Here is a 72,089-nt window from a genome sequence, read left to right as displayed (position 1 = left end):
AGCTTCATGTTAAATAACCAAGTCAAAATAATCGCAATATGGCCTTTTATAATGGATGTAATCAAAGGAAATTTTACCATGTTAAGTCATTGTTAATCAGAAACTGTTTGCAGGTTAGTGATTCATTCATGAACGATTCGTTCATTTTGAATGAGTCCTTAACCTGTTAGCCTTCGCCACAGTTTTTGGGACTCACAGCTGAAAATGCCCTACCTAATTTCAAATGTTAACAGTTCCTGTTAAAAGTGGGCTACATACCCAATTTAAATATCTTTAAAAAGAAGACACTTTGAGCTCTACTGTCCATTATTCAAAGTTAATAAGTTATAGAAAGTTAAAAATGATGAAGTACCGTGAACGTTTTTTTTTTTTCCTGAATTGATTAAGAAGAACGAATAGTCTCAAAGAGTGATTTGTTAATTTTCTACTGGATGCGTATAAGAAAAGCATCACAAAATCTCCATAGCATATGTACAGGAAACAGAATTGTAGTTCATCTCATGAGTCCTTTGGACTGAGTCATTCATCCTTTTGTCACATGACTACCATATACACTATGAAGGTGACTAATAGAACGAAATGACTCAAAAAAAGATTTGTTCATTTTGATGAACCAGATTAAAAGAACCAAGTCACTAAAATGATCTGATCTTCACCTCACTACTGCGGGTGTAATGTAGATAAGGCTTCAGCCTCACCGGAAAACTTGCATTGAAAAAGAAAAGTAGATATTATGTCAAAATGATTATGGTGCCTACCTGCATTAAACAATGGGAGAAGTTATAAAGGTTTTCCTTCAGGCTTTTTGTACTTATACTGACCCCATTTGCAAATATACAGTGCAAAACCTTGCTGTAGAACTATGTGCAGTCATCTTTTTCAGTTGCTCTTAGCTGAGATATTGAGAAATATACAGTAGTTGGTTCTATTTCCTAATTTTTAAACAGACCAATAGACTATTTCAAACCATCACAACCTAGACCAGGCAGTTACTATAGATGAATGAATGACCCATGCATCTAATAATAATAATAATAATAATCACAAAGGTTTTGTTTTCCCAATATGCATGGTTAGTCTCAACTAGATATCCTAAAATAAAAAGAAGATTTCTGCTTTTACTCATCCCAAAAATGTACCTAAAAGGCATTAGCATTCTGTAGTGTTCTTCTCAGAAATGTAACTTAATACTAGAAGTTCGGCAGCATTATTTTCCAGCTGAGATGACAGCAAGATTATACTCTGACCTTGCCGAAGTCCCCATGGCAGCAATAAGCAACACTGCTATTTGTACCATTCACAACAATCCCTTGTCCTTTTTTTTTCTTTCTTCTTTTTTTTTTTTTTTTTTTTTATAACTTTGATTATCGTCATGCTCATAGCTGAAGATAATGGAATGTGAACACAAACTCTGCCAGAGAATCATTGTTTGTTGGTGTACTACTGAATCAATGGCTTTTTTTTCATTCAGGCTCATGTGAATGCCTGCTCCCTGTGACATTGAGAGCTGCCAGTGCATGCATCAGTGAGCCGGCCATCTCTTGGTAAACACAAATCTGAACATGGCATCGCTAGCTCTGCAAATGCTCAGCTCTATTGATTTGCCATTAGCGTTTATCTCGGTGGGTTTTTTATTTTTTATTTTTTCCCATCGCAAATACTTGAGTGTTGACTTTATGGCCACTGGTTCTGCTTCAGACGCAATGTTTTGGAATGGAGAATGAGATGGAACGAGGATATGTGTGTAAATTATACCATATTTCTGCTCAAACTTGCAGGCATGTATTTTCATACATGCTCAACAAGTAAAATAGTCAAATTCCAAAATGCAGCCCAGAGTTTTCTAAGATAAATTTCCTCTAGATGGAAAAACGGTGCTAATACTAAGCAGGTCTAAAACCTGACATGTAATTATCCTGAGATTAAATTTCAGGTCAGCGCTTATCACGGCGCATGACATTTTGCATTGTGAGATCCACAATAGGTCTCGATTTGCATGGATGTGCAGTGTATTGTTTGTGGGAACATCGTTTTTAGAATATGCACCGATGGATATGGGTTTGCCCGTTGTCAGACACCGGGTCAGTTTCAGCCATGGACTTAAATGTCTGTGCAAAATATCGTCTTTCAGTCAACCAACAAATAATTCAAACCCCATTCACATGTATACCGATCAGGCATAACATTATGACCACCTGCCTAATATTGTGTTGGTTCCTCCTTTGCTGCCAAAACAGTCCTGATCTGTCGAGCATTAACTTCAGCAATTTGAGCTACAGTTGCTTGTCTGTCAGATCAGACCACATGGGCCAGCCTTCGCTACCCATCTGATTCAATGACCCCCTGTTGATAGATACTGACCAATGCAGACCGGAAACATCCCACAAGAGCTGCAGTTTTGGAGATGTTCTGACCCAGTCATTTAAACATCACAATTTGGCTCTTGTCAAACTCACTCAAATCCTTACGCTCGCCCATTTTTCCTGGTTCGAACACATCAACTTTGTGGACAAAATTCTCCCTAATATATCCCACCTGCTAACAAGTGCCATGGTGAAGAGATAACCAGTGTTATTCACTTCACTGCTCATAATATTATAATGTGCCTAATGTTATGACTGTTTGGCGTATTTCCACATTCGTATTTTTAATTGTTGAATCCACCAATCTATTGTGCGACAAGCCATACCGCAAATGGACAATTGAGATTTGTAATTAAGTTTAATTTTAAGCAGCAGTTCCATTTCATCAGTCTACACTTCACGAATCCTTCCATTTGTCATTTCCATTTTAGACCTCTTGACTCATGTTTTTTTTTCACAATTTCAGCTTCTCTGTTATTTGAATATGTATGCTCTTAACGCTATTGTTGGGGTCTTTGACATAACGAATGACATTTATGAAATACTACAGCAAAGTAATTGGCAAAATGACTCTTCACCTGCATATTTCAGATATCTGTTGAAGATGATTCTTGCTTTTCTTTTCTGTATAGCGAGCCAAGTATTGAGAGCACTCGTGTTTGACTGGAGAGGGCTTTACGGCCTACACGTGACTCATAAAAACAGAAGAGACGAGCAGGAGAGTAACAATGCAGGTTTTATTCTTGGAAATCAATAGTCGTGTGAGTGTGGGCTCGTTGTCTGAGTCAGAATTATAGCTCTGTCAAACAGTTACATTATAGGAAGATGTTTGCTTATTATTGGTCAGGATAGATCCATTTATATTTTTACACTGCCCTTTGATTCCGAACAGCCTGAAGGAGGAAAAGTAAAGATAATTCTTGGTTATGGCTGCCAGTGGGAAACTCCTCTTGTTGGCTAAACATTCGCTCCAGACTTGTCAAAGCAAGGCGTCAGATTTGGACAGCAGTCTGCTTGGCTCCAGAGTGACACCATCATATTTAAGGCTCGACTCATTCTTCCTCTTGGAGATGTACATACTTCTCTATCTAAGCTTACAGTGCACTTTGTCCAGCTAGGGAATTTACTGCCGAGTGCTCCAGTGTGTAACAAGCATTAAAGAAGTAGCCTAGACAAGTGCTGATTTGTAGGACTCGCTAGACAGACAGTATTGTTCAGGGGGGAAAAAAATGAACTGGGGGAGGGGGGAAGGGGGCATTTGCTTGGGCGTAGTGACACAATTGGGAACTGTGACATAAAAGGCCAGGGAAGTGCAGACCTGTCAGCACATCTAAATAACAATAACCACCCAATAGTGGCCTGGACCCGGTGGCATTCAGCCAATCTCTCCTCACTTTGCAATTACAAAGAGCTCTAGGCTCTGGGTAATCGCCATTGATCTTCGTCAGCCTGGCCAAACGTCATCGATTCAGTTTGGGAAGACTCTCAGGCCTGGAGGAGAAGACTGGAATGTTTGTTTCCTTCACTTTTTTTTTGTCCCATTCTGTTGAAGATCACAGGCCTGGGAGCCAGTTTTGGTAATACCGGTGCCTCCCAGATCCAGACCATGGTCCATCATTTGACAGCAGATGACACAATTTTTCCTCTATTCATTTCTTGGTCACCTCCCAATCCTTGCCCACAAAACAACTTTCCTTAGTCCTATAACAGCAACCAAGCCAGTATGGTTAGGGCTAATTTGTGTATCCTCGGAGGCACATGAAACCAGAGGACATCATCTTTTTTTAGTACAGCTGCTAATACTAGATCACAGGGCAACATAACTCACTTACACTGAAGCACTTTCTGACCTGTTCCAAGTACATGGGCTCAAAGACACCTACTTTTAGCTACTGTGATTGACAATGGAGACAGAGTTTGTTATCCCTCCCATCCAGACAGCACAGCCAAATTTGCTCCCTTGGCAACAAGCCATGGATGTGTTTGAGACTGTCAAGATTCAGTAGAGTGTGCTTTTAATTTGGAAATGTTCCTTTTTTCCTCTTCAAGGGCTGAGATTGTGAAACTAAGCCAGTTTTGTGTTGTTGTTTTGTTTTTGCTGATTTGTATACGTTTAAAAAACACATTTTGTGCGCTATAGAATAAATGAACGACCTTGTCTTTTATGCCCCGTGACATATAACCTGAAGTTCTGTAATGGGATTCTGCAGTTGAAGCTCACGCTGTCTCCACTCAAAAGCAACATAAAAATGGCCGCAAAAGTCAACTGTAGCAGTTAACGAAACTGCATATTGCACCCGATATATATATTTTTTAACTTCATTAATTTCACTGACAATCCTGGAGGTGAAATTGCATCACAGTTTCCCTATAGGCATTAATTTGTATTCTTATTGCAGTGTGCCCATCTGGCGAGCAAACTCCATAGTTCAGCTGAAAGTAGCTCCAAGGACACATGCTTCTAAGGCAACTGCAAGCCAATTATTCTTATTTTATATGTAAACATAATAAATAGCTGCATGAAGCACAAAAGTGCTAAGTGTCCAGCTTCTTCTGTGGAAAGTTTTGTCCACTTCGTGAAAGGAGTGCGAGCTCTTTCTCGAAGACAACCAATTATTGTGCTAAGCTAAGCGATTTTTCTTCCTATCTTTAGACCACACACGTAGAGTAAATGTAGTCCTGATGAATTAACTCTTGGTCAATAAAAAAAGGGAGATTAATTGCTCAAATGTGAAATTAGGCCTGTATTCTCTCCTTGAATGCTTGCAGGAAAGAAGGGGAGGGCTGTTGGGGTGTTCAAAAAGCCTTTATGGGAAGTAATTGACTGTAATTGTCCATTTTTTATTCATAATATACAGTCTGTGCTAGAGCTGAGGGATAAAAGGAAAACTAGATAAGGGCATAATAAATTAACTCATGTTTAAAGAAAAATCTTAGATTGAATAGATGTCTCTTTCTCTTTTATTTCCAAGAGATGATGCACATCTGCTCAGCTGAACAAAATCCATTATTGCTGTTCTAATGTTTTCACACTAATATTGCCTTGCCTTAACACAGTTGCCTTGACCCTCAATGAAAGTGAATGCACAATTTTGCGCTTATGTAGTGCCATCTCCATTCCCGCCAATTGTGCTAATAATGAGAACCCAGAGCTGGACTTTCGAACGATGACATGCATGCAAGATAACCGAAGGGGATTATATGCTGCCTAGTAACGTACCCTGTGTGTAACCCTTTCATCTCTGTATGTCTGCTCTCAGTTGAGAGTGCAGCTACTGGTAAGGTCACGCATTTAGCGCTGGCAAATGATTTCGAGACTTTAGTTTCATTCAATTAAGTCTCTCGGCCGCAAACTTCAGCGTGGAGGCTGTATTATCGATTGGTATGATGCATTGAGGGTGCGAGAGGTAATGGACCAGGGAAGCTTAAAGAATCAGTATTGAACTGTGCAGGGAAAATAGAAAAGGCGTAATCATCCTTAGTAATAGCATAAATAAGAGATCAGGTAATATATATGCCAAAACCGAACAGAAAAGGTTTGGCTTAGGAAGGCTGTGGAAAGAAACTGTGACTGTATTAGTGTAGATATGGTTTTTCTACGTCATGTCTATAATTACTTGTCCAGATGCATTCACAGTATGTGGACTGACCTATGATTGTTACCGAGTATTGACACAGGAGACTTCCAACAATGCAAAAATAAATGTCTATGTAAATAAAGCTTCATCATATCAATGATTAGATGCATTAAAAAGTGTTAAAGTCTACAATACAATTTTCTATTTAAGTTGTTATTATAGGACTGATAAAGATCTTATTAGTCAGAGTTACTGTTGGGTCCCTGGTGGTCTAGTGGTTAGGCTGCGTCGCTCTCACTGCTGCGGCCCGGGTTCGGTCCCCGTTCAGGGAACCAACCCCAGCCACTCTTAGTGCCGGTCCCAAGCCCGGATAAATGGGGAGGGTTGTGTTAGGAAGGGCATCCAGCATAAAAATGTGCCCAATCAAACATGTGAATGATCCGCTGTGGCGACCCCTAATGAGAGTAGCCAAAATTGATGATCATCAATGCTATAAAAATATACAACTCTGATGTCAATTCAAAGATAGTTCCTTGCTTTGATTTGTTTTCTCCATACATTTTAATACAGTTGAATATCCTTATCTCTATACCTGTGCCGTTTTCACGAACACCATTTGCCCCTGTGCACAAAGCCAGCTCTCTGAAAATATAGTTTACATGGTATGGAATGGAGGATTTTGAGTGGTATAGAGTTAAAGAGCTCTGACCTCAATCTCATTGAAGACTTACTGCACCCCAGGCCTCCACACCCTACATCTGGTTTTATCAACGCCCTTGTGGTTTAATGAGCACAAATCTCTACAAGCACACTCCAAAATCTAGTGGAACATCTTCCCAAAAGAGTGGAGGATATTAAATGCAATCATTGAATCTGTCCTGTGTGCATCCATCACCATCTGATTTGGAGCAGCAACAAAGCAGAACAGGAACAGACTGCAACACAGATAAAACAGCAGAAAAAATCATTGGTGCTTCAAAATCACTACTGACCCTTCGCACCCTGGACACAACCTCTTTCAGCTCCTCCCTTCTGACAGGCAATCACCCTCATAAACAACTCACCATGATTTATTTTCTTCTTCATATGTATAAGTACTGCATTATCAGAACTGTCAGTCATCACATCATCCGTATATGTTACACACACTATTGCTGCTGTACTGTATATTGTACAAAAGTTCTAAAGTAAACTCTTAATCATACCTGATGCACAATACTGTCATTTGCACTACTACTATTAGGCACTATCACACTTTATGTATATTACTGATCTGTCATATAATCTGTATTCCTATTTAATACTCATACTGTCTATATTGTCTCACATTGTCTGTTTTTGTCTTGTATAGTATGTTTTGTCTTGTATAGTCCAAGCTGAATGTATAGTGTTATTTATGTCTGTATTTTGAGAGTCACTAGGATAGAATAGAATAGCCTTTATTTGTCACATATACATTACAGCACAGTGAAATTCGTTCTTCACATATCCCAGTTTGCTCAGAAGCTGGGGTCAGAGCGCAGGGTCGGCCATGATATGGAGTGCCCCTGGAGCACATAGGGTTAAGGGCCTTGCTCAAGGGCCCAAGAGTGGCAGCTTGGCGATACCAGGGCTTGTACCCCCGACCTTCCGATCAGTAACCCAGCGCCTTAACCACTGAGCTACCACTCCCTCCACTATCAGCTGGAACCAAATTCCTTGTGTGTGTCAACACACTTTGCCGATAAACCTGATTCTGATTCTGATGAGGAATATGATGTGGTAAAACACATACGAATCTTGGTTAGGTGTCCACAAACATGTGTACATATAGTGTATTAAGAATTCACCAATATTTAACTTTCACGGTGCATGATTCCAAGTGCCTTCAGTGTCAAACGAATACAAATTATTGACCTAACATTTCCTCTTTGTTTCTTGACATAAATCTCACTGCGCAGTAAAACAAGTCAATGCCAGCTGGCTGTGTGCAGGCTTCAGATGTCTTATATAATTATTACTCTGTAAAAACGATTTCTGGATCCTTGTTCATCCGGAGCTTGTTTACCAGACGCTCTTCAGTCTATGTGAGCTTGATGCTCTCGCTTTCAGAGCTTTGCGTCATGCTCTGGCCTCAGAGCTCTAATGCATCTCTAGACGCTGCTGATCCATCCTACAGCATTAGCAGGCGAGTAATAAGCCTTCTCTCTGGGAGAAGCCTCATGAGCTGGGAACTGATCGGAAAGGTGATTCGAACAAACAGCACGCCTCATGGATGAAATGTCATCATGGGGAGAGGTTCGTTTTTCTTTTAATACCATTAGTTCCAGCTGATTGCTGAATGCTGTAAAATGAAAATGAGGGGAAATGGTGAAATTGGAAGCGACTGGGTAAACTAGCTGAATGTGTGCAAATTCATGCAGTGATGACAACATCGACTTATATATTCCTAACTCAAATATCACGATTCTAATGTCATGACCACATGGTTCAGCTTGCGAACTTGTGTGCGAAACATTGTTCTTGACATTACTTTTAGTGCCAGGAACTTCCATAAACGGTTCACTGCAGCCAATTTACTTACTGTTTACTTTATGGCTCATTTCACTCACAGCAAACGCCAAAGTCTCCCAGGAGGATTTCTTCTCCTCTTTTCAAAAGCCAGAAGGATCCTATAGCACTGCCGAGCCACAACAAGGCGTCTATTGCAATCTGCTCCGATGCGCAGGAGCAGTAATTTTCTGTGGTCAATAATGAGTCATCCTGATATAAAGCCCGGTGCTGATCATTCTCTGCGAGAGGTGATGGCACTTTCTCTGGCTGAAATTACTTTGGAATGCCTCCATGGCCTCTGGCCTTAGGCACTGCACTTTTAAACTTGTTTTGTTTTTCGGATCCTCCTGCTACAACTCTGGCATTTTGTGTCTTTTGGCAAGCGGCAGCAGTTTGTTTTGGGCTAAACAAGGCTTGTTGTGAAAAGAATGAAAGATCAGCAAGTCGAGACCGTCTTGGAATCCAGGCTCAGGAGCCCCTCTGTAGTGGATGACAGTCGAGGGTGGCCTCAGGTGATCCTCGGATTCCATGGGGTAAATGGAAAGTAGTGCTTTCAGGGCTGGGTTGTTAAAGGAGCCTCTAGCACAAAAGATCAGTGACTGGAATTCGCATGTCACCAATTCGCTAGCTGCAGTGACCCATCCTTTTTTCCCCAGAGGACACAAAATGGAGATAGAGCAAGCCTAATAGAAGGGTCAGTGAGAAATTCTTGGCAACTTTTCCCACAGCCTGAGGTGAAGGAGGTGAGAGGAATCTGATGCGGCTACATAGCTGTTTACGTTGTGAATCACACTAATGCATTTGAATGCAGATTTACGAAGAACACAGGGGACATGACATAGGTGGAGTTCTTGACTGCTTTGATCTTGTAATGACCCTGTGCATTATCCATGGAGCTCTTGGTCAAAGGTCTCTAACCTTTCTGTTGTACGTCACTCATTAATTTATCTACAGGAACCACTAAATTTTGTTCAGGAACATAGATCCAGAGCTGATCTACCTGGGTGTGAGTGGGTAATAATGTCTAGGTGGAATGCCAGTCCTGCATAGAGGTATTGGGCAAATAGAGACATATGGGAAACTAGAGAATACTGGACAACCTATAGGAAGCCAAGAATAATCAAATAAAGTACAGGTAGTCCCCGACTTACAATGCGTTACAAAGACACCAACTTGCGTAACTTATCATTAAATATCATAAGTTGAGACATGGCCTACCCTAATCAGGATTTTGATAAAAGGAGAGTAAGAAGAGCTAAAATTGGGCTTTAAAATACCTAAAACAAGGATAAAATTCATATTCTAACACAGAGACAACTGATCTCTGTTGGCTGACAATTTAAATGCAATGGGAAAATTGCAATATTAAAAAAAAAATCATATCGTCCTCATAAGATCGAAAATGGTAAGCCAAACCATCATAACTCAGGGACTAACTGTACACGAAAATTCTACTTTTTCCTGAGCTCAGGATCAAACCAAAGATCCTGGACCTGTAAGGTGGCCAACATGATCCAACATCCATTGTCTTCAGTAAGCTCTTTATCTTGGTCAGTTTCAGAGTGCATCCAATTTCTCTCCCAGGAATGAAGGAAATACATTCTAGAATATATTTGAAGAGAACAAAAAAAACACCACATAGACAAAGACCACCCGGATATAGACAAGTCAAACTCAGGATCAAAGGAGCCTGGATCTGTAAGGCTGCCACTCTACTGTGTGGTGGTATTCTGCCTCGTTGAAAAGCGCTACAACAATATTTTTTACCCTGACATTGGCTTAATATTCGGTTCAATGTCTTAAATTTAATTTAAGATGAATTTACTGATCTTTTAAATACAAAGCAAAATATGAATTGGTTACAAATGTTGTGCTTTTCTTCCATGCATGTGTCTAGTTTAGATGTTCTCTACGAGACACATCGTTGTGATGGATGACATCATAGTCCTGTCTGCCCTGCACCTGAGTATGTTGGTTCTTTGTGTGTGTTCAGATAGCAATGTGACGAAAGATACAATGTAGATGAGGTGTGTGTGTGGGTGTGTGTGGGTGTGTGTGTGTGTGAGGTAGCATGTGTTACAGAAGTAATCAGGCAGATTAGTGGCCATTGTTTGCCTGCTGTTTACCCACCTGCTTCCTGGGCGGCTTTTCAATATCCATCTCAGTTGGTGCTGCCAGAAATGGGGCTCTTTTGTCTTTTGCAACTTCTCAAAGTACTGTACAGCGATTGCAACTTATAGCAAGATATCACTGACCTCATCTCATCAGAGGTGCTTCACCCACACCCCACAGTGTTGGGAATTACATAAAGACATTATGACATTCAATTGATGGATATTTTATATATATTAATATACTTTACCATGAACTATAGTTGCAAAACAAAAAACATACAGGCTACATGTGATCCTGGCCCACACGCCAAACAAACATCTACAACAAAAGCCTGATTATAAACTGCGAAAGAACTAGAACTCAAATAGCGGTGCTAATGATACAAGGTGAGAGTGATTAGTGAGACACACGGCATGCGGAGGATGATGAGTAGTGTAGTTCTCCATCCCTCTGGCACAAGCATGACGCATGGTTGAACCTTAGTATCCAAATGTCGTCGGGAAAATAAAGAACAGGAATGCAAGAACATTTCCTTCTTGGTATTATCCTCAAGAAGTTCCCGTGATGCAACTTGCCATTGAAAACTGTGTTCAGCATGGTTGAGTGAACAGTGTGGGAGAATAAAATGTATTTGAAATGCATTTTTTTTCCATAACCTAGAAAGGATGACTCATGAAAAAAAGAATTTTCAAATATTAAATGTTAAATGGATCCACACACTATTGTAAGTAAGTATTTTAGAGATTATACAGCATTTCAAGGTAAGGGGTGGCTCTAGTGGGCTGCAACAGGCAAAATACAGTTTTCTATGCACTATAGAGCATTTCTACTAAGGTTTTAAAGTTCTTTACCTGGAACCTTGACATAGACTATTGTGAAGGACATTTGAATTGTTTTTAATACCAGTAGGACACGAAACACCATGGTATTGGATTAACATGCATTTACACACACATACACTCCTAGCATACTGTTGCTTTGCATATTTACATTCGTGAGACAAAGCAAATTGTATTTGTAACAGCTGATTTAGTTCACTTCCACTCTAGTTTTATTTCTATAGCACTTTTAACAATGGACATTGCCTCAAAGCAGAATGTAAGAATTGTAAAACACAGTTCACTTATATTTAAATTGATGTGTTTTCATCCCCAATAAGCAAACTGGGGTGACTAAGGCAAGGAAAAACTCCCTTATATTTTATGAGAAAGAAACCTTGAGAGGAACCAGACTCAAAAGTGTAACCAATCCTCATCTGGGTGACACCAAGAGTGCGATTATAAATCATTAAAACATCACAAACACTGGAGAGTGAGAAATATCATGAGCTCCAGAGTGTGTGATTATAAGTAATGTCCTTTTTACGGTCTAATACCGTCAGTTGGAGTTGTGGAACCAGGAGTTACTGAGCACATCATAATTTAGCTCAATATCTGAGATTATTATAGATTTAATCAGATGGCAAACAACTTATTTTCCTTTTAAGAACCACATAAACATCTAATAATTTTGGATGTTCACTTTAATTTCAGGCTTACTAAAGATTTCCTCTGTATCTTCATCTGATTTTTATTGTGTTGACCAAATTAAAGTAATATCTTGTATTTTTCAAGTAGGGTTGCACTCAGTGGGTTTTGGACTTTTGAACAAAAGGTCATGAGTTAAAATCCCAGCACTGCCAAACTGCTACTGCTTTGGTCTTGCTGGGCAAGTTCTCTTAACCCTCATCTGCTCAGCTGTATAAATAAGATAACTAGAAGTTGCCCTGAATAAGGGCGTCTGCCAAAGACCATAAAATGTAGTGCAAATGTTTTATCCAAGAACACTTTGCCTATTGTTCATATATTTGTTTAGAAAGTATTAACTGTTCAATCTGATTTGTGTAAGGTTACACCCCTAACACTTACCTGTACCCAATCCCGGTCAGGATATCGTATATACCATATAAAAACAGTCACTGGCCACATGAATAAAATGCATGTATGGCCATAAAGTTATATTGCTTTGATAAGATGGTTGTACATGTTGACCCACTTGATGAGTCACCAGGGGTAGTTGACAAGATTTTACCTCAAGATTATTATTTTTCCGTTTCTGCCTTTTGCTTTGAATATTGGCTTGGCAAATTTTTTCTATTATATGTTCAAATACATTTTGTACTAAGTAAACTAATCATCTAAAAGCAAACATATTGCATTTATGGGGTTGGATATGTTGAAGTTTTTTTCCAATTTTCATGTTGGATTCTTTAAAAATAATTTGCTGTGTATATTAAAAAATATTTTTTATTTTATTTTATTTTTTTACGTTTTTTATATGTTGGTTAATTTTAGAAAAGAAATCTGTTTATAGGAAATTGAATGAAATGTTGGACTGTTAGACCACAGCACTTTTTTTCATCTTTACATGATAGAACTTTTCATTCTTAAGGCTGCTGCTAAGCTCAAGGGGCCATGGATCAACTTGAATTTTAATTCAATTCAATTACACTGAATTGAATTCGATGTAAATGTAAGTTTTCTTGAGGGTTTATTCTGGGTTCTCTGGTTTCCTCCTGTCTTTTAAAAGCGTGATAAATGATGTATTGGCTAAGTCTCTAGAGATGCCAGTGGGCTGTGGTGGACTAACATCTGATCCAGTGTGCATTACTGCTTTACACCCAGTGTGCTAGGGATTGCCTTTGGATACACCGTAATGATGACCAGGGTAAAGTGGTTAATGAATAAATAAATGATTGAATGCACATATGAATGAGTGAGTGAGTTAATTAATTAATGTTTTCCCAAATGTATTCTCAGAGTCTGAGTCTTTCATATAGTATAAGTTTGCATATGTTTTAAAAAACTGAAGCTTTGAGGTCCAATTTAGATCAAATTATGCCACTCACTTATATATAATACATAATGATAAATATGCATAATTAACTTTGCCTCCTACTGTTTAATGTATCCCATTACCTATAGATTACTCTTGATTTGTTATAATTTTAAATGCTGTAGGACTTGAACTGCTTCAAATTGCTGCATTTGATCGGCTACCCACGGAGATATGAGAAATATGTTAATAACCGTGGTGTGTATGACTTACTGATGCAACAACACTACAGCAAGGAAAAAGAAAACCACCTACCTCAACATACTGTGATTAATATGTTATGGTAATATATATATATATATATATATATATATATATATATATATATATATATATATTATAAAACCCAGCGATTATGGTTGCCCAAGTCAGTGCACTCTTAGTGCTGGTCCCAAGCCCGGATAAATGTGGAGGGTTGCGTTAGGAAGGGCATACAGCGTTAAACGTGGCAAATTAAATATGAAGATCACAAACCAGAATTTTATACTGGATTGGTCGAGGTCTGGGTTACCAACAACCGCCACAGGTATCATTAACCAACAGGGTACCGGTGTAAATTGGGCTACTGTTGGCCAAAGGAGGAGAGGGAGAGGGGAAAGATGTCTACAGAGACAAGTCAAGTCAAGTTAAGTTTATTTGTATAGCGCTTTTCACAACAGACATTGTCTCAAAGCAGCTTTACAGAAATCAACAGTCAAGGTGAATGGTGTGCATTTATCCCTGATGAGCAAGCCATGGCGACAGCAGGAAAAGGAGAAGTGTAGAAGAGTGGAGGTTTGGGTGGGCACTTTAATTGTTGGTACTATGACTGCTACCAGTTTTTGAGAATAAGGGAGATGTGCAGACCTGCAGAACTACAGAGGAATAAAGTTGATCAGTCACACCATGAAGTTATGGGAAAGAGTAGTGAAAGCCAGGCTGAGGGAAGAGGTGACCATCTGTGAGCAACAGTATGGTTTCATGCCAAAAAAAAGCACCACAGACGCAATATTTGCTATAAGAATGTTGATGGAGAAGTATAGAGAAGGTTATGAAGGAGTTGCATTATGTGTTTGTGGATGTAGAGAAAGCATACGACAAGGTGCTGAGAGAGGATTTGTGGTATTGTTTGAAGTCAGATGTGCCAGAGAAGTATGTGAGGGTGGTGCAGTGGTGACATCAGTAAAGTGTGCAGTAGGAACGACAGACTGGTTTAAGGTGGAGGTTGGATTGCATCAAGGATCGGCTCTGAGTCCTTTTCTGTTAGCATTGATGATGGACAGGTCGACGGACGAGGTCAGACAAAAGTCTTCATGGACTATGATGTTTGTCGATGATATTGTGATTTGTGGCAAGATTAGGGAGCAGGTTAAGATGGAGGGGTAAAGGTACGCACTGGAGAGAAGGGGAATGAAAGTCAGTAGAAGTAAGACAGAGTACATGTGTGTGAATAGGAGGGAGAGCAGTGGAGTGGTGCGGTTGCAGGGAGAAGAGGTGGAGAAGGTGAAGGAGTTCAGGTATCTGGGGTCAACAGTGCAAAGTAATGGAGAGTGTGTTAGAGAAGTGAAGAAAAGAGTGCAGGCAGAGTGGAGTGAGTGGAGAAGAGTGATAGCAGGAGTGATTTGTGATAGTAGGGTATCTGCAAGAGTGAAAGGGAACGTTTATAGGACTGTGGTGAGACCTGTGATGTTGTATGGTTTAGAGACAGTGGCATTGAGTAAAAAACAGAAGATGGAGCTGGAGGTAGCAGAGCTGAAGATGTTGAGGTTTTTGTTGGGAGTGACGACGATGGACAGGATTAGAAACGAGTTTATTAGAGTGACAGCGCATGTAGGACGTTTTGGAGACAAGGTGAGAGAGGCGAGATTGAGATGGTTTGGACATGTGCAGAGGAGGGACATGGGGTATATCGGTAGGAGAATGCTGAGGATGAAGCCACCAGGAAGGAGGAAAAGAGAAAGACCAAGAAGGAGGTTTATGGATGTGTTGAGGGAAGACATGCAGTTAGTTGGTTTGAAAGAGGCAGATGGAGAGGACAGGGGGGGTATGGATGGATGATCCGCTGTGGCGACCCCTAACAGGAGCATCCAAAAGAAGAATATATATACATTTTAGACTATGCTCAGTGTTCTAACGGGCGTTCTATTTTTGTATGCACAGATGCTGTCATTCAAAATTGGATATGAAATTATTATTTTGTAATTATTTTTAAGTGTAGCACATTAAAAAAATGTAGGAAACCTTAAGAAACACCCTTATGTGAGTTTAGAAAGTCTGTGCTCCTTTTAAAAGACAAATTTGTTGATTTGTTTTTTTCTTCCAAGTATGTTTGTTCATTAAAAATCTCTACACACTTTACATCTTTGGTTTAAAATATTATGTTGTTTTTTTGTGCATTTAAATAATCTTGTTTTAAAATGGGATCATAGACCAAACAAACAAAAAGTATGATATACTGTAATAATACATTGTATAGATGCATTGGAAAAAATGGAACATGTCAGAATTAAGTGAACACATTGCATATAGGTTACAAAATAAGTGTGTCACCAAAGCATTCTCAGTTTGGTTGAGAGCTCAGGGTTTCATTTTATTCAGTGCTATTAAAATGCACTCTATGGAGAAAAGTTTGTGGGCACCTGGAAGATTTCCACTAGATTTTTAGTGTGCTTATGAAGATTTTTGCTCATTCAGCCACAGTGGTGATAGTACTGAAGTCAGGTACTGAATCTGCGTTTCATTTCCTCCCCATGGTGTTCAGTAGGGTTGACATTAGAACTCTGAAGCAGGCCACCAAAGGTCTTTCTCTACATCCCATGCAAACCATTATTTCATGGAGTTTGCTTTGTGTACAGGGGCATTGTCATGCTGGAACAGGTTTGGGTCTCCTAGTTTAAGAGAAGGGAAAATTTAATTCCATCACATCCAAAGACATCCAATACACGTGTGGTAACAGTTTGGGGAAGATGCACATCTGGCTGGAATTGTCAGGTGTTCAAATACTTTTATCCATGTAATGTGCATGATTGAATCATCTTGGGATGCACAAAAGACAAACTATGTTAATGTGATAAGAAGGAACCGATGTATTCACTCTAATCAAGCAAATTCAATCAGCTTTTTTCTATATATCATGCAGATTTTAAAACTGGTTATATAGTTGTGTGATGTGAAAATAAGAATAAGTAAAAATCAATGTATTTAAACAGCATGAGACTGTTGAAGTTAAATGTCCTGCAAAAAAAAACAAAAAACAAGAGTTTTGACATTCTGGCCTGCTCATCCAACGACACGTTTCACTTTTGCTGAAATTGAGGTTACACTGAAATGATAGTTTCAAATTTGTAATTCCACAGAGGAGAAAGTTCACAAACCAGATCAACAGGCAGACACGAAACTATCTTTTAAACAATGACACAATCCAAACTTGGTGCAAAGGAGAAGTGAGTCGTCACATTGTTAGTTGTAAAACACACTTCCCAAATAGACCCAAGTACATAGATCTCTGAACTGTATTATGGTTGTGCACACATTTAATTAAACATATACATATGCACTGGGTTAAAGAATATAAATAAATAAATTCTATTAGAGAAATTAAGGATTAGATTTTGAGTAAATGAACATACTATATATATATATAGGCATAAATGTACAGTGCAAATATTGGAAATATTGATAAATTCTCATTATTATAATTAGTTTTGGGCAGTAACGCGTTACTGTAATGCAGTTACTTTTGACAGAAACTAATACTGTAACGCGTTACTTTTTAAATAAAGTAAAGTAACGTTAGCGTATAGTGCGTTTCCGTTACTTTTTTAAATGAATGAATTTTGGCTGAAGTGTAGACTACAGTCTGACCTGTTTACAGCAGAGACGCATGGTAGGATTGGTGGATGAACCACTGTAAACACGAAGAAGACGCACTGTGGGCGTGTCTCTGGTTATTCAGGTCTGTGCGCCAGTAATGGCGAGTCGAGGCGAGAGCAAGACGAGTTTCTCAAAGTTGAAATATGCTCATTATTTCACTTTAGTTGAGTATAAAGACAAAAATGTTTTAGTCAAATGTAAGCTGTGTCTTTCTGGTTCGAAGCTTGTATCTACTACGATAAAAGCTCCTCCAGGAACTCCATGCCTCGACAAAGCTAGAAGCTAGAAGCTAACCCGGTGTTCTGTTCTACATTGTTGATAGTTTTCATACTTAAGCTGTGAAAGGAACATTTTTAAGAGCTCAACACAACAGCTTTTATGATGCAGAAGCTACTTTAGTTTTTGATTGTGAATATATTATTCAGCATGTTTTGTTATTTATTTCAGAAATTGTGATATATTCAGTTTGTGCTGGTCTGACTTTAATAAAATAGTGTTTAAAAATTACTTTGTGTTTAAGTCAGTTTATAGATCATAACGCATAAAAGGGCATTAATGGGAAAATTAAAGAAGGTTCGTTAAAAAAGTAACTAAAAAGTAACTTTTAACATTAACGCATTACTTTATGGTGTAAGTAATCAACAAAGTAACTAAGTTACTTTTTGAATGAAGTAACAAGTAACTGTAACTAGTTACTATTTTTTAGTAACTAGCACAACACTGGGCATAAATGTACAGTGTAAATATTGGAAATATTGATAAATTCTCTTTATTATAATATACTTGGCAGCATTTCATAAAACAGAAAAGGCATTTTAAGTCAAGCACTTCTATAGGAATTTTGCAAACCTACTTTTACTTTATCTACTTTTTATTGAGCATTTTTTTATTCTTTCATAAATGAAAAAAATCCCTCCATCCATTTTTGTTAAAGTTGTTTTTTTTTTTTTCCTACCACTTTTAATGAATAAGTTGCCTTATATTTTTTCAATGAGATTTTCCCTGCCACTGTTGCCACAGGCATGCTCATCGAAGGATAAACAATTACATACACATTCTTTCATACAATCATATAACCTTTGTAAAGCTGCTTTCAGACATTGTAAAAAAGCGCTATACAAATTACAATAAATTTAATTGAACTAATGTATTAATTTGTATATCAATAAATATATCAGAAAAAAAAGTTACTCGTTTTTATAATGTAGCCTTGCGTGAATAATACTACTAATTATTATCATCATCATTATCATGCAATTGATACAAAATAATGAATAATACAAAATAATAAATTCAATAAATAAATTAAAAATTCCCTTTGGGAATAAGACTTTATATGCGAAGACATACAGTATACGTACACACATGCCTATGCCCTTTCTTGCAAGTATCCTGCAATTTGATGCAAAACAAACAAAGATGTTTTGTACATTAAAAAAGAAGACTTTGACTACAACCTTAATTAGAAACTCAATACCCAAAGCATAAAAAATTCATTCCACTTCTCACTCAAGCTGTGCTCTCTGACTTGGAGGTTTCTGCTTTATGTCAAAGTAGAGCAAAAGCGAAAGTTTGCATCATTTTGTTTTTTAAACTCTTTGACCTTGAGGGGTTTATCTAAAGAAAATCTAATAAAATAATAAAAAAGCAGCAAAAATGCATAAATCCAGCTTCATTTCAGGAAACTCGGGAATCGTTTGGAAACGGAACGATTTGATGAATAAGCTCTTGCGGAATAAAGTTGCACAAATCGGTGAAGTAACGCGCGTTGATAAGATCGTTGATAATCAGTGCTAATTCTGAAGCGCCTGTGAGATTATTGAACAACTTGAGCAGTCCAGAAGGTCAAACTGAATGCATAGTGTACTGCTATCGATTGCTCAGACTTCTGTTTCATTGATCGCTTTTTTTTTTTTTTTTTGTGAGCTCACTTACAGGGAACAGATTGGAAAAAGAAAAAAAAATGCCTTAAGAAACATTATTATCACTTATCAATATGGTGCAATAGTCTAAAAAATATATAACACAGTTCCTGCTTATTTTGTTTACAATGATATGAGTGACCTCTGTGTCCTAAAGCTAATAAAAGTTGGACAGCTGGAAGCAAGTTCCTACTGTGTTGTGTGATTCTTGTATTTGTATTCTTATATAACATTGTGTGTGTGTTTGTGTGTGTTTGTGTGTGTGCATCCTCCCACGGTGCAGAAATAATATCTACACTTAATTCCATATGGACTGCTGAAGATAGAACAGCTGAGCAGATGATTATGGTCTCATACAGAGTAATCTGGTTATTCTGTCTGTTTCAGTTTTAAAGTAAAGAATGCAGCTACAATGTAATATAATTACAGTTAACTGCATATGTTTGTGCAGAAATGACAATAACTCTATATGACATGATCGGAATCCGAATCAGGGACATTTGCCTCTATTAGGAACTTTTTCTAAGTGTTTGGCCACATCTGCAACACACACACCACTCACAATATAACACAATTACTGCTGTGATATATGAATATACAAATGTTGCAGCTTGAATAGAAAGGGTATTCCTTAGTGTTATAGGAAAACATGATTTGGAGGTGGTAGCTTAGTGGTTAAGACATTAGCATTTGGATCCAAAAGTCTCGAGTTTAAATCCCAGCCACACCAAGCTGCCACTCCTGGGCCCCTGAGCAAGGCCCTTAGCTGTTGTAATTGCAAATGTTCCCCACAAAGTTTTGACACTTCTTGTGATGGACACAGTTTTAGCTCTATTTTTTGTTTTGTTTTTACCGTTTCTTATCATTTTATCAAAAGGAAAAAAAGGTTTCGTTTTAAATTTCTTAGTTGCATTTATTCTTGAATAGAGGCTTGAAATAGTTTTTTGCATAAATCAATCAAATAAATAAAAAATGCCAAATATCAAATAAAAATTAACCTAAATTCACTGTTTGCATAATGATTTATTCAAATTATTTATTTGATTGTTTGCCTTAGTTTGTTTGTCGATCAATCTATATATTTTTTAACAGGATTACACTTTAATAATCACCTCTCTAGTCGATATTGTTGTAAATGAATAACAAAAATCTGAGAATCTTTACATTTTTTACTTTATCTTCCGTCCTTGAACTTCAGCAAATTCAGATGTTATGACTTCCTGTTGAACTTGAGGAACATTCCAGATATTCCAGAGATAAAAATTTAGTGAATAGTGAAACATTAAAACTAGCATTTTCATTTGGATATACAGTATACAGTGTATATATATATATATATATATATATATATATATATATATATATATATATATATATATATATATATATATATACTGAGCAGTTGATTGTTTAGGGCCTTGCTCAAGGTCCCAGTAGTTGCTGCTTGGACCTTGTGATCCACAGTCTAACCTACCAATGTCTCTACCACTGAGCTAGCAGTATTTTTCATAACACGGTTTTAATGGACAATTCACGGAAAAGGATGACTCAAGTGCAAGCTGTTTATTGGATTCGCACCTTTGTGCAAATATAATGCCATTTAATAAAGCATTACGGTTGCTCTTGTGTGCTGTAGGTGATTTTTATTTATATGTTATATAAATTATCATTACACATGCATACAAAGTAGGATGTCAAAAAAAAAAAAGAAACACTTTGCCTGTGTATAGAGTGTATTTTACCTTGACTTTACTCCAAGGCAACTTCCTTTTTTTGTCTGATTGAATGCCCTGATAACTGATATTCTTAATTCCCAAACTGGACACTAAACTATGCAGTCTCTTGAGCGGAATCCCGAAGAAGTTTGCCATTGTTTTTTTCCCAATTCCATCATTTTTAATACCTTAAGTGCAAAACCAAATAGGATTTGAAGCCCCGTAAACATTAAGGCTCTCAGGGACATTGCTTTGTCCTTTTAAATTAAACCACACTTCCATGGATTTCCTCTGACGTGTAAAAGTACTGAGCTGCACACCACATAGCTCTCGTCTCGTGAATCAATGTTTAGTCATACCAATCAGCCAGGTCAGTGTTAGCTTTGTAGTTCTATACTAGTGACTGGACTCGCTTTAAATCTCAAGCATGTTCGGATTGTATACTGCATCGGTTGCGAGTTGTTATGGAAACTGTCAATTAAATATCATTGATTTTTAAATTAGTGTAATCTAGTACTTGATAAATAAAAATGCTAATTTTTGCTCTGCAGATTTTGTAGGAACTTTCGAAAAACCTAAAGATGAAAGAAGCTTTTGAAAAAAACAATACATAAACAGCTTCAGCTCTTTGTGTATTAATGCACGGTGAGTCTCTATATAAACCATACAGTATCGACTAGTGTACCTCTGACCATTCATGCTCCACTCCAAAGTACATGCACTTATACTACATCAGAATTGAATTCGGATTGGTTAGAAAGTGTGTATTATTTTGTAATACAGTAGTAGAGAGTATTGGACAGTAGTTCTTCTGTAACATGAGCAAAAATGTAATATTAAGATGTACATCTTGTTTCTATAGTAACAAGTTGTACAGTTAGGATTTTATTTATTTACTTTATTTATTAAAGATTTTATGAAATATTTATGGAAGGAGTCTCAGGTGTTAGCACTTAGAAACAGTCTCTGTAACCTGAAGTTTTTTCAGAAGCTGTGTTCAGGAGTGTTTGTATTCTGCATTCCCTGTCAAATGACAAGCTGGGAGAGAAAGAGAGATGTTAATAAAGGATTGCGTGTTTATCAGAGCTAATACATAAGGGATAAACTTCAATTTCAACCTTATGAATGACGCCATTCATTCTAGACTAACACACTCCAGGGTCATACAGATAAATAAAAATGAAGAACTTTTGGGTGGTAAAGAGACTGCATGTTGTGCCGTATCACACAATACCATTCTGGATTGGCATTTGGCAGACACACTTAGCCAGAGCGACTTACATTTATCTCATTCATACAACTAAATAACTATGGGGTTAAGAGCCTTGCTCAGAGGCCCTGAAGATCAGCTTGGTGTGGCTTGAAATTGAACTCATGACCTTCAGATCCAAAGTTTAATGCCTTTGCCACTAAGTTACCTTTACTTAATATTGTTAAGTAACTTTATAGCATATTGGATGTATATATAACTTAAAAATCACTGTTTAATACTTGATTCTGATAGTTTGACAGGAATTATGAAGTATGCAATATTAGTACAAAAAAAAATTAAACAACCAAATAAATATCGATATCAGGTTCATAGGTTTTCCATCTCATTACTGTAATCACATGCTCTCGATCTCTTTCTCATTCATATTTTTTTTTCAATAATAGAATATCAAGCTCTGTTACTAGTTCTAATCACACAAATGCATTTTAAGTCAAATAAAGAAATAAATAAACAAAACAATGTTTTATGTGGTAGTAACTGGGGTAAAAAATGTAAATAAATGACTCCCGTCCATTGAAATAATAAAATAATAATCCAACGTATTTGAATTTATAATTTCTTACTTAATCCACCAATCAGATTTATTTGAAGCTCTTTTTTTTTTTTTTTTTTTTTTTTTTTTTTTTTTGCACATAACCCTGGTTGGTTGGTAAATATTACTTCTGCAGCACTTATGTGTCTGACAACCAGTTACCTGCTTTTAAATTGCATTGGACTGCATTGGAATTGCATTGGAAGCGCCTGTCAAATGAGTATAAAAGTATATATAATATTGCTGAGTGGAAGATCACTGAATTATTGATCGCTGCTGCCCATTAGATAACATCAGCTAGCATACAGGGAGGAAGCATGTTTAACTTTAGTGACAGTTCCAAATTAAAGTAAATACAGAATACAGTGTTAGGTTGTTGTTTTTAGTTGTGTTGTTTTTCTGTGGCATTGTCACATCAATCCACTGTCTACATTTTAAGATTCTATCCTGTAACTAGGATCTTAGGCACAGTTAAAGAAAGTTGACCTTATCAAAGTTTATCCTTATTGATGTATCATCACCATGGCTTTCTTTAAGATGGCCAGTTTCATACCCAGCAATATCGATCGCTACGATAGGAGTCTTGGGAATCGACCTGCATGTTGGAGAGCGAGAGGGAGTGTTTTATCTGCAGAAACAGGGTTTCAGAGACTTGAGTTGATTGACGTGTTCGTGTTGTATGGCACTTCTACACTAACCAATTTTGCTACTTTTTTGGCTCTGTGCTAATCTGCTATTTTGTCATTTATTGTCATTTATTTATTTTGTCATTCGTCTTTTTTTGTGAATGTGTCAAATCTATTATCAATCATAACTATTAAACTGAAGATTATTCAGATGTAGATTCTCAGATGTTTTTGTCTTAAAGCATTAGGACACTGACATTTAGTACTTTGGGGCATTTTTTAAATAAAATTCTTCAATTATTTAAATATTATTTGATAATTTACTTTTCAAAAGGTTTGCGATTTTCGATCACATGACCAACAAAAATTGGAAATTTTCTTCTACAGAAAATAAGTAGGAAATTAAACAAGGGGTGTAACAGCTCAGCTGTCAATCATCTCACACAATTCCTATAGCATTAAATTACTCAAACGTAGTTCCACAGATGATTTTGTCTTAAAGCATTAAAGGACACTTTTGGGCACTTTTTAAATGTAATTTTGAAATTATTTACATTTTATAATTCCATTTACGTTTCAGAGTGTCAACGGACAGTTTTCGATCACATAAAACAAAAAAACCTTGAATTTTCCCGTACAGAAAATTAATAGGATATAAAACACGGGTGCCACAGCTTAGCCATCAATCATCTCAACATGCTCGTATGGCATATTCTCCTCATCATGGGTTTTCTGAAGTGGATACACCTCATTCTGGAATTTTCTTTGGAATTCCAGAAAATGGCCCATGTTGTGATGGACAGGTTGATGGACGAGGTCAGACAGGAGTCTCCATGGACTATGTTGTTTGTGGATGATATTGTGATTTGTGGTGAGAGTAGGTAGCAGGCTAAGAAGAGACTGGAGAGGTGGAGGTACGTGCTGGAGAGAAGGGGAATGAAAGTCAGTAGAAGTAAGACAGAGTACATGTGTGTGAATGAAAGAGAGGGCAGTGGAGAGGTGCGGTTGCAGGGAGAAGAGGTGGAGAAGGTGGAGGAGTTCAGGTACCTGGGGTCAACAGTGCAAAGTAATGGAGAGTGTGTTAGAGAAGTAAAGAAAAGAGTGCAGGCAGGGTGGAGTGGGTGGAGAAGAGTGACAGGAGTGATTTGTGATAGAAGAGTATCTGCAAGAGAAAAAAGGGAAAGTTTATAGGACTGTGGTGAGACCTGTGATGTTGTATGGATTAGAGACTGAGGCATTGAGTAAAAGACAGGAGGTGGAGCTGGAGGTAGCAGAGCTGAAGATGTTGAGGTTTTCGTTGGGAGTGACGAGGATGAAAAGGATTAGAAATGAGTTTTATCAGAGGGACAGCGCATGTTGGACGTTTTGGAGACAAGGTGAGGGAGGTGAGATTAAGATGGTTTGGACATGTGCAGAGGAGGGACATGGGGTATATCGGTAGAAGAATGCTGAGGATGGAGCCCCCAGGAAGGAGGAAAAGAGGAAGGCCAAGGAGGAGGTTTATGGATGTGGTGAGGGAAGACATGCAGGTAGTTGGGGGCAAAAGAGGCAGATGTAGAGGATAGGGGGTATGGAGACGGATGATCTGCTGTGGCGACCCCTGATGGGAGCAGCCGAAAGAAGAAGAAGAAGTTGAAACATTTACACATAGTTAGATGACACATGCATTCTCTTCAGGAAATGTACATTTTTGAGCGAATTTAGGACACAAAACACGTATTAAATCAGTGGTTTCTTTGTAGCCTTCAGCACTCCTGTATTCACAAGTACACAAGTACCCACTTAATTTCATTCTATAAATCATATGGTAAGCGCTTTGCACAGGAATTGCAGTTATTACATTATTTCCTGTCTACAATTAATTAAGTCAAAGTGTATTTAACTATAAATATTAGGAGGGCTCATAAAAATCAATACGTTTTTTTAATATGATTTCCGACATTCAGAATTATCAATGTACTTTAAAAAAGAACACATCGGCGAAATAAGGCTGTGGCTGTCACCAAATATATATATATATATATATATATATATATATATATATATATATATATATATATATATATATATATATATACTCAAACACAAAAGACTAATGTTTCTAACTTGTAGTGTATCCTAAACATAAATCATACTAAACATAAATCATATCAGACAGTGTTTTGTCGATACTTTTCCTTCTTCTACAATTTATTTGATTATAAGAATGTACTTTTCAAGCTGCTTCCTAATTCCCTTACTAAGTTTATATCGCGATTATGTACACACTTACAGATCACTTTATAAGAAATTACATTTACACCTGCACATTGATGCAGTTATCCATTCAGCAACATCAAACCGGTGCATGAAACCAGGTAGATACGTGTCAAGAGCTGCCGGCAACCTTCACAACAAACATCAGAAGGGGTAGGGGGTGAAGTTAGATCTGAGTGACTTTAACTGTGGGATGATTGTTTAAACCAGATGGGCTGCATTGAGTATTTAAGGAAATGCTGGTCTACAGGGATTTTCACACACAACAGTCCCTAGACTTTACACAGATTGGTGTGAAAAACAAAAAACAGTTGTGTGGGTGGAAACATCTTGTTAATAAGAAAAAGCCAGATTAGTTCAAGGTCTACTTTCAGCTAGATTGCAGCTTGTTTTGTTTAACTAGCTAGCAACTGATTCAGACGAACTAATGAAATGTCTATAGTTAATTAGATAGATAGATAGATAGATAGATAGATAGATAGATAGATAGATAGATAGATAGATAGATAGATAGATAGATAGATAGATAGATAGATAGATAGATATTTGACTGAGATTTGTATTTGATAGTGTTGATGAAAATGGCTTCATATTTTGTATCACAGTACTTTAGTGTTTTGTTGTTTTAACATAGTGTAAAATAAGGAAGTCTACATGATGACATCATAAAAATTCGGCCTCTGTTTACATTTATGGCATTTGGCAGACGCCGTTATCCAGAGCGAAATACAACTAAGTAGGGGAGGGTTTAGGGTCCTGCTCAAGGGCCCAGAGTTGCAGCTTAATGGTGGTGGGATTTAAACCTGTGACCTTCCGATCCAAAGTACAATGCCTTAACCTTTGAGATACCACCTCTGTTCGGCTGATTGGTGCCGACTAGTAGTTTTCCCAGACTTGTTGAGATCAGAACAGAAAATGTTGGAAGGAGGTGGTAAAGATAAGAAACATGCAGGCTGCCAGCTTTTAAATAGGTGTCCAATGATTGATAAATAAATATTTGATTGCTGAATGTTATTTAAGTTTCAGTAGCTGTTTAGAAGCTGTTTAGTAGGATCATGATTTTGTATACCATCGCATGAGCGACTGTCTGACACATAATATATTATTATATTTCTGATTAACAATCAGATGATTTATTAGTTAGAAACTAGTTGCTATGGATACAGGTGCCATCAGTCATCTTCTTATGAATGACTGGTTTGTCAGAACACCAGTTATCATTGTACAGTTTTGATTTGCAAACTGTTAAACATTAAATATAAAACTCTTCATCTGAGAGATCACAGGGAAACGTATGTGAATTTTTAAACCGTGACTGGTCGCATATGTCCGATTTATCGCGTAAAGCTGTTGCGTTCAAACATTGTTTACTTAATCGAGAGTCAGTGTAATAAAGGAATAAATCAAATTGCCTAATTAATGGAAGGTTTGCGAAGATGTTTCATGCTCCTTGGCAAGTCAAGTTTATTTCTATAGCGCTTTTCACAACAGACATTGTCTCAAAGCAGCTTTACAGAAATCAACAGTTAAGGTGAACAGTGTGTATTTATCCCTGATGAGCAGCCGTGGCGACTGTGGCAAGAAAAAATGCCCTTAGATGTTATGAGGAAGAAACCTTGAGAGGAACCAGACTCAAAAGTGGAACCCATCCTCATTTGGGTGACATCAAGAGTTTGATCATAAATCTTTCAACAATACAGAACACTGGACAGAGAGAACTAACATAAGTACTGGAGTATAAGATTATAAGTAATGTTCTTTCTACAGTCTTATACAGTCTTTATGGTTATAAAACTAGGAGCTACTGAGCTCAACTTTGGGATCATCACAGATCCAACACCAGCTTCTCCATGCCAGAGCCTTTAAACACTCCAGGAGGTCCAATGTCAAAACTCCACACATGTAGTGGGATCCGATTGGCGCTGGTACGTCTCTAGATGGTTCGGGATGTTTGCGAGTTCGGCATCTACTTTTCAAAGGTCTATAATCTTCATGAGGTGGGACGTGACTGGAGCTGGCCAAACCTCCTTGTAAAAGTATTTAGTAGTAGTAGTTTATTTTGATGGTGTGACTGCTGTAGTTTGTAGTTTATTTGGATCCATTTGAAGTTGAGGAGATTTGGTATATTGTATTTCAAAATACATTTGTATCTTTGCCCAACCCTGTTTTGAGAGGACTTGACTGTATGAGTGTGTATGTTGGAAAACACACAGAAGCTCTAGTGTTTGACGGGGAGGAGTGAATGCGAGCTATCCTCCTCCTCCTCCTCCTCCTCCTCTCTCTCTCTCTCTCTCTCTCTCTCTCTCTCTCTCTCTCTCTCTCTCTCTCTATCAGAGGTGGGGACTTAAAGAGTACTTGTATATCCAAACCTGGGTGCTTTGCCTTCCCATTACACAGCCCGTGTGTGGAGGAGAGGAGCTGTAGAGGAGCTGTGGAGGAGCTGTGGAGGAGCTGAGGAATACTAATACACCCTGCTTGGTGCTTAGGCTGAGAACAAACCGCAGTGCTTGGAGACAGAGAGACGCTTCTCCTCGACACCATGTGATCCTCCTTTTCTGCGACTCTTTTAGTTTATTTTTTGTATACATTTTTTGGTGTACAACAGAAAAAGTGTGGATTTGCAGGGAGTTTGTTTCTGGAGAACTGAAGAAAGGGTTTGGGGGAAAAGCTGGTACCTGAAGTGTAACCTGAAGACCCATCACGACATTACCGGGACATTGTGTGTGTGTGTGTGTGTGAGAGAGAGAGAGAGTGTGTGTTGTTCAGCTTTGGCAGGCAGGACACACCGAAGGCATTTGGCTGGAGCTTCGGAACGGTTAGTCTTTCCTGTTTTTATTGCTTTTTTTCCATTATATTTTCTATCTGAATGCTTGGGGGAATTTGAAGCTTGGACGCTGGTCTCTTGGATCGAGCACCCGAGCCAAGGCTTCGAGGGACCGGCGTGTGGCGGTGCAAGTATGCGACTCGCTCTGCGGAGGGGAAAAAAACAACAACCCGGCGAGAGAAGCCGTATTTTCGCTTTTATTTACATAAAAGAATAGCGGGAAAAAAAATCAATCCACCAGAGCAAATACATGACAACAATATTGGGAATAGCAGTTTTAAAAAGAACCCCGACACGGCTTTCAGAAAATCATTAGAAATTGATGCTGTAGCTTATAATGTCGGGCAACAAACACGACCAGGCGAGCGACTGCTAAACCGCTTTATTATATAGCATATCATATAACTTATGTATTTATTTATCTATATGTTTGTTTGTTTGGATACCCGTACACACGGTTAGCTCCGGTGCTCAGAAAGCTAGCTAGCCATCAGTCGCGAGGCTAGGTTCGACTTCCCCCCGGCTGCACGTCCCTCTCTCGCGAACAGGTGTTAGCTTGTTAGCATAGTCCATATTTTCCATTGTGTTTTCGCTATTTTTTAAATACCAAATTGTTTATTATTTAAAGTGATAGTTGTGCTCTTTTTTGTGTTTATTGTTATGTCGTGGTGCTTTTTTTTGGTTTATTTTTGGAAAGAGGAGAGAGGGGGGGGTAGCGCTTGGAAGAAACTAGCTTGCTAACCCTGGCTTGAAATTGAACTGTGGTAATGGAAGGAAAGGGTTGTTTTAGAGGTGAAATTCGAATAAAATATGACGGAACGACTTGAAATAAGATACAAATAAGAAAATTGTGCAAGTTGAATGGTTTCCGGGGTTGTTCGGACGAGCTGGAAGAGTTAGCAAAGAGGAAAGATGTGTTCATGTCTGGTTCCGATACCACAGTGGAAGGTGTGTGGGTTTGGCAGTCAGTAATGCTATTTTATTATGAGATGGAAATACCCCACCCAGTGCAGCCCCCTTTTTTTTTGCCCCCCCGGTGAGGGGTAGATGTTTTGGAGAGGGTGCAGCAGCGCCCTTGCCCGTTTTGGGCTCTGGCATGTCGAGGCATTGCGGTCAGATCCGTGGGAGGTTGAGATGGAGATCGAGGTGAAACACCGCGCTGTGGGTGTGTTTCTGCTCAGGTACTGCTTCATTCGTGTTCTGCAAGGTGTGTGTGTGGGTGAAGATCAATGGGTGTGTGTATGGAGAAAGACACGAGATCAAAGTGTCCGCAGTACCAACAGGCGCGTTTCATATTTTTGTTTTCCTTGAAATCACGTGAATCACGTTTCAAGCGTGTGTGTTGAGATGTTTGCGACCTTTTTTGTCGGCTCCAGGAGGCGTTATTTGTCTTGCGAGCTCCTGCAGTGTGTGTGTGTGTGTGTGTGTGTGTGTGTGTGTGAGAACGGCTCCTGAACGCATTGGTGAAACCCTTTTCCACCACAAGTGATCAAGATCAACGTGATTACTCACATGTGGTCACGTTTTGAGACCAGTGAACGATGTGTGTGTGGTGTATATTTATGATCAGCTATAATGTTCACACGTACACACACACACACACACACACACGTGTGTATCCTGGATAACCAGCCTTTAAACTAATAGAGGAAGTAATGCATGCGAGTCATTTGCGGTGCTGGGGTTTGGTTAATAGCCCGAAAATGTTTCCTGATCGCTTACTTCTGACCTATAACGAGGCACTGATCCATTAGTGTGATCTTGAGACGTTTTGAAGGGTCGGTGCACGTTTTTTGGTCGCACGTTTCGATTCAAGAACAATCACAAAGCCTCAGTTTTCAAGGGTATGCACGTGTCGGTCATTGTACACCGCTTTGTTTTGAGTGTGGACGTGTGTCCACGAACGATGACGGCTCGGTCGCGTTTTTGTCTTCGCGTGCTCGTCGTTTCCTCATGCTGTAAATAGTGTGCAGTGAGATATATGTACTATTATGTGTGTCTTTTGAAAGCCGTACAACATCGATGGTGATGGTAATGGAGATAATCTCAATGACTTCGTCTATGTATTTCTTGCATTTGTTATAGGACTGAAATGGAAATCCTCCCTCAGCTGTCCGGGTCTGTCTATATAACGGTGTCTGGATTTATTTTAGACATTTGTGGGACGTCGTGGGCAAATTTAATACACACACTCGAGGTAATCTGCCTATTATTTTGGACCCAGGCTCCTTTAGATTTCTCAAGAGCCCTTGAGCAGCACTGACCGAAGCGTGGGTTGATATTCGTGCTTTACGTTTCTGCATATAGATGAGCACGGCCTAGTATTCGCACGCATTTATTTATATATAAACGCGTATGCATTCTTGGTTTGGAGCCGTATCTCTTGCCTTGGCATGTAGGCTGAGCCATGTTCTGCCAACTCCCTTTTCGGCCTCTGGGGAAGAACTAGAGGAGGTGGGATAAAATTAGAAGACGCATACATTTTAGACATTTTTTTTTATTTGTATCCCCCCTCTCCCTTCTTTCCCAGCACACGTCTCGCACTGGGTATGCGTTTCTCCGTGACATGCAGTGCTCGTCAAAGTTCGCGCTCGCGTTCTTCCCCACGCGGCGCAGCCAGCTGTTTTGGGGTAGTAAACGAGTCTAATTTTCCACCAGAGCCCCCCGAGTATAATTGCGATAGCAGGTATTGCGGCGGTCCCTGAGGAGCCTCGATCACCTTCGGTGTATTGTAGTGAAGCTGATAGCCAGCCGTATTGATTGGGTTTGTCCTGAAAACAACTCTCTTGGCTGTGTAATTGGACTCGTTTGTGGTTTTCTTGTTGGTGCTGAATATGGCTATAGATAGATCATCCAAAAAAGAGTGTCAGCATTAATGAGTGAAAAAACACATTGCTTCAATAATGATTGAGGTTTTTGAATCCTTTTTTTTTTAATCACATTTTAAACATCAAATACATAATAAAGCAGATTTGTGTGTTAGGTGAGATATATATATATAGGGATAATTTTTTGATCCTGGTTCTCATTTTCCATATAATTAGACATTAATAATAAATAATATTGTCATGTTAATACTCTGATGCAAATCCAGTGGCTGTCTGAAGGCTGTGACCTGTAGGCATCAGCAGATGCTTCACATCTTCCCTGGTAACGCTTTGCCTGGTTATTTATTTCCTGCTGGTTTTTCCTGTCGTCTTTTCTCAAATTTTTATTATTTTTATTTTTTATTTATCACCTTCGGCTTTGACTTCAGGACGTGATCTGCAGCTCGGCGTTCAGATGGGCTGATCAGCATAACTAAGAAGCAAAGTTAAACATAGTGTTTCTGGGAGTCTGCTTGGTTTAGAGAAATTAAGACATCCCCGGGTTTCTCCCACTGCTCGTGCTGACAGTCTCTTCATCAATAAAAACAAGAGTTCCACCAATGAGGTGGTGCCTCCGATCGTTTTTTTTCCTCCAGACTTTCATCATTGTGTCACTCTGGTACAGGTGAATCTTTCTCTCATCTGTCTATAAGTGTCAGACCTCTACAGGCTTTTTTTCTTTCTGTACTTTGTATCCTGGAGAGCATTCTTGTTTTACACCAGGGTTTTTTTTTTTATTTATTTATTTTTTGTTTGTGTTTTTTTTTGTTTTTTTTTGTTTTTTTTTTTTCTCTTAGTGACCGAAAGTATTATTTAGTCATCCATCACTGCGATATTGTGCAGCTTACTAGCCTGCTCACTGTGGCTCAGCTATCAGGTGCATTCCTACTGACGATGAACATACCCCAGGTTTTAATTTTCCCATTTATGAGGGAGGCAAGGGAACGGCCTTGTGTTTTTTGAAGGATTATAAAAAAAAAAAAAAAAAAATAAGGAAAGGTGTTGTGGCCTCTGTAGCTGGTTATATTGCATTTGGAACATGTTTACCTGAATTGTTTTTGGTGATAAAGCATGTGTACTGAAGGATTCCCCTCAGCACTGGAGACTCCTTCCTACTGTTGAATAAACATCTCCTTAGTAAAATCGTGCTCAAATGTTTTTTTTTTTTTTTCTTTGACGCATAACAAATGCAGGCCTTATGTTTCTCTTGATTTGGAGGATGCAGATTTTCCGGAGCTGATACGCGAATTAAGTTAAAACTCGAATAAAATCTAATTGTTGCATTTTCTTTTATCGTCTCAAACATGCAGTGTATTCAGTGGAATATCACACGAGTTGATACAAGAGTGCAAACGGTGACCTCCTTTTTTCTTTTTTCCTTTCTTCTTTCTCTCCCGCAGAGTGCTAAAGATAACCGTGCAACTTTGCCCCATTTGGATTTAAAAATAGAAAGCCAGGGTGCTAGGGTATGATGGGGAGCCTGGTAGCCACCAGCCGCCATTTTGTACGCCTGGCACACATGCCTTCCCGAGACAGATCTCCAGATCCTGTCTGTCCTACACAGGCACCTTTCGAGGCGGAAAAGTTTACACAGTCACGTTTCCTAACGCAAGGCAAGGCGGAGTCGCGATCAGATCCCGAACCGAAAGCCGGCGTGGCTGGGCGCAGCATAAGGAGCTCTTTCTTCAAGCACACACAGTTCCTGTTTGTTTTCCCGCGAGCCGCTCCTTCCTTTCAAGGGGTTCAATCCGCAGACTAACCCAGATTTCTGTAGTGGCGCTCGTAAATAACCAGGGGTTCAGTTTCCGAGCGAGGAGGCGTCTTGGGCTGTATACAGTTTCATCATGTAACACTGCACCCTCTGCAGATTCCACGCAAGAAATCTTCCACCACGGGAGAATCGTTGAGCCGAAGTACACCGGATATACTAACGTCTGAAGCTGTTGCCTAATTGAAATCGAGCAAATCGCAATTTGCGAGATCTGCTATTGTTTGTTCAATTTGCCACTTGATAAACTGCCTCCCCGTTTTGTTTTGATGCACAAACGGTTTAAAATTGCTCCTTAAATCGATGATCTGTAATGATAAATTGTGCGTGAGGATACAGTCTGTGTCCTGATTGCGGGGGTTGCAGTCACACGGTTCCAATAAACGTTAATGTACGAACAAACTCGCGTCGACCCGGTTACAAGTCCAACTTCGTATGTCTGGTTTTGGTTTCCTCCCCCCTGCGACTCGCAAAAGAGTCCTCATACACACCGAAACACACGGACGCACAAAATCCCGAACGCACCCTACAGTCTGGCGAGGCGTCTTTTCAGTGTGTGCATCTGAGCAGAAAGGAAGAATGCAGAAGAAAACAAAACTCTGCGTTCGAGCCGGTGCTAGAAACGGGTCAAAGCCTGCAACAGCATTTACTACATTCATATAAACGACACTCGGATGTCGGCTTCTTGAATCTAGCGCTAGTCAGAATTCCTCTCCACAGGATTGACATGTTCCGAGGTAAATGATGACCTGGTAACAAGTTCTAACAGCACTCCATTCGAGCACGTCTGAAAACTTTACGCTGTGTCAGAATCCTTTTTTTTTTTTCTCGTCCAAACCTCGGCTTTGACATTTTTTTTTTAAAGAAAAACAGCTGCAAGTAGACATAACGACCTTGCGGCTTCGCCTTTGCAGCTCCTCGCAGCTCCGTGATAAAACCTGCTTTTCAATAGCCAAAATGTTAGACTCTGTGCAGAGAAGATTGCTGTAGTGTCATCTTATTTTTTTTTGTTCTCTTTCGCTCTGAGTTTAATAGAATTTTGGAAGGTCTGGAGCTACTTTTGAGACACTGTCTAATTCATTGACTCGGAGTGCACTTGGCAGAGTTTGGTGACTCCGAAAACTGATTAAAAGAGCTGTAATTAGATTTGTTGGATAATCGTTGCGGATACGTCAACATATTGGGAGGATCACCCCAAAGCTACACTATGTGTGAAAAGGTTTCTGAGCAACTTGTTCCCCTTTTTGCTGTTGTAGTAACCTTCACTTTTTAGATTTTAGAGTATGCTTGTGGTGATCATCACTCATTCTGATACAACAAGGGTGTTAGTAAAGGCAGGTATTGATGTAGGTGAGGAGGCCTGGGGTGCAGTCAACGTTCACATTCATTCCAGTGGTGTTCAGAAGTGGTTGAGATCATAGCAGGCCACTCAAAATCTTCCACTCCAAAGCATGTAAATGTATATATTCATAGGGCTGGTAGGGATTCTGCGGAGTGTTAAAACGTCTAACATAAAAAAAAAAATTATGCTTCTAAAAAGGTCTTAATTTCTGCGTTGTAGGTCTTCAATCGTAAACAGGTCTTAGTAAAATCAATGAGCATTAGTCTGAAAATATATTTTTTTTTGTAGTTCTTTCTTTCGCTAGTCCAAATCTAATTCGCTGTATTACGACTACGGTTCAAACGCTTTCTGGCACAAATCTCTCCTGGATTGGACCACAGACGTAAAACGGATTTTTTTTTTTCAGCTATGAGGAAGTGCAAGTTTAGTGATACTTGGCTTGAAAGAAAATAAACTTTGGGTTTGGTTAAATTCCCGTTGCTAACATCATATGTGTTTGTTTGGGTTTTTTTTTTTTTGGGAAATTTTATTCTTAATGGTCTTAAAAAGGGAACCAACCCCAACCATTAGGGTTGCACAAGCCTTAGTGCCGGTCCCAAGCCTGGATAAATGGGGAGGGTTGCGTTAGGAAGGGCATTCAGTGTAAAAACGTGCCAAATCAAACATGTGGATGGTCCGCTGTGGCGACCCCTAATGGGAGAAGCCGAAAGAAAGTTTAATGGTCTTAAAAAGGCCTCAAGTCTTAAATTTGACTTGGTGAAACCTGCAGAAACCTGGACTGGATTTGTGTACAGATGCATTGTCTTGCTGGAACAGCTTTGGTGTCTCCTAGCTTAAGTAATGCTACCACATCCAGAGATGTCCTTACAATTGTGTGCCTCTAACTTTGCGGTAACAGTTTGGGGAAGAACCATGAATGACTGGAAATGTCCGGTGTCCCTGTACGATATTAGAGAGACTTAAAAAAAAAAAAAAAAAAATGTAATTTCCACAGCTGAGTGATTAGCTCCATAATTAGTTAAGCTGCTGAAATTGGACATCACCAGAGTGTAAGCATCGCCAATTAATGTTTCCCACCACCAGTTTTTTTTTATTCAGCAGCTCCTTGAATAGAGCAGAAGGAAGTGGGTTGTTCCTCCCCCTCCTTATCTTTCCTTTAGCTTCCCAGCCTGTTGAGTTCGAGGTGCTCTTCGACCTCGCTGCAAATTACCCAGCTTTTCCTGAAGTGAGAGGGGTGTTTTCTGTGATCTAGCCAGAGTAAGTACGTAAGAGGGTAATTGTTGAGTCGCCTGCACCGAGCTTGGTTAACCGACAAACCCCCGAAGCCAGCGCAGTCCCAGTCCTCCAAACCGACAGACCGAAAAAAAGAAAAGGACCACCTGCAATTTCTTAGCAGATTAGTCTAGAGAACAGCAGGGAAAGTGAGTACGCTCATTCGAGGAGAGAGGGGGGTGTCATTCAGATTCGGAGCTGCTTGTTCATCCCCACCTGTTCTCGAACAAAAGACTCAGTCATATGAATGGTGCCTGCTTTCACGCCGACTCTTTCGAAATCATTTACCTTCGAGCGAGGGATTTGCCATGTGCTTAGGTTAATTGATAACACATTAACCCTAAGATTAGGCGTCGCATTTTTCCTCTCCGAATACCAAAGCTTACAAAGCACAACTTGGATATTGAGTGAAGTATGTTTATTCCGAATGTAGCACTACTCCCCTCTTTCTTGTTTTTAAAATTTTTTTTATTCCGAAATCGTCCGACTGCACAAAAGAAAAGAATGCGCGGTCTTATCTTCGCAGATAAAAAAACAAAACCAAGGTTAGGTAGTTTGTTCCTGTGCAAACCGCTCGACCCGATTGCACCCTGATATCCTTTCAGCGCCGTGTCCTTGACGCGTATCTGTTCGGAAAACCGCCTCGTTTAAAAACGCCTTACCCGGAAAGATTAATGATCACCTTAACGCCGAGATTCCGCTTTTGAAGCGCCGGCATGAAACTCGCGTCTTTTCTTGCCGCTTTATTGCCACTTCAACGCAGGACTGGAGATCGAGACACTCGAGTCCTGGTGATATCCCAACTCAGTGGTGACATTCGGGTGAGACTTGAGAAACTCGTGCATAATGGGATATTACTTAAAACATTATCAAGCAGACTAATGGAATCTTTTAGAACCAAGCAACTGTGTGCTGCATTTACTGCGATCACCTGCAGGAAAACGTTCTGTAGGCCAACACTTCTAGGCTTTTTCTTGATTGTTTTATCTGCACTTCTGCTTGTGTTTCGCCCAGGAAGATTTGTCTTTCTCAGTAGGCTTTCTTAAAGTCTGGTAGGTCAGTAGTTAAGGTGCTGGGATACTGGTCCGAATGTCAAGGATTTGGGCTCTGTTATCGCCAAGCTGCCACTACTGGGCCCTTGAGCGATGCCCTTAACCCTCTGTGCTCCAGGGGGCAGTGCATCATGGCTGACCTTGTTTGATTCAATTCTTTTTGATTCTATTCTAATCTTTTTTTTTTACTTGCGTTCTTTTAATGTCTGTGCAGCCAGCTGTTGTCTACAAGACTGATCATTAGAAAAGGCTCATCTACCATGGCAACTCTTAAAAATGTTTAACAACCAGCTCTTTCCAGATGGACAGCTAAGAGGCATCAGGCACCCCAACGGTGACGGTATTGCAGCAGATTGGTTGTCGAAACAACAAACGAGATTATAGGTTTGACCAAACCACAAAATCTTCCACCCGGCCTTCGACCCTGGGGAGCCGACCCTGTAAACACGGCCAGAGACGTCGACAACACGAAGCAAACCCATGTTACTTCTCGCAGTTAAACACTAACGGGTGCTTTTCACACCGACCACCAGCTCTGCCTCTGAATAGACGACTTTGTTCCTGCTTCTGGAGATGGATCGCTCCAAGTTGTTTACCAGCACCTTACAGTGACCTGACACTGTACAAGAGCCGCTGTTCAGGCGAATTGGATACACAGAATTATTATTATTATTATTATTATTATTATTATTATTATTATTATTATTATTATTATTATTATTATTATTATTATTATTACCAAATCCCACTTCCTTGCGCTTTAACTTCTACACTGGAGACTCCTTTCATAAATGTTGTGCAACTTTTAAGTCTGTGTAACATATCCTAAGATTATGCCGATCATGCCCTTGAGCTTGCTGTTGCTATAGCAACAATCCGACTTCTAGAACAGATTCGAGCCTTTCACACGTCGCACGCCGTATTTTTCCACATACTTGTCCAACGGCGACGCGTGACGCGTGCCTCCTAACTAGCATGCACTTATGGGTTCTGATGTGGATACACATCCCTGCGCAGGCTACAATTTGTCTGGTGTTTGCTACGTCGCGATCATGTATTTTGCCGAAGCTTTTAAGACCTTTGGCAGAGTCGAGGAGACCCGTAGTTACTGTATTCTCACTCTATACGCTCTGATCGTTTTCCACAAAGGAAACAATTTTTATGCATAGTCAGCGTTTTTTTTGGTGTCTCTTTACGTTTACGTAGATTACAACGAATATTCCTATAACGTCGAGGTCCGTGTGAAGCGTGTCAACAAAATCACAGGTTTTTTTTTTCCTTAGTTCTTTTGATTCTGCCCAGACGCAGGACCCGCTCATGTGCTCAGCCAACACGGTAGCGCTTTCACAAACATGTCAACTGTCTTTCCTATTTAGTGTAAAACCATACGGTCCTGGTTTTCTCTCTCGCCACATGCCGCCGCTAGCGTTTTTTTTCCTCTTCTCTTTCCTCCGTTTCGTGATCAACAACAGGTTTCCTCTCTCCAAACAGGTGGCGTTATTGTTCAAACATCTTAAAACCTTGACGTTTACACTAACCGGGGCCGTGTTGACGCCTACCGCGCGTGTTTGAACTATTTATTGGCCCAAGACTTTAATCCAAGATGGGCTCCGCAGATGTTTCTTTTTTTTTTTCGAGCGAGTTACGCGCACAAGTTGCGTACCTCCGCCGAGCCATCTGCCGCTCCCACAAGGAGTTTGTGGAGCGCGCAGGCGAATCCACCTTCAAAAGCGCAGCGGCGTCCGAAACCCCGAGCCCCGCGGCTTTGATACACGCGTGTCAAAAATGACAAGGGGTGGAAATGGATTCGCTTCCTTCCGCAGCACAGTGCCACGGTTTGTCCCAAGCAAACACCGATCATCTTTGAAGTACCGTCTTTCAGGGCGCACTGTGGCGTCTTGTCCTCCTGACGCCCTCCCAAATACCCACACGGATAAAAGGGGAGGGAGGGAGGGAGAAAGTGAAAACTCTAAGGATAAAGGAGTGCAGTAGTGTATTTTTTTTTTTTGGTAAAGTCGGTTGCACAAGAGGACTGGTTGTCGAACACGCGCCGGATGCCGTCGTCATCCCCCTGGCTAAGGAAACGTGACGCGCCACTTTCTTTACCTCCACCGTTCCCCCCCTTACCCCGCCTGTCGACATCTCTGCCCGAGACCTAGTCTCTCTCTCTCTCTCTCTCTCTCTCTCTCTCTCTCTTTTCTCAGGCATTCCGAGCAAGTGTCATCCTAGATCAGTGAACGTAAGGAAGCAGCAGCATTTAACCAATCCAGCTTTAACATGCTGGCGTCGCCTCAGTGTGAGCCGAACTGCTCATTCACAGGATCAGGGATTCGCTCTGTCTGCAGCGACTTGGTGCAGATCCTGTGTGTGTGTGTGTGTGTGTGTGTGTGTGTGTGTGTGTGTGTGTGTGTGTGTGTGTGTGTGTGTGTGTGTGTGTGTGTGTGTGTGTGAGAGAGAGCGAGCGAGCAAACAAGAGTCCATCTTGAGATTAAAGCAAGGAAGCCTGTAGTCTGAGATTTTCATGGCTGCTGATTCGACTGTGTGATTTGAGGACATGCATGTCGACGATAAGATCCCGCTCTTCTCTGTCCTTGATGCAATTTTTTTGCTTTTGGTGTTCTTAGCTAAACAGAGATATAAGACATATCAAAACTGTTATACATTGTGTAGATAAGGTGTCGCCTTCTGTCTAGACACTTTTTTTCTTTTTTTTTTTTTTTTTTTTTTTTGACCTTGCCGAGACTATTTTCGTCCCATTACGTGGAAGAGAAAGAGATGTAGTTTGAGGGGAGGGTGTAAGGGGCCGTCCGGGTTATTTATAGATTCAACAGTGATAAAAAACGCGAGATGAAGCTTTGGCACCAGCACTCGGGGATCTTTTGAGATAGATGGCCGTATCTACACCAACCATGTGTCTCCACCTATTTTTGAAGACGGACCGTTTCCAGAAATAACCCGCAGCTCTAGTTAATAACCCGCTTCTAAGCGACCACCGTCGGAGGCTAACAGGTTGTTCTCTCGCCCAAACTGTTTCCTGCTCGACCTTGGAAAGAAGCTCCAAGAGGCACACCAGGCTGAGTCGGAAGTTGCCGCATTTTTTACGTTACACAGACTTTGGGGCGGGTCCGAGGCTGTGATTGGTGGGCCGTCTCAGCGTGCCAGCTGTCACTACCGCCACCTGTCTTCCTGCACCGCAAAGCTGATGGTGGTCTTCTCTGAGCTCTGCGATCAACCGAGCAGCTTCAGTGTACATCCCAGTGCGCTCGTCAGGGAAAAAAGAGGCGCGCAGACAGAGCGCCCATTACCACTTTGATTACAGGCTATTTCTGGCTAAACGCGTGTCGGACGCAGCTCCAATATAACTCGAAAGGTCACCGAGCGCATCTTGTTCGTTGTTGCCGGAGATACGCTCGGAGGCAAATATAATTTATTTTGACAAGTTGTCGAGAAGAGGAACTTAAGGAGAGCAGTCAGGGTATTTTGGTCACCTGACCATCCCGTTCCCTCGGAAGGTCAATAAGCCCCAATTTTCAGAAACAATTAAGGCCATGATTTGATCTTCACATTCCCCACAGCAACAGATCAGCTATTTCAGGAAGCATTCGGCTGATCGGCGAAGCTTTTTAGCGATCACGTTTCCTAAGCCGTTGCCTGGAAGTAGCCGTTCCTGTCTCCAGGTCTCCGGGTTCGAAGTCTCCTTCTCGAGGCCTGTAAAACGATTCCACAAACCCCAATCCAAGGCCCCTGGTCTCATCTTTAGCAGCTCATCTTTTAACAAGTTCCCCCCCCGAGAGACGAGTCAGGACCGAAACGCAATGTAATTACGCAAATGAGATTTCTGAAAGGGTTTACAATAATAACGAGGTCTACCTCATCTCCGGTTTAATTCGCTCCTCTGCCCATGCTACAGCGCTGCCGTGATGTAATTGCAGAGATCTAAGGAGGCTTGACAGAAGAATATGGTAAACCTCATACGAGCTGCAGCTATTCCCGTGCAGAGCTTCACGCGACTAATCAAAGCGTGCTCTTTTTTTTTTTTTTCTTTCCTCTTCTCTCTGCTGTGCTTAAACATTTCTTGTTTCCCATGGTTCATTTAGCCGTGCCTAGAATTAAAAATGCATGTGTGGGCTTTGATGAGCTCCTCTAACCTTTTTACAAAACGTGTTTGACGGCATCATGTGATTTCCCAAACGCAGGGTATGGGCAGCAAACCTAGTTAATTCCTGATTATCGCTTATTTCGCTCAGGACGGTCTTCGCCTCTGTTAGTGCAGTGAGAGAATTTGGCGAAAGTGCAGCGCAAACTGTGTGTAGATTTTATACATTTTTCCCTTCAGCCCACAGGTGGCCCATGTAACCTAAGATCTTAGGAGTCTTTGTATTGGGAGAGTAAAAGCTTCCCATTGTTGCAAGAATGTGTGTAGAGTCAAGATGGCTGCCGCACCCCTTACTCAAGTATCACCATTACTGCCAGGTCACTTGGTTCATGTTTGCTCTTTAGGCATGTGTGGACCCGTGTGTTTGCAAGGGCACATTCAATTTAAAAACAGACTGGGTGTGACTTTTCAGCCCTGTACCACCGTCTCTTCATAGACCCATTTCATATTAGTTTCTCCAAGTTCTTCTATCGTAGGTGGTGGGAATTCGCGCACAGTCCATCTTTCTCGCTTCGGCCCGCAAATTCCAGGACGCAACCGCGCCAGGATCCGTTCGTGACACGGTGCGCGGTCCCCGCGGAAACAAGATACGGAGCGTGACATTTTAAAGAATTTCTCGCTCTACACAATCTGCCTTTGGGTTCTTGCGAGCGCCATATGTCTTCCAGTCACGGCATCTCGCATATCATGATCACGGTTCAGGAGAACATGAAAAGACACTTTGCGATTCCATCGAATTATTATTTGCAGAACTCCGAAAACGATGCGCATTTAGAACATTCGTGTGTAGGAGGCGATTCGGTTTCGGTGTTTAAAATCATTTTATAGCAGATTTTCTTTAATTAAAAAAAAAAGGATATTGAATGGCTGTTCACTGTTCAGCTTCATTTGAGTAAAAGAGCTGCTCAAATTCGCACATTCCAAGTTGAGAGTGCTGTGATGACCTCTGATCCCGAAGAGGGCTGTAGACCACACAGTGGGTAAGAGGAGGTCAGTTAGAGGAGGCACCATTTTCTACAACAAACCCGATCCTTCTGATTGTTTGGCAGCATTTTATAAAAAATTTTCCCCTTTATTTACAAAATATATATTTATGGCGTACTATGATCTAAACTACAAGTTGCTGTCTAACAACTCCAAAATTGCAGGTATGATCCAGTTTTTGTTTGTTTGTTTTCTCCTTCTTTCTCAAAACATGACAGCAAGTGCATTAGATACTTTGTTTTCTAACGTGTGTGAGGGCAGTAGAACAATTGGTGTTTAATGCAGGGTCTGTCTCAAACCCACCACAGCCCTGACTGATAGATAGATAGATAGATAGATAGATAGATAGATAGATAGATAGATAGATAGATAGATAGATAGATAGATAGATAGATAGATAGATAGATAGATAGATATAGAGATAGATATAGATATAGAGATAGATATAGAGATAGATAGATAGATATATATATATATATATATATATATATATATATATATATATATAATATATTCGAGGTTATATCTAAAAGTTTTCGATACATGTTACAAAACTAGCCAACAAATGGTAGCACAAGACTGCACGCGCAGTCTCAGGGAGCACCAACCTTGCCGTTCTCACCATGTGCGTTACATCTGCTGTTCTGACCACGTGTCTCACTCCACACCCACCCTACTTGCCAGATTTGGCTCCTGCAGACTTCGCCCTCTTCCTGAAGATGAAGATCCAGCTCAAAGGTCTCCGTTTTGACCCCATCGCGGAGGTCCAGCGTGAATCGCAGAAGGTTGCTTTGCTTTACGTTTTAAAAAGAAGCCTACAGGACACATGCTAGAAGTGGCGGAAAAGCTGGGAGCACTGTATTTTGTGTGTGTGTGTGCGTGCAATATATGTCCTTGCAAAATCAATGCACTGAGGCCACTTTGTACTATGCGTGAAAAAGTGTGTTCTAGTCGAGTTAATATTTTCCTGCACCAAAATCTATTAAACTATATGAAAAGAAGGAGCAGCCTGCTGACAGCTTGGCTTTGTAAGCTGTGTACTGATGTGTTTTGATGCATCTCGGTCTCTCGTGAACTCCTCTCACAAAGAAATCAGGCTGCATTTGTCTCTAAACGGCACCATTTTGAATCTGAAGAAAGACCACGTTAATCTGTAGGATTGTTTTTTTTTGTTTTTTTTATTCTCCTCCTGGATTCGGCTAGAGCATTAACAGTTGGCTCTCCCTCAAGACATTACGCCTTCAAAACCACATGACGGCTCCTGGCACTTTGCCCTCGAGCAAAGGGACCTTGTACCTCGGGAACCAACCCGGAAGCAACTAATGCCATTCCCTTCAGGTCGCTCCGTGACCTTGAAATCAACGCTTGCATGAAGTCCAGACGTATCGCGTATCTGCAGACCTTTTTGCCAAATGTCATAGGTATAAACACCCCCCCCACCACCCTTAACTATTTTGATCTGCCATTTCTTCCAAGTCTTTTGATTGTTTTTGTTGCTCCAGCCAGCAGTTTATTTATTTAATTTCGTCACAACGGCGCAAAACTGAGCAAATGAGATTCTTTCAAACGACTGTTTCAGGGTCAACATAATGTCATTAAGTGTTAAGTGGGCCCACGCCTGCAATCATCTTCACACGTTCAGCGATTTAAAGCAATTTCATTTTGTTGGGGGAAGAAAAAAAAACACGAAAGGGGAAAAGTCAGTTTTGGTGTTCATTTAGGAATTTTTTTGATTATTTTTGTATTTTTTTTTTTAAGCAGCATGGGGGGTGTGGACATTTTTATATTTATATATATTTTTTATTTTTTATATATATATTTTGTGTTCTGATTAAATAACTGTTCTGCATCTTAGTATTGCAACTTCAAGGTCTATGTGCTTTTCATTTCGCCAGCATTTTGAAGGTCATGTATCTGTCAACAAGTGCTCAGAATGGGCATGTCCCTTTTTTTCCTTTTTTTTTTTTCTTTCTTTATTGCTTAGGACTGAATTAAGCGCCTTGCAATCGGCTTTAGTGCTGTAACAAGTTAAGCATTGTTCCTCTCTAATTACCAGCGCTTGGGCTTCTGAGAAGATATAGAAATAATGACAAATTAAGAGGTCTATTAATTTTTTCTTTTTTTTTTCTTTTTTCCATCACCACAATGCGGGTAAAGTTTGTTCAACAAGGCATTCGTTGTTTATTTTTTTTGTTTGTTTTTTGCCCTCCATTTTCCAGAAACGAAGGCTCTGAGCTTCACTGGTTCGGTGACTCTATCTGAGTGGAATGCATTTTCAGACCGAGTGACTCACCGCCTTTATAATCGCATCCAATACCGTGAGCCCCCATAATCATTGCGCACAAAAGGGTGTTGCGACCGAGCTCGAGGGGGAAAAGCATTCGCCGGCTTCCCGAGCGTCTGTTTCCAGTGGCCCTTGCTCTGTAAAAACCTTTCGACCACCGGAGGCCCACCTTCTGTGGTAATGCAAACTTATTTGGGCCTTAATCTTAATGTTGCACTCCAGGAATGTTTGGTTTCACCGCTGAAAGTTAGGCAGCATTGTCGACTCTAATCTGCTGACTAACCATAGCCTCTTGTTCTTTTAGGCACTCACGTGTTAAATGCTGAAGAGATATCTTTATCTGCAACCGGAGATGGGTTTAAACGTATTTATTCATCCACCTATAATTCCATCTGCCTATTTTTACCGGCTTATAGACAGGAAAAAAAAAACCCTGTCTCAACCTTGTCCATCATTATGCTTTATAAGAATGAAGAATTTGCATCTGGCTGATTTCTGAATGGGACCACACGTGTCTGAGTCGGACATGCAATTTGTTAATAACTGGGAGAAAGCGACTGAACCGCCTTGTTTTCTTCGGTGCGGCTCGTTTTTCCGTTGCCCAGCTTTTTTTTTTTAAATAGGAGAAACAGGACCAGTCAGACTTAACGCTTCAGCCCATGTTGTACTGCAGCATCTTTTAGAAAAGAATGAAAGTCAGCTGTAAATCCTACTACTGTGGCGAACAGCAGTTTTGGAAAGCTGTATCCGTTAAACAATGGCAGGTTTCCGCTGTACTACTGGCCGACGTTCTTTATTTGCATGCAAACAGGCTTTCAGTAAGGTTTATTATCTGATCCTAGACAATGAATCGAAAAAGTGGTGGTTTTATTTATTTATTTATTTGGTTATTCAGCAGCGAAGACCAATTGGCTGACATGGAAACAAATAGCTTGGCAAGCAGCGAGTGTATTAAAAGTCCTAACAGGAACACACTGCAGGGGTAGTGGATGATGACTGGCCACTGACGGTTCTTGGCTCTGATGGCTGTTACACAGCTCCAATCATGTTCCATCAGCTCTTAATCTGGATTCACAAAGGGGTTCCTAACCTGAAAAACACTGTTATGTTATTCAGCACGAATTCCCAGTAATCTTTTTTTTTATTGTTTTCCCCTTCCTTTTCTCTCTTCTGTTTATATGTCTTTGATTCCACAGGGCTCTGCTTGCTGGTTGAGACGCACCAGACTTCAAAGACCATTTATTATTATTTTTCCTTAATTAGAATGGACAGGGCTTGAGAAGAAAACAAAGATTATCAAGAGGAACTCTTACTGTACAAAGCAATATTGTTTTTGTTTTTTTTACACGAGCACACTGAAGAAGCTTCGGGTTGTTCTCACTGGTGCCCGGAGCGTGAGACTCAGCTCTTCCACCGCCTCTCCCTCTCATAGCCTGAATCCCAGCCAGAGTGGCACTGAGAGGAGGGCCTCTGGGGAAATCATCTGTATTGTTTGGAACTGCATCTCCCTCTTCAAATGCGTAAACCCTGCTACCCACTGCCTTCCTTTAGAGCACTCCTTCTCTTGCTGTGAGCTTTAGTTGAAAGGACCGGTATGAATAATAAACCCCCAGAGTTCAGTGTTCTGTCGCTCCCTCCCCATGAAACAATAGGGGAAAAAGCCATGCGTTTATTCCTGCCTCCTCCACAGAACGCTTCTCTCAGTCGGTCAGTGGACTGACCTCCTGTCTTAACGCATTTTTCTTCACAGTCTGCTTGGTGCAGAGTGCTTTTCAGGGACATGTTTGGTAATGGCTGAGCGAGCTTGCCGCGCCAGGATAGAGAAAGCTGTGAATGTTAATAAGATTAGACTTCTCCACCTGTGTGAACACTGTCTGTGTGTGTGTGTGTGTGTGTGTGTGTGTGTGTGTGTGTGTGTGTGTGTGTGTGTGTGTGTGTGTGTGTGTGTGTGTGTGTGTGTGTGCGTGGGCAAAGGAAAGTGGTGTGGAGAGACTAAAGTTTTGGCCATGCTGTTGACCGAATGCGAGTTGGCGGCGGGGTGGGGTTTCGGGGGGGGGGCATTTTATTTTTCTTCGCGCTTCAGATTCTTTAACTCGACATCACCGTGTCTCCTTCGCTATTGAAATGCGCGCTAATGAATTCTCTTCTCTTTCACCAGGTCTCAGAGGCAACCCCTAACAATGGGATTTCAGGAGTACTGAAGAGATTGTGACAAAAGGCAAGGAAAGAGGGGGAAGCAGCGAGAACAAAAGGAGAGGCTTGCCGCAGAGCCGAGGTCGCTTCTGCGAAAGAAACGAAAAGGAAAAAGTAAAGAAAAGGATCAGTTCTTCGGGGCTCGGCAGGGGGGGGTGTGCTTGCTGCCCCCTAAACTGGACATTCTTCTTTGTGCCAGAGCGAGGAGACAACAAAAGCAAGTATGCGCAATAAACTGAGCAAGTTCCGGGATGCAGGCTGCTGGCGCATGCTGAGGCTGGGGAGCAGGACTATAGCGCTGCTCCTGCTGACGCTCATGCTGCCGGCAGAAGCTCAGGCTTCATCACCACCAGGAAACTTGGAGGTGCTGGGGGACATGGCACAGCTGGAGGCCTCCATGCACTCGGCAGTGCTTTCCGACCTCCGGGAGGCGCAAGCGGTAGCGTCTGCCGCGGTGCAACCGAGGGGCTTCCCGGATTCCTCTGCCATAGTGGGAAGGATGTTCCAGATGCAGATCCCTACCAAAGCCAAGGATACGGGAAGCACGGTTAAGGTGAGCCCGAGGCGTGACGCATCTGTATTCTTCGTTCAGCCAGCGAACTTTAGTCAGTGGGAAAAGTGACATTGCCTCTAGCGTTGCTTCTCGAAACTTATTCCACGCTTCCCTTTCGAGTAGCGACCCATAAAAGGCAGCAGTCGCTCTAATAAGAGCGCACAACTTATAAACCCCGTGAGTGCAGCACACATTAAGGCCCAGTGCTCTCGTAGAATTCGGAGGACGCACACACACACCCTGCATGCTGATCAGTGCTGGTATACCATCACCCTTAAATAGCTCAGGTACCAGTTTAGATGCTGTTCAGGCTGGTGAGAGGACATGCCGTTCTTTTTCCCTTTAGAATAAATGCAATCAGTGGAACTCGACGTCTGTCTACAGTCCCGCTAGATACGGCTGTGCAGTATGTTTTCCCCCTCATCAGTCATCACACTCCCACGTTAAATACGTCCAGAAATTTTGTTGTCTTAGATGCCACCCAAATAGGTGACGTGCGTGGTTTTGTTTTTTTTGTTTTTTGGCCCTCCTGTTTTTTTTTTTTTTTTTCCTCCCACCGTAAATTTATTCAGGGTCCATGTCAGTTGTAGTAAAAGCGTGACCCCAGAGCTCACAATTCGTCTTTGGGTTTTCCCGTCTCATAGAAGCGTTTGGAGACTTCTCCCACGGCCAGCGTGTAATCCCATATTCATAGGATAATATGTGCCTGTCATAAGCATTTTTTTGCCCCCTCATGCACTTTTGAAAAAATCCTCTCCGACAGCTGCACCAAAGAATTCGACGACCCGACGCTTCACGTGGGGGGTGGATTGGGGGCAGCAGTTGTTTTCTATATGTCACTGTGTCCAAGCTGTTTTTTTAAATCTTTTTACATGTAGTTGCCTGGAAAAAATAGGTTCAGTAACCAGAGAAAGAAAGACAAAAAAAAAAACACTTTCAGTTCTGTATCAACATATATTCCAGGTATAAAGAGCGACAAACCTTAATGAGTGACGAGCACCAGTGTTACATCATCAGGTGTCTCCACACGTGCGATTCGGCTGGTAGAACAATGATTTAAAGGTGAATGAACGGCAGGTTACAACATGCAGTTCAAATCTACTGCTTCCTGCAGTCCCCTCAGGGCACATTTATACTTAATCTTAACTTGATCCTAAGTATCCGTCCGTCCGTCTGTCCATCCGATGTGTACAAATCTGCATGCTGAAGTTAGCACCATGTTCCACATAGTCAGACCATTATTTAGTACCAGGACAAGGGTCCCTGGTGGTCTAGTGGTTAGGATGCGGCGCTCTTACTGCTGCGGCCCGGGTTCGATCCCCGGTCAGGGAACCAACCCCAGCCACTCTTAGTGCCGGTCCCAAGCCTGGATAAATGGGGAAGGGTTGCGTTAGGGATCCAGGGTAAAAACATGTGCCAAATCAAACCGCTGTGGCGACCCCTAATGGGAGAAGCCGAAAGAAAGTTTTATTTAGTACCAGGACTAATTATAATTTTTTAGTCTGACCACAGAACAATCTGATAAGAAGTGGAGCTTCACAATAACACAGCTGTGCGTGAAATCAATGAACATTAGTTTGAACGTATGGGCATGAATGGTTTGACTCGGACATGCTGTCTAGCGGAAATCCATTCAAATCGTTCAAAGATGCAGCAGCGAGCAATACAAAGTTTTGTGTGCGAGTGAACGCGAATACTTTCCCCCTTCGCGGTTTCACATATCAAGATAAACCGAGAGGCACCAAGACGCTCGCCAGTCTAAATAGCATCTTGTACATTTTATATGAGGGAAAACGCTTATGGCTGTTTTTGTATCAGTGCATGCCTTGGCTTGATTATTTGCTCGTCGTAAAGCATTAGATCAAGGCGGCAGTTTATAGCGTAGATCTGGAAGTAACCAAAATGTAGAACTGGGCAGCACAGTACATTTTTCTTCTTTTACTTTTACATTTCTGGCATTCAGCAGATGCCCTTCTCTAGAGCGACTTACAATTGTGCAGTTAAGGGCCTCGCTCAAGGACCCAGCAGTTGTAGCTCAACGGCCTTCCTATCCAAGGCTTAAGCCCTTAACCAAACGGAATGAAATCGCAAATGGTGTTTTTCCGCCCCTCTCTCTCGTCCCACAGCACAGAATGTTCAAAACGCGCTTTAACAAATTATGTACTACTCTCTAATGCTCTTGATTGATTTCCTGACTCGAGTATGTTGAGCTGCAGCGGACTGGACCGGTATAAATACCTCCACTGCGTGAAACAGAACCCTAAACACACCGGTGAAGTAAATAGACAAGTGCCATCGTCCCCCCCGGCTTACGATAAACAGATCAACAGACTGACTGATGCTTTCATCTTCTCTCCACCCCGTTTTCTACGTCTCCACTCCACTCCCTCCATCTCTTTCCGATTCGCCTGCGACACCAAAAGTTCCTTCGGCGCTCCCCAGCCCCTCCTTTATTCCACACAAAGTCTGGCACTGAAATCTAATTAGCCTTGGCTGTGCAGTAGCAGAAAGCTTTGTATTCCAGCAGCCTACAAAAAAAAAGCTTCATTCCATGTTTATGGTTAAATACAAATCCTGCCAAGTTCATCCAGCAGTAATACGGGGCTGTGCCTCATGTTTTGTGTTGTGATTTTCCCTTTGCATAGCAACCAGCTTTTGCGGTGCTGCGTCGTAGCGTTACAGCCGGGCTCCAGCGACCTTTGAAGGATATTTCCGTAACACCGAACAGCCGTCCTTCGAGCCGATTTTATTCACACGCAGCCTTTTATTTCGGACAGACACGGCGAGAGGAGAGGAAAATAAGTCCTCGTGTGTACGTGAGACTGCCAGCACGTTTTGCTCCGTTATTCTTTGCATCCACAAGAGCGCACTGCTGAGAGCATACAGATTAATCAATGTGTCATTCAGTAGTTCTGCGGATACAACCCCGGCTCCACATCTCCTCTCTTCGCCTGCCCTTTATCAGTCCGAGATGCGTGAGACGATGTAAGAATTTAGCAGCATCTAATCTTCCAGTCTTCGTCATGTTTTATGTAAGGCATGTTAATTTTGCACTACACGACGAGATAAATGTTCAGCTTTCCATCCCGCTGCGATCGGGGTATGACCGCTTGCTCTTTCCTTTCCTCTTTCCGGGCCACTTCACAACTTGAAAGCAAGGCTGACATTCTTTCCCTGAGGAATTTAATAATGGAACATAAGTATAATTCAAAATTCAAAATTTAGCAGGGAGAATATTAATAATTTCATATTTTAACTGGATATAAACGTCGTTTCTCAGCGCTTTTATCGCCTTCGCGAACGAACGGCACGACAGATTTTATACCGAAGTATATTTTCGACCCACTCCAATTGATGTGCAGCTTTTGCAGCAAGAACATGCAAATGTTTTATTAAAAACAATGCAGTTTTTTTTTATTTTATTATAAAACATTTTTAAACCAGCATTGAGAGATTCAGGAATTTCCAAACTGAAAACTTTTCATAGAACTTAATAGGAATAAACTTGGAGTTGTCAAAATTGCAGGTTTGCTAATACCTGGGAACCTAAATGTAGTTTAAAAAAAAGTTATTGCAGGCTAATCTTTGCTAAAACAGCCAGATTTAATGCAATTTTAGTTGAATTTCTACCCTGCACACATGCACTGTGCATTCTTTCTTGTGTCTTACAAAATAGTGTCACAAAATGTCCGTCTTGGCGAGTATTCATATGAATTACACAAATATTCCATGCATTTATGTTCAAAACTTCTTTGTGCAGTGTGTAAACGAATTTGCTAAAAATGACACCAAGACAAGACAAACGTGAAGTCAAGTCGCCTTGATTGTCATCGCAACCATTTACAGTGCAGTACACAGTGTAACGAAATGGGTCCCCCAAACCAGACTACTGCAGCGACACCATAAATTAACAAAAGTAACACAGAACACCACATAACTCTAAACTAACCACACAAAATGCACTTGTGCAAAAGGGGAGGTGAGACGAAGACAAGAGACAACATGAGAAGAAGAAAAACAGTAACACGGTACAGAAGGTTGTGCAAAATGGATTCAGTATTCAAATCAAAAAGGAATACTGTACGTCCATTTAAAAAAAAATCCAAAATTCTTAGTTTGCATGCGTCAGCGAATAACCAAACTAAATGTTTGTTTGTGTATGATACAGTTTATATATGTTTCCCCAAATCGAGTCAGTTCGTATCAATTTGCATAAATTCCTGGTAAGTTTCTAACTTGGCATATTTCCAAAATCCCCCAACTTAAGTTTCCATGGAAACTTTTTTAAAACCTTCACAGACTGGCTCCCCCGTAAGACTGGCTCCCCCGTAAGACTGGCTCCCCCGTTAGACTGGCCCCATGTTAGACTGGCCCCATGTTAGACTGGCTCCCCGTTAGACTGGCTCCAGCCAATCTAAAGGCCTTTGCCTCCTGAAATTTTCCATTGAAAATCCTCTACCAATTCCCCCAGTGTCTGTACACTCTCCATTTCACCCTCATATCTGGAAGACATGCCATAGCCTACTCCTTCAAAACTATGAAGCTTATCATTTCAGCTGTCTTCAAACCATAACAATGAAGCCCTGTATTTATTTTTTCCCCCCGTGGGCTCGCTCCCCCCCCCACACGTGCACGCTAACAATAGACCCCTTTCTTCATCTCTGACGGCTGAGTTTTCATTTCTTTCTTCTTAATTCCTTGACGTCAGGGCAACCGGAGTATTCTCTTGCTCCGTCTTCACTTGATTAAGATACCGAGGCGTCTCAGGAGATCACAGGCTCGTCTTCTGGTTGGGTTTGTTCAAGTATGTAACAAACAGGGTCTTTTTATTTATTTCTTTTTTATGTATAAAATACTTAGGCCCATATTCCGGGATCGCACTTTAAAAATCCCCTACCAACGTGAAAATATGAACGAGAGAGAGAGAAAAGAGCAGCATAAGGGGAGCCAGATGTTACTTGCTTATTTTAGCTTTTCATTTCTTCTTCCCGCTCTTTTATTTCTTTTAATTCAATACTTGCTTTTGGCAGGGACCTCTCTCTATCTCTCTCTCTCTCTCTCTCTCTCTCTCTCTCTCTCTCTCTCGGCTTGCATGAATCATCACTTTGGAAACTGCGGTAGCCGAAATGTTAGTAAGTTTGTGGTTTTGGCGCTGGTTTTGTTGCCCGATATTTTAGAATTAAGCGGCACAGTAGCAGAAAACATACGCAGCTTGCAATGTTTCATACTGCAGAAACGGCTCGTACTTACATCAATACTCACCAAATATCTCCGACAATTAAACATTCTCTTTAATATTAGACCATAAAAAAACACATGTACCTTTTTTTTTTTAACATTAATTCTTTAATTATATTAGGAATGAAGAAGACTGGGGGGGGAAGAATGGTCCGAACAACAACAACAGTTACTATAACCACTGATTATTTTCCAGTTACTACATGTCCTGGTGTGTTTTTTTTATTCCCTTTAAAACCATAGTCTTTTTTCCATTCATTCCAACGAGAGAGGGGAAAAAAAAATACAAAGAAAAGATGTGTTAATCGCTCTCCATCCTGAAAAGAGGTACACTTGTAACTGTTGACACTAGAAACTTGCAAAAAGTCTCCAGGTTTTATATTAACTTATTATATTTGTATTCATCACATTTGTTTGTGTTTATTTTCAGCTTGATTTGATGTAGCCTAGTCCTTTTAGTATTAACCTGTGACCTATTCACTTAAGAATTCAACATCACAGCGGTGTAAAATGTAGGGATGCAAAAGGGCGGAAAAATATAAAATTTCCGGAAGCTTTCTACATGGAACTTCGGGGAATTTGGGGAAATATTCCAAGTTGGAAGCTTACTGGGAATTTGTGGGAATGAACTAGAAATTTGGGGAATCCAGATAGAACTTTGATTTGGCTTTGATTTAATTGTTACCATAGATTTGTTGCACAATCTCTTCCACACAGCACACGTTTTAAACGTAAATGCGTGTAATATTTGTGTAGTTTTTAATATTTGTGTGATGTAAGGGGGCGTGGCCTTAGTAGCCTCGTAGAAAGTGCGCATGTGATTTATTGAAGGTGCAATCTCGCAAAAGTGAATACACCCCTCACATTTTAGCATATTTTCTAAAGGGACAATACTATAGAAAATTAGTCACTGTGCAGCTTTGTATAGCAGTATAGATTTACTGTTCTCTGAAAACAACTCGACATACAGCCATTATTGTCAAAAAAAGCTGGAAAAACTGTGTCCAAAGTGTTAATATTTTGTGTGAACACAATTGTTATGTAGCTCTGCCTCAGTCCTCCTGGGCATGTAATTCAAAAGAGCTGCACAGGTTGTTGCTGGGATCCTCTTCCACTTTTTCCTCCACTGAGAAGAATTATTAAAATGGTTGCTGAAATGTGAGGGGCGTACTCATTGACCTTTTCTAATTTGACTGTTTAAGCCCATAATTCATCAGCCGAGTTATAGATTAGTTCGCTCTTCTGCATCGATGCAACGGCACCGTTGAGAAGTGCGACAAAAAGAAAGTGCAGTTAAAAAAAAGAAAAAAGAAAAAAAAAGGTGTGGCCGAGGACAATTTGCAGCTATAAAAGCTTAGGGACAAAAATAAAAACCCCAGCTGTTCCCATAGTAGCCACATTCTACTGGTTAAAGCACTAATGATGTGTCTCAGGAGCATCGTTGTTACATTATTTATCAACTTCGATTTATAAGTCCGTTTACGTTGTAGGAGGCAGAGATAAACTTTTTATGTTTGTTAAAACGGCACCATTTTCCACATTTATTATCGTATGTTTCTGACTCATTAAACAACTTTAGTTGCGTGAAGTTTAGTCTACGATCTGCACCTCACGGCACCGCAGATGCATATCACAAAAGTCACAGTTTGGTTCAGTTGGGGTACGTTAGGGGGAAGAAATGTGAAACATAAAATTGCTTTTTTTTTTTTTTTTTTTTAACATTTGTGAACATCAACTGTATAAATTTTAAAACGATTCAAAAAATAAAACGCCTGCTTGGTTTGAATAAATATATATATATATAGTGGAACCCGGGTATGTCGATGTCGTAGGGGGTCGCCAAAAAGCATCGAGGTAACCGATGATCGAGATAAACGAAAATCAATATGGCGGCAATATATTAACGTGCTTGAAATTTCTTTATGTACATGATGTGCGTTAATAAATAAGAATGTGCATGCATGTGTTTTTGGAGGTTTTTTATACACGTTGCCGTTGTTTGATGAAGGAATGCTATAAAAATGTACATACAGTACATGTTTGTTAACTGTCAGAATCCACCTGCCACGCCCCTTCGGCAGGTGCCGCCGCTTTCTCTGAAGCTCCCGGCTTCAGTCGCGCACATATGCTGCTCGTTTAGCACTCAACACCAGCTCCTATTTAAACTTCCGCACTCTCACTGTCCATTATTGTTGGCATATGTTGGTTCACGGCGTCGTTGTTCTCGCTCATGCGTATCCCGGTACATGCCTTCCCACCGGCACTCTCTCAACGGCTGCGCTTTTCTTCCCAAAGCGCATCGCGTATTCCCCACGTTACGCGCTGCTCTCCTACCAAGCGCGGCTTTCGCCTCCCGTTCATCGCATAACATTTAACAACAAAAGGCATATGTGCACTAACTAACAGCAGAGTTTCACCAGTATACAATACAACACCTGTAGTATCTGTAAGGCTTGATTTTTTTCGCCACTTTTGCGAGTTCTTCTGCGGCTGCACAGTGCCGATCGACATAACTGACGTTTAATGGCAAATTTTTCCCCCTTGTGCTCGAGATATTAGGGTTCGGCGACATAAAAAAGTCGACATAACCGATAAAAAATGTTTAGACAAAGCGAGAATTTGGCGGTTCCACTTCAAAAACGTCGACTTAATAGGGTTGCCGAGTTAACCGAGGTCGAGATAAGTGGGTTCCACTGTATGTATGTGTGTATAATATAATATATATATATATTATATATATATAATAAATCATATTAATGTAATGTAATATACTTTTGATTACATTGAATCATCAATGAAATTGGCACAAATTATATTAATTAAATGGAATTAAATAAATGGAAAATAAGTTATTTAAAATTCGTTAAACCCAATTTGTGTAATAAAGATGTTTTATATTTAATTTTTGAAAGATATGTTTTACTTATTTTAACTTACTTTTAACAAATTCCTTCCATACTTCAACCATTCACTACCTCGATATGTGGAATTGTCAGGATTCTCTCCTTTTAAGAGAAACCCTTAAGCTTGACATAAAACGCAAAAGAACCCACATTGCTTGACTGACGGGAAGTGCCAATCAATATATGCTCATTGTTTTTGTTTTTTTTCATATTTCTGATGAATTCTTTCTTTTGTTTTGTTTGTGGTTTTGTTCCACTTTTTTAATACGCTGATACATTTCTACCCTACTATCACATTTTTATTATTTCCATTATTTGTTTGTGTGTTTAAGTATGATAGCTGGAGCAGCAACACAATAAATAATGGCTAGATTTGGTAATCTTTTTATATTTTTTTTCCCCCCCATCCAGATTGCAGAGACTTCTAAAGATACGCTGCCGTCATGGTTGCACTGGGACCCAATGAGCAGCATCCTTCAAGGACTTCCTCTGGAGGCAGACAAGGGAGTCCACTACATATCTGTCTCTATTTCTAATGCAAGCCATGTGTCGCAGAGTCCTGAAGTATTTTCCATCGAGGTTCATCCAGATGAGCATGCTGACACAGATCCTGTTCAGTTAGCGATCCAGTTAACCGAAAATGATCCTCAACATTTTGTCTGTGGCAACGAAGAGCCCGTTACTGTGCTTACAATCATTTTGGATGCAGACCTCACTAAGATGAGCTCCAAACAGAGAGTGGAGCTTTTGGCCAGCATGAAAAAATTCTCGGGAGTGGGGCTCGCATATGAAGGTCTTGCCTGTTGTCAACAATCGCTTGTTTGATATGTCTGCGTTCATGGCCGGGCCAGGAAATGCTAAAAAGGTGGTCGAAAATGGTGCTTTATTATCTTGGAAACTTGGCTGTGCCCTGGATCAGAGCAACATTCCAAATATCAGTAGTGTTCAAGTTCCGGCTAAGGAAGGGACAATGTCTGCGCAATTGGGATATCCAGTCGTGGGATGGTACATTGCTAATAAAAAGCCACACGTACCTAAACGGGTACGGCGGCAGGTTACTATGTCTACCCCTGTGTCCTCCTTGCCTCCGCCAACAACATATCCTGAGCCGTCAACCCGCATTGTGCCCACACCTACATCTCCATCGGTCGGACCATCGTCAGACAGCTCTTCACCACCTGTACGAGACCCAGTACCACTGCCTCCGAAACCCACTATTCACACCAGAGGTCCAACTTATACAACTCCTGCAATTGGACCACCTCAGCCTACAAAAATGGCTGACACTACCAGCACTATTACAATACAACCCACCATGACCTGGACTGGGTATGTTGGGCCTACTGTTACACCACCAACACCAACCACCAAGAAACCAACAAAAAGGCCTAAGAAACCCAAGACAACCCCAGTACCAAAGGAACCCAAGACCACCACGATTAAGCCTCCCAGACGTACCACTCCTTCAGTTGTCTTACATGATGGCAATACGAAACCAGAGCTGCGTAACCCGATTGATCAAGTTAAGTCGTTCATCGGGACATACTTTGAGGTGAAAATCCCATCCGACACATTCTTCGATCGAGAAGATGGCACAACCGACAAGTTAAGACTAACTTTGAGAAAGACCAATGAAGTTGTTGGAGAAGACTCTTGGATTCAGTTCAACAGCACAAGCCAGTTGCTGTATGGATTACCAGACTGGCATCACGAAGGGAAGCATGAATACTTTATGCAGGCAACTGACAAAGGTGGTCTTTACACAACCGATGCCTTCGAGGTCCGTGTCAGTCGCTTCGGTAACAACGTCAAGCCTCCAGTCCTGTTTGCTGCTCGGTTCCAAGGGGAGCCTCGTTCAGTTACGAATGATATCCACAAGAAAATCCTTCTTATGAAGAAACTGGCCTATTCGTTCGGTGACCGCAATTCTAGTTCAATTACACTGAAAAATATCACTAAGGGATCCATTGTAATCGAATGGACCAACAGCAGCCTCCAACAGCACCCGTGTCCCAAGGAGCAAATTCAGGCCATGAGTAGAAGGATCTCCGATGCTGAAGGCAAACCTTCACATATATTCAACAACGCCATGGAACCGGACTTCAAACCCATAAACATCACGATCAAAGGAACGGGTAGCTGCCGCAACTACATGTTTGTTCCACCAGGCGAGATCCCAGACCCTAGTCCACCTGCCGTCACGCCAGTCATGGGAACCGGTCGACAGAGCAACGACGATGTATATCTTCACACAGTCATACCAGCCGTGGTGGTTGCTGCCATCCTGTTGATCGCAGGCATCATTGCTATGATTTGCTATCGCAAGAAGCGCAAGGGGAAGCTTACCATTGAAGACCAAGCGACTTTTATTAAAAAAGGAGTCCCCATCATTTTTGCTGACGAACTCGACGACTCTAAGCCACCTCCATCATCTAGCATGCCCCTTATTCTCCAAGAGGAAAAACCTCCTCTCCCACCACCTGAGTATCCAAACATGGCCAGTCCAGAGACCACACCTCTGAACCAAGACATTTTGGGAGAATATTCAGGCCTACAAGACGAGGACCCCAATGCCCCTCCTTACCAGCCTCCACCCCCCTTCTCTGCTCCCTTAGAGGGTAAAGGCTCCCGCCCCAAGAACATGACCCCATACAGATCACCACCCCCATATGTGCCACCCTAATGTTTATAAAGCCCTCCATTGTGGAGGACAGGGAACTTGTGCAGTTCCAACACCAGTGTTGACTCTTTGCATTTTTTCGGAAATCGGAGGGGCATTGCAATTTGGGACAATGGATTGGGAGGGTCGGGATGAATTTTAATTTGTTTCTTTTTCTTTTTTTTTTTTTTGGTATTACTGGACTTTTTCTCGGAGTGGTGGGGGGTGTAATTATATAATCCTCAAAGACAGCGACAACAACCTCAGCCTCTGGCTGTCTGGCTACTGCTGATCCGTTGGAAGATGCACCCTCCAATCCTAGCGCTTTTGTGTCTAGATGGGCTTTTTTTTTTTTGTTTGTTTGTTTGTTTGTTTGTTTCATCATTTTGTATTTCTTTTTGACTTATTTCAAAATCAAACTACTTGCCTAACAGCACTCTTTTTATCTGAACTATTTGAATAATACATACAGACAATAAGTAAAGTGACTGCGGGCGCAAGTGTTTCATAGTGACATTCTACAAATAAGGAGAAAAAAAAGACTAGGGGGACAAATGTGCAGACAATTATGGACTTGTTTGATTCAATACGGTTTGCCTTTTAACATTAATTGTACTGTTTTTACCCTTATTCACATGTCTAGTAAAAATTGAGCATAATGAGGTAGCCAAAAACCTTGAGAGGGATAGTCTTTTTTTTTGTTGTTGTTGTTTTGTTTAATCCACTGTATATTTGAGGGTTGCTAGATTTCTTTATTATTATAATTTTTTTGGGTTTCGAAGCAACACTGAAGATCTTTTTGTATCCCTACCTAACAGAAATGGGTTAATCATGCTGTGGATATGTTCTGGATAAGTGTTTGAGAATGTGTGTTTCTGTCCCTATAGAGATTCATGCCAGATCTAGACATGGAGATGATATTGTGCCATTCAGATTTTGAGATTTTTTTTTTTTTGTGTGTGTGTTTGCTCGAAACTCTGGCGTTATTCAGTTCTTTATGTTCGTCACCGATTATAGTAAGGATATATGGAATGATGTAGCTGCTGCCCTTTCAAGGAAACAAATGGGGATGAATACCTGCGTTTCCCAGCAGGCATTCACTACTCATTTCCCCCCTTTTTTTTAGTACTCATTGACATGGTTTTGATGAAATGATTTGAAAGACGCAGTCTAGCTTCAATTTTTTCAAATGATTTGATCCTGTTTTATGGTTTGTTACTTTTTTTTTTTTTCCTTTTTTTTTTTTACTTTTCAATAATGATTATCGAGTGTATGCCTTGACTCAATAACTAAAAATAAAGACTGAATATTTTAATAAAGAATCATTCTCTAAACAATGGCATCATTTATTAAATACAATTTACACTTTATTTGCTGTTAAATATCAGCTGTTGCCTTTGCAGTAATGCAGCAATTTATATTATTATTCTTTTTTTTTTTTTAACCAATTCTCTGCCTGAGGGTAAAACTGCGTTTATAGTCCGGATTCATGTATAATGGGTGCATCACGAAACATGTCTGCAGAGGTAAGTATGTCATGAAATTACAAAAAAAATCTCTGTAGTGGTTCTCACAAGCCGGGAAAACACGTTTCCTTTTTTAACACTAACAGACTATATCTGTTAAATTTATCGAATTTTGACCATAAGATTTTTTGGAAAGTTCCATTCTGTATGTATTCCCTATGTGCATGTTATAATATACTCCAGTCTCCTGGGAAGATGTTCCACACATTTCTGGAGTGAGCTTATAAAGATTTATGCTCATTCAGCAACAAGGAGTGTTAGTAAAGTCAGATACTGATGTAGGTGAGGTGAGAAGACCTGGGTTGCAGTCACTGTTCCAATTCATCCCATAGGTGTTTAATAGGGTTGAGATCAGAGCTCTATAACAGGTCACTCAACATCTACTTCAGCACATCCATAGACATCCTATACAATCGTGTACCTCCAACATTGTGGCAACAATTTAAGGGAGAAAAAAAATCGCATATGGCGGAAAAAAATGTCCGGTTGTAATTTTCCTTAACTCTAATTCTAAAGACTATAAAGCTGTTTGATTTTAAACCATGTTCAAACATCGATCCTAATAATCTGCCATTTTTGTCTTTGTCACTATTTTTATTTATAATTTTTTTTTCCATCAAAACTTGTGTACACAAAATGGTCTCGTTTCGACTTTTTTAATTTTTATTGTTTTATTTTGAAACGAGCCTCCGTCGAATGAGATTTTAGAGCGTTCGCTGATGACGAGCCTTCTAAAACACGATCGCCTTTTTAATCTGTATGCATAGCAGTGTATCTGGGGGGAAAAATACGAGCTGTGTATTTATTTTTTCCTGCTGCTTTTTATATATTTTTTCCCTTCCCCCAAGTGTGTTGCATAATCTAGAGTTCTCTGCTGTAACACTCATTTTTAGCTTGTCCTGAGTATGATTTCATTTTGCTCCATTTTTACTCTGTTTGATTGGAACACCTGAGCGAGAGCGAGAGGTGTGTGAGAGAATCTGGAATTAAGGCTTAATTCTCAGTTCAATAATTGATTTGAGTCGGAAACAGGGAGACGTCTCAGACGTGTAGCTTTCTGGTTGATTACATCATCTTCTAATCAAGACAAATAAATGCCTGAGCACAGAGATTGTTTTATTTGTATTTAATAGCAATGATTTAATTGTTCTGGACACTGTGTATTAGTCTTGTATTAAAATGGCTCTCATCAGCATTTAATCATCAGCAGGACGTGAAGGAATTTAATCCAAGCTCGGACGTAAGGGCATGGAAGACGAAATCTTCCACTGGATTTTATTGTTGGTGCTATTGCATTAGAGCAGGTGTCCACAAACCTTTGCAATATACTGTATGAGTATGGTATGTATTTTTGAGCATTGCAGTCCACATTTAGTCCCAATTTGCTCTTATAATTCCCTCCACTCTTCTGGGAAGATGTTCCACTAGATTTGATTGAAATGTGTGGTTGTACTGATGTAGGTGAGAAGGTGAGGAGCCCTGGGGTGCAGTCAGTGTTCCAATTCATCACAAAGGTGTTCAGTATGGATGAGATCAGAGCTCTATAGCAGGCCACTCAAGATCTTCCTCTATAAAGCATGAAAACCAGATCTTCATGGAGCTCACTTTGTGCACCGGGGCATTGCCATACTGGAACAGGTTTGGGTTTCCAAGTCTTAAGTTTATTATACTGCATCCAAAGACGTCTTGTACAATTGTGTGCCTACAGCGTTGTGGTATCAGTTTGGGCAAGATCCACATATGGCTGAAAATTGAGCGAACTGCACATTAACTAAAATATATTAAAGTTTAATTTCTATTGTACTGTCTTTTGAGAAGAAAAACTAAAATTAGGTACATGGATGCATGGATGGATTTGTGTATTTTTTTTTTTCAGTTTCAAACAGCAAGTTTAGTTATAAAAGCATGTCTTCAAAGTGCCCAAGTATGTTTCCTGCTTGTGGGCAAAAAAGAAGGTAAAAGCCATCAGTTTGGAGCAAAGAATAAAAATTATAAATCGGCATAGAGCAGAAAAGACCGTCACAGTCATAGCAGCATCTTCAACTTACGATATTTTTGCCTTACTATGGGGTCGTCGTAACGTATCTCCATCGTAAGTAGAGGACGACCTGTATAAATGATTTATATTTAATCAGTATATCTCCATATTGAGTATTATATAATAATTGTTTAGGCTTTATTGTTGAACCTGAAGTATATCAGTGGTTTGAGGATCCAAATGATAAACTGAACTTTCAGGGTTTTTCTTTCTTTTCATCTCAGTTTTGAGTAGAACTTTACAGTCTAGGGTTAGATCCTTGCAATATAATGCTATTGGTGGCGTAATTTAATGCACTGTGGTCTATATCTGTATCTGGATGTAACCCTGAAGTAGGTGTGGCCTAACCTAGTCATTTTATTTGCATTTTATTGTATTTAAATTTGAACACAAAAAAAAAAAAAAAAACGTTTTCTATCCAAGGACAAAATTCACACACTATGCTGACTCGACTACAATTCCTACGTTTGACAGTCCCTCCACCTCACCCACATCATTCAAGTTTATCATTCTGTTTTAATACTTTTTTATGTGTGTTGTACCTCCCTGATGGGTAGTTATTTCCAAAACTGCATTGATGGCACACATTTTGTTTCTTTAAAGATCAAGGCTGACAGAATGTCGGCTTTGAACGTGTGCTGCGTGCAGATGTTGAGTGCCCTGCCATCAACATCGACATCAGTGATTGAGACAGGATTTCATCAGGGGTTCTTCAGGGTCGTGGTCTGAGCCTGATCTGATTTCGCTGAGGATGTGCATGCGATATCGGACGAGACACGTTTTCACATCTGCTGCAGCTTCGACAGAAGGATCTGTAGACCATCTGTGCTGACTTCCTTTCCATGGAAATTTATGATGAATACGTGGCTGCAAATGGCTGTGATAATGTTTTTGAATAAGCAGATCTTACACTTTCCAGATGTGCTCTGTGCCTATTCACCAATCAGCCATAACATTATGACATTACAGGCACCCTGACTGGTCCGAAGTTACGCAGGTAACCTTTGTATCAGAACCAGCATTAAGTTCTTCAGCAGTTTGAGCTACAGGAGCTCGTCTGTTAGATCGGACCACACGGGCCAGTCTTCTCTCTCCACGTGCATCAGTGATCCTCGGCAAACCACGACCTTGTCGTCGGTTCACCGCTGTTTTTCCTTGGAGCACTTGTGATAGATACTGAGCACTGCAGACCAGAAACATCCCACATGAGCTGCAGTTACGGAGATGTTCTGACCCAGTTGTCTAGACATCACATTTTGGCCTTTGTTAAACTCACTCAAATCCTTACGCTCACCCATTTTTCCTGCTTCTAACACACCAATTTTGAGGACAAAATTTTCATTTGCTGCCTTAAATATCCCACCCACTAACAGGTGCCATGATGAAGTCATAACCAGTGTTATTCACGTCACCTGTCAGTGATCATAATGTTATGCCTGATCAGTGTGAATGTTCAATATTCTATACAGTATTTGACTAAAAGTTTGTGGACACCTGATCACTGACATACATATCCAACACCCTTCTGTGAAGGCTTTCCATTAGACATGCATCCTTCAGCCACAAGAGCTTTTGGGGTTCAGCCAGCATTCCAGTTTATCCTGATGGTGTTTAGTTGGATTGGGGTCAAGACAAGTTTGACTCAAACTTTTTCTTTATGGAGCTCAATCTGCATTTACATTTATGTTATTTGGCACATGTTCTTATCTCATTCGTGCAACTGAGCAGCTGTGGTGTTCAGGGCCTTACTCAGGGGACCAAGGCTGCTTGGTGTGGCTGGCATTTGAACTCACAACCTTGGGATCCAGAGACCAGTTTGTGCACAGAGCCTGAAACAGGTTAGTTCTAGTAAGGGGAAATTTGAAAGGTATGCTAGGCAATTCTGTGCTTCCATATTTGTGGCATCAGTGTAGGGAGACTCACATATGGCTGTGATAGTCAGGTGTACACATATTTATATATATATGGCTATATAGTGGTTCTACAGTGGCTCTCTGATGTGGACCTCTGAGATCTTCTGAACAGAGTGAACCAAGGCTGGTTCCAAACAAACCCTACCGAGCTTTTGGATTCTAAAATAAATCACATAATGTGTACGTTCACCGGTGGAGAGCGATTTTTCTGTAATGATGCGGTTATTTATGTAACGTTCCCACGCAGACGGCTGAGTTTCTGTGAACAACTCTCATAAGTTTTAGAACCTTTTTCAATGTTTTTCTCATTAACAGATTTGAGTAAGTCTATTTCCCGATGTTTTTTTTTTCTTTGTTGTTGTTGTTGTTCTTTTGTTTCATTAAAATAAGTTTGAAATGAAGCCTAACAGCGTAAAGTGTACAGAGTCAGACTTGAAACCAAACAACTTTCTTTAGCGCAAAAAAATATCTTGGCAATTAAAAAATCTAAACAAACAAAACAAAAAATCGTATATATATATATATATATATATATATATATATATATATATATATATATATTTAATTAAATGCTTATTTGGACGAACTCTAGCCTTTATTTGTCACATATACATTACAGCACAGAGAAAATCGTTCTTCGTAAATCCCAGCTTGCTCAGAAAGCTGGGGTCAGACATGATACGGCCCCCCTGGAGCACAGAGGGTTAAGGGCCTTGCTCAAGGGACCAAGAGTGGCAGCTTGGCGATTCCAGGGGCTTGAACCCTCGACCTTCCTATCAGTACCCAGTGCCTTAACCACTGAGCAACCACTCCCCTACCACGCCTCCTCTCGATTGTCTGTCTCTAGATTAAGACAATTCAGAGATGGAAGTAAACTCTAAATTGGTTTTACAGTCTAATCTGTGTTATATAATATAAGAGAACCATTATGTAATGTTTCTTTCTGTTTTAAAGGGTTAGAATTCACACAAAAAACACATAATAAAACTTTCTTTCGGCTTCTCTCATTATGGGTTGCCACAGCGGATCAACCGTATTCGTGACCCACATGTTTAATTTGGCACATGTTTTTACGCTGGACGCCCTTCCTAATGCAACCCTACCCAATTATTCAGGCTTGGGACTGGCACTAAGAGTGGCTGGCTTGTGCAACCCTAATGGCTGGGGTTGGTTCCCTGACTGGGAATCGAACCCAGGCAAAAAACACACAATAATTCACCCAAACTGTGTTGGCTAAAAAAAGATTTTCTTTCAATGAACATTTACTCTCAACTGTTTTTTTTTTCCATTTGAATTTGGAAGTTAGGTTCAGTTTTTGGTGTCCTACCTGAATCACTCCACATCTTAATAGCACTATTATGATGCCACGGCTACAGAAACCATCAATATTATAGAGGAATACAGTATAACAAAGCGCTGCATCACCGACAGGAATCTCATACAGTGAGAATGAATGCCATTAATAAAGCAAGAAACCCAATAAACACATTTTCAACTCGTCTCGTTTCACTGCAGCCACAGCTGCACCACCTGCATACATCATCTCGAGCAGAAAAATTAATATTAACCTCATAGAATGACAAAAAATACAGTCCAGGTTTTCTGTGCACATTTGAGGAACCCTGTGCATTATGGTTTTTCTGTGAATTTCAAATGAAGGCAAATTGTGTTTTTGTGCAAATTCTACAGAAAACAAATTATAAAAATGGTTCTTGAAAAACAACTTTTAAACTGATCATAAAAATATGATATAGTTGCATCTATACATTCATACATAACATTTTCGGATTTTCAAAAAAGAATTACGCAAATGTTCAGGGATTTTATGGGTTTTTTTTTTCTGTTTTTTTTCTTGTTAGTCTGCTTTATTAGGAGGTTTTAAATACAATTAACATTTATTGTAAATCATAACACAAGCTTTGAAATGATGTATTTGTGTCCAGTGGGTGGAACTAATCTCCAGAAAAACAAAAGAAAAAGGTTAAATAAAATTATTAGTTTGATATTGTATTATAGGCCCTAAATATAATGTATGCTAAAATCAGACATATATATAAAAAAACAAACAAAAAAAAAACCAAGGTTATATTATAGAAACTTGCATATAAATCTAATGTAGAGTGTCGTAAAAGTTTATGGTGAAGCTGTTAGATTTAAGAGCATGGTCTCTCTCTCTCTCTCTCTCTCTCTCTCTCTCTCTCTCTCTATTTTAAAGGCCCTTAGCGCGTAAAGACGAAAGTAATGCGCTGATTTAAAAACAAATGAAGTCTTGCTCTCCTGTTGTCAGCTTCCCATCGTTTTCTTTTTGATAATGCGGATTCAAACTGCGCATGGCTGTATTTTTATTTTTTTAATGCCCATAAATTGCTTTCATCTCCAATTGCAGCTCCTTGTGAAAGAGTTCTTTTTTATTTTTCTTCCTCCACAAGACAAAAAAAGACGACCTGCATTTTTCCCGCTTTGGGGTTTGACATTTTGAAGAAAGCCGAGCCTGTCCGTCTTATGTCTGTGATAACAACGTCCGGAGACAACAAGCCTGTTTTTTTAAGTCTACAGTTCTGAGTTGAAAGACATAAGAACAGGGAATACTCTTCTAGTTTTGCTGGATTTGATGTCAGCGACATTTCTTTGAGGGCCTCATGTCATGCTGGACCAGAAGAGTCTGCTTGGTTTCTACACGAACTCTAAAGAGGGCAAGACGAGGTTTCTCAGCGTGTCTCTTTTTCAAAGTTCAAACTGAGGGTGCTTCATTAGGATTAAGGATTTGGGGAAGATGTATAGCATTTTAGTGATAGCTTAGTGTTAAGATGTTTGATTCCTGATTGGAAGGTCAGAAGTTTATATCCAAGCGACCAAATCCCAAATATAAAGTTTGATTTTGTTCATTTTTAATACTTTTGTAAAGATTTCAAACAAACTTCTTTCATGTTGTCATTACGACGTATTGCTTGTTAAATTCAAAAGAAAAAAAATTGATTTAATCCATTTTGGAATAGTGACTACTTTCCAGATGTTCTGTAAATGCTTTTCATTCTGGCAGAATTAGACAAGGTTTGTATGAAAGGTGCTGTAGATAAAGTAGATAAAGTAAGTATAGAGTATATTCGTGTAATCTTTTTGAACATCCCGTTCCACATTTGTTCCCCATTTGCTGTTATAATAACCTTCATTCTTCTGATGTTCCACCAGATTTTGGAGTGTAGAGATTTGTGCTCATTCAGCTACAATAGTATTAGTAAAGTCAGGTATTGATAGAGGGAAGGTGAGGAAGGCTGGAATGCATCCAGTGTTCCATTTCATCCCAAAGGTTTTTAGTAAGGTTCAGGTCAGAGCTCTATATTGGACCACTCAGGATCTTCAAATCCAACCTATGTACATCAGATCTTCATACTGTAGAGCTGGAATTGTCTACAGAAGCATTGTCATGCTGGAACAGGTTTGGGTCTTCTAGTTTAAGTGCACGGACCATTTAACGCTACTGCATCCAAAAACTTCTACAATTGTGTGTCTCCAACTTTGTGGTAACAATTTGTGGAAGAACCACATATGGCTGGAAAGGTCAGGTGTCCAAATACTTTTGTTTATAAACTGTACATAGGAAGTTTGAATTTTTGCTAAATAAAATGGCTATTTTCCTATTTTTTATTTTGTATTGTTCAGGAAATTAGCAAGAACCGAACATACTATAGATCTCTCAATGCTCCATCAATTCTGGAGTTTGATGGGCTGCATCATATCAGGTGTAGCAGAATAATGACTACTGTTTTAAAGAAAAAGAAAAACTCGCAGCGACTAATCATTATGATTTTAATCCCGACAAGACAACTATAAGTGAATTTTCTTCTTTCTACTGTCTTCCCAAAACAAGCAAATGGTGGCACATGAGGTCTCAGAAGTGCAACTGTTTCATTCATGCTAATTATTTGACCAACGATTTCTTGTTTTGACCATTTCTTCACATGCTACTACCATTTTGGCCTTGGCCCATATTCTTTTCATTTTCCCAGGAGGTTTGTGTATTAACATGTTGTTAAAAGATAAATAAAAAAAAGAGAAATGCTTCATGTTGGCTAATTTGAATTAGCACTAGCAGGTTAGCACTGAGCTAGCAGCTCCCACTCACATGTTCATAACATGTGACTGTCCTTCAGTGTAACTTTGGACTGATGGACAGATGACTACACATGTAAAAGGTTCTACTTTACGGTCCAAATGACAAAAAATAAAATAATAAAAAAATAAAACACTTTAAATTGTTATGGAGATTCCAATATTCTTTGTTTTGATTCTTTTCTGTCCCTTAAGTTTTTCTCTGGTACTGTTTTCCTTTGCTTGTCTGTCTCTTTTTCCGTGCTTAGTGTTTTTGCTGCTTGCTTTTCCTCTCTTTCTGCTTCATGCTGTGTTTGTTGCTCTGTCTTGATTTATCTGTCTATCTCTCAGTTTGTTTCTTGCTTTGTCTGTTTCTCCTACTTTGTCCCTTTCTCTCCGTGTTTCTGCTTCTGTCTATCACTGTTTTTTTTTTTGTAATATCTCTCTATCTCATGCACATGCTTTCATTATGTCTGTCTTTCTTTGCTTTTTTGTCATAATGTCTGTCTGTCTACGTATTGCTCTGTCTGTCTGTCTCTGTTAATTGCTCTCTCTGTCTGTCTCGCCGTTTATTGTTCTGTCTCTCTGTCTGCTTATCCATTGCGCTCTCTGTATGCCTGTCTGTCTGTCTGTCTGTCTGTCTGTCTGTGTTAATTGCTCTGTCTCTCCATCTGTCCATTGTGCTCTCTGTCTGCCTGTCTGTCTGTCTATGTTTTGCTCTGTCTGTCTGTCTGTCTGTCTGTGTTAATTGCTCTGTCTCTCCATCTGTCCATTGTGCTCTCTGTCTGTCTATGTATTGGTCTGTCTGTCTCTGTTTACTGCTCTGTCTGTCTGTCTCTCAGTCTCTCAGTCTCTGTTTATTTCTTTTTTATATTTGATAAATTTGCAAAGATTTTAAACAAACTTCTTTCAGGTTGTCATTATGGGGTATTGTTTATAGAATTATAGAAAATAATAAATGTAATCCCTTTTGGAATAAGAATATAGCATAACAAATTGTGGAAAAAGTGCTGTAAATACTTTCCGGATGCACTGTGTCTGTCTGTCTGTCTGTCTGTCTGTCTGTCTGTCTGTCTGTCTGTCTGTCTGTCTGTCTCTCTCTCTCTCTCTCTCTCTCTCTCTCTCTCTCTCTCTCTACCATCCCTCCTTCTTTCTCTTGCATTATCTGCCTCACTCCATTTTCTTGCTTTTTCTCTGGCTCTACCTGTTTAGTTTTTTCTTGCTATTGTATCGGTCCCTCTGGTTCTTGCATTAGCTTGTCTCTCTTGGCCCGCTTGCTTTTCCTCCACTCTGCTGTTTGACGTGTCTCGCCGTATCTGTACTAGCGTTATCTTTAACTTCTCTTTTATTTCTTTGCCTCACTATCTCGCTGCCTTCTTGCTTTTCTATCTTTTGTCTCTAGCTTTGTTAATTTATATATCCACCTCTTTCTCAATCTCTCTCTCTCTCTCTCTCTCTCTCTCTCTCTCTCTTTCTCACTCACTTTTTCTGTCTTTTTGTGCTCATCAGTCTTGTTCTTTGTTTGCTTACGTCTTACTACTTTTCATTCACTTCCTCTTTGTTTATCACCATCCTCTGTCTCTTCCTGTCTCTCTGTCTCTTCCCCTCTCTTTATGTCTTTATCTGCCTTTCTTTTTCCATATCATTGCGTCTATTGTTGCCTTTCATTTCATTGTCTCTGCCTTGATCTTTTTTTCTCTCTTTCTCTTGTTTGGTCCATGTTCTCTTTTGGATCTCATTATTATTGCACTTGTTGAGTGCAGGATGTTATTTCCAGCCCATTAGTTAAGCATAAGGGATTTTTCTGTGACCATCCCTATGCTTCCTGCTGCCGTTTTCCCAGTAGTACGGACGGTTCTTATCCGTCCCTTTGGAAATTAGCAGATGAGAATAAGAAAAGGCTGCTATCAACATCTTAGAAAAACAGCCACAAAACGTCAAGTCCACTCCAGACTGATCCAAAGCATGAAGAGCTAGCTAATTCCGCTTCACCCGAATGTTTCGACTCGCGAGAAGAAGCAGACGCTCCTCTTGTGGAGGAGCGTAAATCTCATGGGCCATGTGGGGAATTAATGCAGTGTCGATAACCCCGTAATGGCCCTTCAGCACGATCATGGCTATTAGAAGCAGCTTTTCGCCGGGCTGCTTAACTCATACTGCGTTATTGGCTCATCGCAGGCTGGATGACACTCGTGCTATCTTTTTCATTACCCGGCCTCATAAATCCTCACACGCCTCTTGACAGACACTACAAAAGTCCTCCAAATGTTATTCTCTTCTAATGAAGCCTTTTATGTAAATACTTGGACAGTTTGTTTGGTTTGTGCCAACTGCATCGGGCTGATTGAAGGGAAAATTCAAACCGACGGAAAAGCCTCCTAAATCATACGAGGGTCTGCCTGGATGCAGCGTGTATCATTCATGGTAACGGATTCGCTACGTCACAGGGCCTAATGTTTCTAATTATCTAAACAAATTATTGAATGCAGAGTGTCATCCGAATCATTAAACAATGCGTTATTAATGCTAACTTACTAGCCCTGCTCTGTGTACCTGCTCTCGTCATCATTCAAAACGTCAGAGGAATCTTCGAGTTGAAATGGACCGTATTTTGGGATCTGCAGTAAAGCTGTGAGGGATAGACGTGTCACTGAAAGGGTTACACAAGTCTGCTTGAATCCCAATACACCCGAGGTGGTATCAAAAAGTTCGAGACTAACGGTTCTAACTGGTGCTATTCTGACCACTTACATTACTACGTCTGCGATTTCATCATAGACAGCGAGGTAGGACAAAGCAAACGTGAAATTGTGCGTGAAACTGGGAAGATCTGCCGCAGAGACGTCTGACATGACATGCGTTTGACATACAGCGATGCTGCAATGAGTTGTTTGAGGTGTTCTGACTGGCACGCAGGTTTTAAGAGCGAAAGGACATCACTGGAAGACGATGAGAGATCAGGAAGACCTTCAACGAGCTCGACGCCTAAAAATGTTGAAACTGTTCATGCATGATGATCGTCAGAGAACAATTTTTTGATTTTACTTCTGCACACACACCCTACTCGCCAGGTTTGGCTCCTGAGGATTTTGCTCTCTTTTCGAAGAGAGCAGCTGAAAGGTCACCGTTTTGAAACAATTGCGGAGCTCCAGGACGAAGGTGCTTGAAATGCTTTGAACAAAGAACTTCTAGGACATATTCCAGAAGTGGCAGGAATGCTGGGAGCGCTGTATTGCTGTGTAAGGGGACTTTTTTGAAGGTGATAGTGTGAAAATAGAGATAAATAAAGTACTTTCTTGTAAACAGAGCTTTAAAGAGAGCTATACTACCTCATACAATACAAAGCCAGTAGTTTGTAGACACCTCTACATGTTGAACCCATTCAAGATTAAGTCCCTGTTTTGCTTCCCAAATATCCTTCACTACTCTAGAAAGACTTTAGATTTTAGAGCAGGGTTGTTAGGATTTCTGTTCATTTAGGGACCACCAAGCTGCTGCTGTGACCTTGAGCAGGCTCTTAGCGCTCAACTGCTCAGATGTAAGTTGATTAAGGGTGTCTGATAAATTACATAAATTTGCAGTGAACATTCCAGTTCATCCCAAAGGTGTTCAATGGAGTTGAGGTCTCAGGACTGTGCAGGACAATGAGGCCTCATCATGCTACAAACGCCCTTGTGGCTAAATGATCAGAAATTTCCACAAGCACACTCCACAATCTTGTGGGACATCTGCCCAGAAGAGTGGAGGCTTTTATAAATTACATAAGGTCTAAATGTGGAATTGGATGTTCAGAAAGCACATACAAACCACACGAGTGAATTTCCCTGTTTCTAGCTTTTCCCTAAACAGTTTAACATGAAATGAGCAAATTGTGCCACAGAAGAGTCTCAAAAGTGCATTTGATGATGTTCTGACCAATAATTCTGTTGTAAGGACATTAAAAACTTTATATTTTTGAAACATTATAACTCGAATGCCTTGTATGTAAAGCTAGCACAAACAGGTATTTGGAAACTTATTGAAAGAAGCTTGTTATGCAAAACCATCTGCAGCTCTAAGCCCAAAAATTCTAGCATTTTTTTTTGCCAAAGGCACAAACATGATGTTTTATCAGCAGAGCCATTGTCAAAATCGGATTGGATAAACACCGTAGACCCAGCGTTCCTCTCAGGCATTCGAGTACTCACTTACTCGGTGTAGTTTGCATTAATGCACAATTAACTTGTCTTTTTAAAATAATGCTTTGTAGCTTCTTCTCTAAAAGCACAATAAAGCTATCACTTGGCCTTGGTGCTAGGAAATGAAGTTGTGAATTGTCTACCACTATACAATGTGGCCAAATGTCACCTATGACCACTTGGGAATATCATGCATCATCCTCATGGCTGATGTTAAGAAGACACATATGTGTCTCAGCTTGACGTGGCGCACAACAATTCAGAATTGGCGAGCTTCCTCAACACTGTCATATATGCCTTCTACTTTCCATCGCTCTGTCTGACACCTCTCTTACTGCCAGTACTTCACCTTGGAATTCACCAAGGACACTCACGTGGCTCCTTAGTCAGTCATCATTCTGTCGCTTTTCTCTCTTTCGAGCAGGTCATTTGGAAGGAGGAGTTCACCACCGCTCTATCTAGCGAGGGAAATATGAGCTCTTCTCTCTCTTTTTTAGCAGATGAGAAATGGGGGGGTTAGAAAGGCTGAAAAAGATTGGAAGCAAGAATTTTACTCAGCTCGGGTTTAAGACAGTGTTGCCGTGTCTTGGTGTTGTCATGTGGCTGCCATCT

The 72,089-nt window shown here is 40.4% G+C and overlaps 1 protein-coding gene and 1 non-coding gene across 2 annotated transcripts; both read left to right on the top strand.

Annotated features, from left to right (window-relative positions):
• The first annotated feature begins 36,508 nt into the window (after positions 1–36,508).
• dag1 (dystroglycan 1) lies at positions 36,509–59,055 on the top strand. The gene is given in 4 exon segments (XM_046875243.1): positions 36,509–36,532; positions 46,346–46,933; positions 55,486–55,856; positions 55,858–59,055. Coding segments are annotated over 3 exon segments (2,601 nt in total). The 5' UTR covers positions 36,509–36,532; positions 46,346–46,603; the 3' UTR covers positions 57,758–59,055.
• On the top strand, positions 48,194–48,265 carry trnak-cuu. Its single transcript has one exon. It is a non-coding gene; the product is annotated as a tRNA-Lys (tRNA).
• Positions 59,056–72,089: the final 13,034 nt, after the last annotated feature.

This window comes from Silurus meridionalis, chromosome 19, assembly GCF_014805685.1.
Source record: "Silurus meridionalis isolate SWU-2019-XX chromosome 19, ASM1480568v1, whole genome shotgun sequence".
Classification (NCBI taxonomy): domain Eukaryota; kingdom Metazoa; phylum Chordata; class Actinopteri; order Siluriformes; family Siluridae; genus Silurus; species Silurus meridionalis.
The sequence above is the reverse complement of the archived record's forward strand: the minus strand, read 5'-3'. Positions and strand labels throughout refer to the sequence as shown.